The sequence below is a fragment of the Arachis hypogaea genome, chromosome 4 (genome assembly GCF_003086295.3).
Source record: "Arachis hypogaea cultivar Tifrunner chromosome 4, arahy.Tifrunner.gnm2.J5K5, whole genome shotgun sequence".
NCBI classification, from domain to species: Eukaryota; Viridiplantae; Streptophyta; class Magnoliopsida; order Fabales; family Fabaceae; genus Arachis; species Arachis hypogaea.
In genome coordinates, this window is record NC_092039.1 from 112,803,390 (window position 1) to 112,875,478 (window position 72,089).

The 72,089-nt window shown below is 34.5% G+C and overlaps 4 protein-coding genes and 1 long non-coding RNA gene across 14 annotated transcripts; 3 read left to right on the forward strand and 2 right to left on the reverse strand.

Annotated features, from left to right (window-relative positions):
- Window positions 1–6,934: 6,934 nt before the first annotated feature.
- Window positions 6,935–8,924, forward strand: LOC112795211 (uncharacterized). The gene is made up of 3 exons (XM_029298111.2): window positions 6,935–7,063; window positions 7,963–8,280; window positions 8,373–8,924. The coding sequence occupies exons 1-3, from the start codon at window positions 6,935–6,937 to the stop codon at window positions 8,922–8,924; spliced, it is 999 nt and encodes a 332-aa protein (XP_029153944.2).
- A 507-nt stretch (window positions 8,925–9,431) lies between these two features.
- LOC112797327 (uncharacterized) lies at window positions 9,432–12,033 on the reverse strand. 6 transcript variants are annotated; one of them, XR_011881393.1, is made up of 6 exons: window positions 11,841–11,994; window positions 11,594–11,749; window positions 10,938–10,994; window positions 10,651–10,797; window positions 10,125–10,225; window positions 9,432–9,713 (listed from the first exon to the last, which is right to left on the reverse strand). It is a non-coding gene; the product is annotated as an uncharacterized lncRNA (long non-coding RNA). The 6 variants fall into 6 exon arrangements; XR_011881397.1 differs by having other exon boundaries at window positions 10,651–10,786; window positions 11,841–11,990; XR_011881396.1 differs by having other exon boundaries at window positions 10,651–10,789; window positions 11,841–11,990.
- Window positions 12,034–14,567: 2,534 nt separating this feature from the next.
- LOC112797328 (calcium-dependent lipid-binding protein) lies at window positions 14,568–21,732 on the forward strand. Of its 2 annotated transcripts, none has more exons than XM_025840203.3 (12): window positions 14,568–14,706; window positions 14,851–14,986; window positions 15,819–15,920; window positions 16,022–16,072; window positions 16,518–16,638; window positions 16,918–17,036; window positions 17,115–17,213; window positions 18,950–19,030; window positions 19,118–19,203; window positions 19,322–19,547; window positions 20,374–20,535; window positions 20,977–21,732. In XM_025840203.3, exons 2-12 carry the CDS (start codon window positions 14,882–14,884, stop codon window positions 21,433–21,435), a joined length of 1,611 nt encoding a protein of 536 aa, XP_025695988.1. In that variant the 5' UTR covers window positions 14,568–14,706; window positions 14,851–14,881; the 3' UTR covers window positions 21,436–21,732. The 2 variants fall into 2 exon arrangements, with proteins under 2 accessions (XP_025695988.1, XP_025695987.1); XM_025840202.3 differs by having other exon boundaries at window positions 14,576–14,706; window positions 14,854–14,986.
- Window positions 21,733–22,600: 868 nt separating this feature from the next.
- LOC112797329 (uncharacterized) lies at window positions 22,601–45,318 on the forward strand. 4 transcript variants are annotated; one of them, XR_003199729.3, is made up of 15 exons: window positions 22,601–22,833; window positions 24,350–24,665; window positions 24,885–27,864; window positions 28,117–28,383; window positions 28,553–29,227; window positions 29,419–30,240; window positions 31,646–32,380; window positions 33,517–34,395; window positions 35,862–36,668; window positions 38,080–39,039; window positions 40,750–41,727; window positions 42,744–43,480; window positions 43,646–43,706; window positions 44,418–44,463; window positions 44,877–45,318. XR_003199729.3 is itself a non-coding variant. In XM_025840204.3 (14 exons), exons 3-13 carry the CDS (start codon window positions 24,916–24,918, stop codon window positions 43,665–43,667), a joined length of 9,831 nt encoding a protein of 3,276 aa, XP_025695989.1. In that variant the 5' UTR covers window positions 22,601–22,833; window positions 24,350–24,665; window positions 24,885–24,915; the 3' UTR covers window positions 43,668–43,706; window positions 44,877–45,318. The 4 variants fall into 4 exon arrangements, 3 of the variants coding, with proteins under 3 accessions (XP_025695989.1, XP_025695990.1, XP_025695991.1); XM_025840204.3 differs by lacking the exon at window positions 44,418–44,463; XM_025840205.3 differs by lacking the exon at window positions 44,418–44,463 and having other exon boundaries at window positions 44,881–45,318.
- A 16,695-nt stretch (window positions 45,319–62,013) lies between these two features.
- Window positions 62,014–64,262, reverse strand: LOC112794404 (gibberellin 20 oxidase 1-D). The gene is made up of 3 exons (XM_025836440.3): window positions 63,550–64,262; window positions 62,822–63,143; window positions 62,014–62,527 (listed from the first exon to the last, which is right to left on the reverse strand). The coding sequence occupies exons 1-3, from the start codon at window positions 64,101–64,103 to the stop codon at window positions 62,264–62,266; spliced, it is 1,140 nt and encodes a 379-aa protein (XP_025692225.1). The 5' UTR covers window positions 64,104–64,262; the 3' UTR covers window positions 62,014–62,263.
- Between the last annotated feature and the right edge of the window lie 7,827 nt (window positions 64,263–72,089).

Below are 72,089 nucleotides of genomic sequence, written 5' to 3' on the forward strand. Positions count from 1 at the left end.
CTTATAATAATTTATCTATAATTTTTAGTTAAACGTTCACAAACAAGTTTAAATATCAAAGTTTATCATTAAAACTAAAAAATAAGATAATTCAATTAAGCAGGAAAAATCATATTTGAAATACACCAAACCTTCAATTACAAAAATTGAACAAAATTAAATCAAAAATCAAAAGAGCAATACTGATCAACATTAGAGATAGGCTATACTAATACTACTACATTAAATAAAGAATCAACCATACCAAATTATTTTTGATAATCACTAGCATAGTATTTTAGCATTGAGAATTGACAAAATAAAAATGCACTCACTATAGCTATATAACATCTACCATCCCCTCTGAGTTTCATTGCAATAGTATCATCTGATTCCAAATCAATGAAGCTGCCAAAATGTAAATTTACAATAAACCCAGAGTAAACGATTTACTTAACATTTAAAAACACAGATTTATGCAGCCAATCTAAGATTTGAATCCATGACTCTCCAGTTCATGTCACAATGCTGCATACCAGTGCATCAAATAAATTTCATTGAGCAGATTTTGTGCTAGTAAAATTAAAATAAATTTTAAAGCAAACAAAATTTAAAACTTCCAACAAAACAATTTGTTACATAATTTAAAACTTCCAACAAAACAATCCACCACATTATGAAAAATTAAAAATCACAAGAAACATTATCAGTTTTAAATTATTTAATAAAAATAAGAAAAACATAATCCTCCATCATAATACAAAAACAATCTATAATAATATAAAATTAATACCAGAATACCAGATTAACTCCAATATTTTTTATAATTAAATACTCCAAGAACACCCAAACAATAAGATGTTTAAACACTTACATAAAAAAACAACAAACACGACATAAAATAGATCAATCAGAACAAAAATAATAACAAATGTATCCTCATCGTATTCAATTCATTAAGCAAAGGAGGCAAAGAAGGCAAACAACAACAACAACAACAACAACAACAACAACAACAACAACACACACACACATAAATATCTAACAATTAAACAAAAAATTGAACAAACCCTAAAATCCGAACAAAAAATTAAGTAATAATTGCACAAATAATTGAACAAACAGATATACAAAATAAGACGATTAACAATTTCAAAAATATTTCAAACAATTGAACAAACCCTAAACCCCCAAATGTTAAAAAAAAATCAAAAGAAATTAATCAAAGAAAGAGGCTTAGTACATAAAGTGGCAACAAATGAGAGGTGGCATGACGAAGCTGCGGGAGGCAGCGATAATGAGTGGCAAAGATGCTGTTTGAGAAATGGAGGGGAAGAGTTTGCAAATTCGAATTTAGGTCAATTTTACCGGTGGATTTATTATCGAAAAAATCCGCTAGTAACTCATAGTCTGTGACCAAAACGACACGTTTCATTTAGTTATCTTACCGTCGGTAATGATCGCGCAAATATTTCTTTTTTCTCTTCAATTATTACCATCAGAAAACTGAATCCGATGGTAATTTTTTTACTCGATGAATTTATTGTCAATTCCGCCGCTAACCTCCGACACTAAATTCATTGGTAAATTCGACAATATTCAGCATCTTTCTTGTAGTGTACATGGCCCTAGTAGCTTATCTATGCCAATGGGGCAGCCATCATGCCTGTGCGAGTGAATTACACTTGTTATAGGTGCAGCTTGACGCTTGGATTCTTTGTGTTCTTTGAGCTTGTGCCAGGCACTGCAAATGACATCACGCAATATAACAGCATCCCCTGCAGAAGCCACGAAATCTTGAGCGACGTAAAATGAGAACACAATTTCCTAAAAATGATAATGCTGTCGTCAGAATGGTTCATGTCATGGCTACTCTTGATGTGTGTGTGTGTGTTTGCGATTGACATTCTTATTCCACTGAGATATAATGTACTATGAGGACACCGTTATTACACAAAAATGCAAAAGAACAACAAGAATGTGACAACGTAGAATACTATCCGATTGGAACAAATAGCAATCACATCGAACTTCTGATGAGTGTGAGCTATAGACAACTTGGTATCAACTATCCACTGACATGTTAGACACCATCTTTTGTTGATCAACTTCACACACTGTACTTGTGCCATGATGGTTGATTAAGGAGAGAATGCAATCCGCCTTCTTTATAAATTGATCATGAACGTTCTAAAACATAGAGTTAGTGTATTCTCTCTGAAATTGCTTCTCTATTGAGAGTTGGAAGCACAAGGGATAATCGCTCTTAAATCAGCAGCGTCACACTCAAGCTCCTTTTGCTCATTGTCTATAAGATAGTTTTAGTATAGTAAACAAACTAGAATAGGGAGCTCTTACTGTTTAAATATTGATAAAAAATCGCATTTATGCTCTCACTACGCTGTGTGCTCCTCATGCCATTCCAAAATTCATCCTTGAAAAATATTGGCGTCCACATGTGTCGGTCGACAAACATATCTGCTAATGAATAAAGAAAACAAAAATACAATAGTGCATGTTAACCCTTAAGTGCAACATACATGTCTACTAGAAAGTAATATCCATAACCATGTTAGACACACGCTGCTGTATAGCCACATAGAATTGTGGAGGTTATACTCTTGAATAAAATTCTACCAATCTCTCTCAAATGAATCTTTAGATCTGGATTCCCACAAAATCCTCTTCATGCACGTGCTGAGCTCATCAAAATGACGAAAACCTAACAACTCATGTGATATCTTCTTTAGAATATGGCATATGCACCATCTATAGCATGTGTTTGGCAAGGTGACCTCTAATGTAGAATGCATTTAAAGGCATTGGTTTGTTATGACACAAGCAGAAGACTTTCCCATGCACTTTATCCAAGTCCGAAAAGTCATTGAAATGTACTAGTCTCCTCATTCCGCAATAATCCACATTCAAGAAGCGTAAATATCACATGGTGGTTGACGCCCACGAAAGAACCAAAATGACATGTCGTACCTTAATAACGGAAAGATAAAAACATGTAAGTGTAAAATCCAATGTCTTAGTTGAAAAATCTAATTAAATCGAAAAAAAACTTGGTACCTATTAGTCTTGTAAATAGTGTCAAATGTTACGACATCACCGAAATATTTCCATGCAGCTTTACACCGAGCATCGACCCAAAATACATTTCTGAGTATGTGGTTTTCGTCTACATCTATCTCAAAGAAAAAGTTTGGGTTTAGCCCCTTCATTCGTGAGAAGTACTTAAGCAATTCCGTTGAATCCGTCTCATCCCCAACGACGCGTAAGTTACGATTGATGTAATTTTTAACATCCTTCTCTGTAAAAGTAAGGTTGGCAAGGTGACTCACGGCATTGGCTAGTGCCAGGTGTTTCTTGCTCGGTCTACGTCCAGCTTGGTTGTTTTGTTGTATCAGGCCATTCACATGCATACTTAGCTGTCGGTTTGCTGGAAACATGCTTAGATAGCTTTGGATGAAGCGAATGTGTATGGGATAATTCTAAACGAAAAATTCTCTATTGCCTAATCATCTTGTCTAATGCTACAAAACACAAACTTTGCAGTTTGTAGAAGATACTATTTTTCTTCTCTTAGATGCTTTTACATGGGATGTGCAGTAGCCATATTTGTTATAATGCAAAGTTTGATTAACAAGCACCTTTTGACCATTTTTTGTCTCTCAGATAGTTGTTCCTTTTTTAACAACAAAACCAGTCCTTGCTTCATATCAGTATAATATATGTGCGCATCTTCTAATGTGTCGAAGCACATCCCCTCCTCAAGCTCTATCTCCTTGATACCAATGATTTGATTTGCGACCTGAAAAAAAACTAAACAATAACAATCAAAACTCAACCTGATAGTTATTTATACAATAAGGGTAGTTTTAATGTCGAATATAATAACTAAAATAGCTTACTGTAATTCTGGATACTAATTTCATGTAATTATGGATATTATGTATCTTTAACTTTGGATGTAATGTGTAAGAAATTATGGATGACATAAGCATGAACTTACGAATGTTATACATATAAATAAATGTTATAATCTATGAAAACTTAAAAACTTTGCCCATGCCACTTGTATCATTTAATAACATTTCTTGTAAATAAAAAATTGCGAAAAAATTTATAGTACATTTGTTTTTACAATACATTTGTTTTTACAGTATAATTGTAATTACATATAAACACACATAAAAAGATAAATTATCTTAATACCAATATATCATACTTCATTAGAGTTAGTGTAATTTTTTATCCTTTTAAAAATTAGTTGCCTGTAAACAATTTTATCGGATAAGTCTATTTGTTATTTAAATCTTTTAACTCTTTTTGACATATAAATCGTGTTAAAGATCGAATTCAAATATCATAATACCAGAAAAGAGAATTACAATTGGTTGTAAATTTCTTTGACCCACCGCACCCGAAATTAGACTCATAGAGCTTCAATTACGAGACCAAGTAGGATGTCTACATTTGTCCACAAATGTAACACCCTCCAATCCAAAATTCATTTCTCTGCCTCTCCAAGAATTGATGCATCAAGCTTCTTGATTGTGCTTCCAATTGCTTTAGCCGCAATAGTAACTCCGTCTTCTCCAAGTAAATATCTTAGGTAGCGTTTGTTTTTGGAGACAGTACACAAAGACATGGACAATAAATGTTTAAAACGTGTTTGGTAGCAGAGACATGGACAGTGGACATATTGTCTCTGGAACAGTTTTTTTAATTTTAGTGTCCACTCTTTTATGGAGGACAATGATGGACACGGAAATTAACAAAGTGGACACAGATTTTTTAATGAAAATTCTTTCCCATTTTATCCCTACATATTATTATTATTCCATTGTTACCCTTTTTTAAATCATATCATAAGCCCTAATTTTGTGTTGTGCAGCAGCCTTCTCCTCCTATCTTCCCCATGTTCTCTGTTTCGTCTCTTCTTCTTCCTTCTCTTTTTCAGATTCTTTTTTTCGTTTCACTTCCCAGGTCTACCTCTCTGTCTCTTCTCTTTCTCTTTGCTCTCTGTCCCTTTCTTTTTCTTCTTATTTCTCTTCTTTCTCTCTGTCTCTTCTCTTTCTCTTTGCTCTCTGTCCCATTCTTCTTCTTCTTATTTCTCTTCTTTCTCTGGTGTTCTATTGTTTAGTACTTTATCTTATTCTTCTTTCTTTTTTTTGTTTCTTTTTCTTCTTCTTTACTGCTTCTCCTCTTCATTTTTTTGCTCAACTAATTTAACTACAACATTTCAGAAGCAGAATATTTATTAGAGCTTGTCACAACTTTTGGAATTCACGTGTTCTTCTCTTTCTCAGTCACGCAGGTATATAACTCTGCCTTTCCTCTTTGCTTCTTAATTTCGTTTGTATTGTTTTACTTTAACTTATTGGGTTCTTCTGGCTTCTTTTATTTTTATTTATTTATATTGTTTGTGATTTGAAAATGTAAAAATTGAATATGGACATGAGAAATGGTATTTTTGGTGTCAAAATTTTTAATTTATGCAGTCCTGCTATGAATGAATGATTGAACATATTTTGTTTAGAATGGAATAAGGAATGAAAAAAAATTATATTGAACTCTTCTTATTGATTTGAATGCAAAAATAAAATAATTAGTTGGTGATGTTGTTATTTTTATTCTTATTGATTATTTATAGTATTTATGTTATTTTATAATAAATTATGATTTAAATTTTTTATCTGTTGTTAGGGAAGAATGGAATCATTGGACTACTCTGAACAATTTAGGCGATTTCTTTTTTTTTATTATTTTATGATTGAGATTGAACTTGAGACAGCCACAATATTAATTTTGATGTTTGCATTTTTTTGTTTGAGAAATAAGAAAAGGAGACATTTGTTGATTAGGAATAGAGAAATTAATACTAATCCCTTAAGACGGAATGTGTTAAGCCGCATAATAGGAGGAGGCGATAGGAATTGTATTTGGGAATTAAGGATGAGCGTAGATGCATTAGAAAGATTATGTGAGTTACTTAAAGTTCAGGGTGGATTAAGCGATGAATGTCATGTAAATATACCAGAGCAAGTGATTATATTTTTAATAATTTTAGCTCATCATAAAAAGAATCGCACACTCCAAGTTAGATTTTATAGGTCAGGAGAAACAATAAGTAAGTATTTTAATAAAGTTTTGTCGTCGGTCATACGTGTCCAAAGCCTGTTGTTTGCAAAGCCTGTTCCTGTTCCAGATGACTGCATAGATCCCCAATGAAAATGGTTCAAGGTACGTCTAATGAAGAAACGCGATTGTGGTTTTGTATTATATATGGTTTGGTATAGAGATAGTTTTGAACCTTCAATTTCTTTGCTTTAGAACTGTCTAGGAGCATTAGATGGAACATATATAGATGTGACTGTCCCTGAAGAAGATAAATCAAGATACAGAACAAGAAAGGGTAAAATATCAACCAACGTCCTAGGCGTATGCAATCGAGATATGAATTTTGTGTACGTACTTAGTGGATGGGAAGGATCCGCATCGGATTCAAGAGTCCTTAGAGATGCAATTTCACGTCGTAATAACCTCAAGATACCAATTGGTATGTAATAGTTAAATTTTAGGTAACAAAAACACTTCAAAATTTTTAATTCATAAAATTTTCTTAATCCTCATAACGTGTCTCTTTTAATTTATAGGGAATTATTATTTAGTGGATGCTGGTTATACTAATTGCAAGGGGTTTCTAGCACCATATAGGCAAACTCGATACCACGTACAAGAATGGGCCTATGGTAGAAATGCGCCTAGAAACTTTCGAGAATATTTTAACAAGAAGCACTCTTCAGCTAGGAACATTATTGAACGTTGTTTTGGTTTATTGAAGAAGAGATGGGCAATTTTGAGGAGTCCTTGTTTCTACCAAATCAAGACACAAAATAAAATAATTATTGCTTGTTGTTTATTACAAAATTTTATTCGGCTTAATATGGACTCCGATCCTGAGGAGGACATATCACTTGAGGATGAGCAAGTGCTTATTGGAGAGGAGCATGGTGATAACCAAGATGGCGATGATGAAATGATTGACAGTGTAGAGGGTAGCAATGAATGGACTGTTTGGCGAGACAACTTAGCACATGAAATGTACAATGAGTGGATGCATAGCCGAATTAATTAATTGTCATATGATTGGCTTATTTGATTGAAAATGTATATTATTGATTCATTTTGATTCATTCTCTCTAATCTTAATATTCTCTGAAATCTTTATATTCCTGTATTTGTTACTTGTACAATCGTCTTCTCTTCCTTTTCCATATTTTTCTTCAACATAGTGTCAAAGTGGTAACATCAACTAAGACCTAATCATATAATTATTTTTCTGAGTTCCTAAAAGATGGATCATCTTTCTTTTGTAGCCTCCTGTTTTCACATTTCTGTGATTTCTGTTTATATCTACGTCTTGCATTTTTCTGCTTGCAATCATATTTAACTCTTTTCCAGCCCAATTTCCCTTTTAGATTGATTGAAAGATTGGTTAGCTTTGTTTCATGATATTTATTATACCTGGTGGGTTTTCTTATCCTTTTTAATTCCCCATCTAATGAATTTAAAAAAAAAAAAACAGTTTCCAACTAACTTGCCATTCCTCTGATTTCTTATCAAAATTTTTAGCTTGGTTGGAAGTTGGAACTCATGCTTAGCTCACTTAATCTCTTGTTGTCACTTTCTTTCAAAACAAGCATTGATTACCTAGATTTTGAAAAAAAAAATTGATGGAAAGGCAACCTGAACTATACATACCAATGTTCAAGCTGCTAGTTGCCATGTCTTAGGACACCTTCACCAAAGACTGTTCTTCTAGCCAAGCTAACTGCCTTTGGCTTGTTTTTGATAGTTTGAATTATTATGTGTATTTTATTTAAATATATTATATTGATATATTATAAAGATAATGTCATGATATGTTTATGATGTTCAATTGAATTCTGATTTAGTTAATCTAGATTGTAGAGACAAATGGACAGACATGTTTGGACTGATGAGGAGACAGAGGTATTTGTTAGTTTTATGGAGGAGCTTGTTATTGAAGGAAGAATAGCTGATGCAGGTCAATTTAGGCCTGGATCTTTTGAGAAACTTGCTGCAAAAATGAATGAGAGGTTTCCAAGTGGTGGTTTTCAAATAACGCATTGCAAAAACAAGGTTAAGAGGTTGAAAGAGAAATATCAATTTGCTGCTGACATGGCAGGCTGTAGCGGTTTTGGATGGGATGATGTGAAGCAATGCGTGGTTGTGGACAACAAAGAGATCCTCGCTGCTTATATGAAGGTTGGTTTACAAGTTTGATTTTGTTGAATTAATTTTATTCTACTTGATAGTCTGTCCTTCTTTGTTGATCTTTTATTTTTTATTTTTTCTAGAAACAAGGAGTAAGGTTGTATACTCCAGGAAAGCCTTTTCCCCTTTATACGCGCTTGGAAAAAATATTTTGTAAGGAAAGAGCAAATGGGGATGCTGCTGTATGCGGCAATGACGCTGAAGAAGAAGTGCAAATGAATGGGTATGAAGAAATGGACGAAGACGATACGGATTTCTTTAACTCAAATCATGATTGTAGTGAATCTCTACTCCAACAATCAAATTCTGTGGCTTCATCTTCTGGGAAGAAACAAGGAAAGAAGCCTTCCTCATTTAAAGCGGCAAAGGATACCAAGATGATGAAGGAGTTAACTGACACGCTGAAATATGTATTCGATCAACAGGGAAAGCGTTTGGATGCTTTTGCCCAAGCTATGGTAAACACTCGTGAGGAAAAAAAGACTGGTGATATACTCAGCGAACTTGGATTCACTGATGATGAAGTTATTTCTATTGCACTCAAGTTCTCCACAAATCCTCAACTGGAAAAAATGTTTTGGTCATTGGGAAATAGTCAGAAAATCGGATTTATTAGAGCTATATTGCATACTTAGAATTAGAGTTAATATCTTTTGAGTTATCATTTCATTTTGTGCAGACTTAGGTTCAAACAAGCATAATTTTACATGCAAGATTTTTTTGATGTTAGTGCATAGTTAGTTTTATGTATTGGTTTTAATTATGTTACTGCAGAAACTTGTTCAAAATGGATGCTTAATTGTTTAATTTTTTGGTTAGAAATTGTTTAATTGTTTAAGATTTTGGTTAGAAATTAATATCTTGTATATGGTTTAAAAATAATGTTTTTTTCATAAGGTTACGTCCAGTCTTCGATGTTAGTTTTTCCGGTGTTCATTGTTAATAAGGTTGAAGAATAGATAATTTGCAATTAGTAGACCTCATTTCATTGTGTTGCACTAGTTTGGAAAGGTTTGTTATGCAAAAGAACCCAAAATAGTTAAACGGAGCGGTTCAAGAACACCTGGGAAACTCATATATTGTATTTCAAAAAAATCAACCATGTAGAGATGGAATGAACAAGCATAACTCAAATGGTCCACTTCTGAAAAATAAAGCTCGAAAACTATTATTAAGTGTAACAATAAGTGACACAAGTTATTGAAACTTCAGGCTCAACGATATTCTACATGTAAATGCATATGTCTCATGTCCTAAACACGTATGCATATTCTCTCTTCTCTCATGGAAATTTGAAATAGAATAAAATGATGACTGTGAATAATATTTTAAAAAAATAAAATATTTAGCAGTTGCAGTTTGATCATTTTGTACTTCATCAACCATCAGCCATTCCCACCTCTGAAAACCAAACTCAGTCCTTCCTGTAACGGAGAACACACAGTTAGTCAAATTTACATGCTTCAATTACATTTTATGCTACATCAAAACTACAATGCAAAAGCATCTCAATTGAATTAAACAATCGCTTTCCTCTGTTACCAAAAAGAAAAGTCTACCCAAGCTAGAAACACAAGTGGGGTGTTCACGGAGAGAAGTCCTAGCCTCCTACGTCAGTTTGTGGTCAAAACTCCCCATTCATACCCCAATCCAGAGGATCTAAATGTGCTTGGCTGTGGCAGATAGTAATAGCTCTTCAAAACAGAGCTTGCCTCTAAAGTGAGTAAGAGCCTATCCAGCTTTTGCTTAATCTAAGTGCACAGCAATATTTATTTACAAATGAATTCACCCTAGTTGGTTCACTTTACAAATGAATTCACTCTTATGGTCCATACCTTCATGCTACTGCTTTTCTTTTCTTTTCCCTTAGCTCATTTTCTTCTAGGAATTTTCTTTCTTCACCTTAAGCTATCGGCACCATCACCTTGGTAGAATTCTGGCAGGAAGATCAACCAGTGTTAGATTAACAACTACCAAAATTACCAAATTAAATAGATGACACGAATCTTTCAAACTGAGATGTATAGGAACAGAATGGACAATAATATAAGGCCACTTGAAACGGAGTTCCCTCCGGCCCTTCGCGATATATAACACGGAACCCTTCATTATCCTATTTTATCTGTTTAAAGAAGTAACATTACAACAATGCAAATTACTGATTTCAAGTTCTATATCTAAAAGGATGGACAATAAAAATATAGCATAGTTGTAGTGTAGATAGCATACTTTCCAATCAGTGTATGATGGTGTACTTGTACTAGACCCTTTACTATATTCAGAAACACTCCTCAACTATAGTACTAATAAACATTCAATCATTACAAAGCAAATATGGCTAAGGAATGCTGTTATTAGTACCTTGTTGTTTTGAAGAATGCAAGAGTTGAGTCTGAACAAGGTTTTTGAGCATGTGATAATTTGTCATATGAGGTGAGGCAAGAGTGTTGTCCAGCCTCTCCCTATACAGCTCCACAATCTCTCTTTTCTTCTCCATCTTCTTTGCATCTCCAAAGAAAAAAAAACACAAGAAAGTCCCTTTTACTAAAAAAAAACACAATCTTCATGATAAGCTCAATTCATATAGTCAAGTACTAATAATAGTATTCAGGTAATAAATTTTGATCAAAATTTAATATTGCACTTACATGAAACTTTGCTCAGTTTGGCTTTGAATGACAGTAAAAGATTGGAATTTGCAGAGGCTAAATCAATGAAAGAATTATTGAGTTGGTAATATGATAATTAGAAGAATATATAGAGGATATTTTCCTTAAAGTGGGGGACCACAAGCTAACAAGAACTGCACAAAATAGTAGAATTCCGTAACTCCTAACCAACTCTAACTATTATGAATACTGCTAAGCATTAGCTCCTTAATTACCTACTTTTAAGGGTTGAACTAATGATGTATATTTACATGAGTTTGATTTTGATTAAACAATCGACCCTGTCTTTATTCTTTCTTCAGCAAAGACAATATAGGAAACATTACCCAAATTCATTCATGATGAAGCTCCTCCACATACACATACATAGCCATTCTAGATATAGCTCAAATATAATGACCAGAAACAATAATCAATAACAAAGATGATTCACAACACTGTCTATTTTTCAATAACAAATTTCTTATTGTATAAAATATAGTGTTCCAACATGGAAGTGCTCATAAAACTAATAATGAAATCCATGAGCTAGCACTTTGCCATGAAAGTGCAGTGCTTTTTCAGAGACAGCAAGAGTAATCCAAATCCATTCCGCAGGAACAATTGATTAAGATAAATAAATTGGGAGCGATTACCCTAGATTGCAATTGCTGAAAAAGGGAAATGGCGGTGGGGCAATGGTTGGTCTTGGCAAGAGATCCCAAAATCTTGGGGAATTGAAGGATGGATGGAGGGCGACACATAAAGAGCATGCGAGTGAAGGAATCAACAGCTTCATCAAGCGATTGGGGCTGAGAGTGAGAGTGTAGGGATGAAGTTGAAGGGAAGCAAAGACCGAGAGCGGAATGAGGAACAGAATTTGGGATTTGAAGAAGAGCGTACCTTAACATGATTCGTGAGAATGGGAACAATGACAACATTCTTGCAATCAAGAGAGGTATGGTAAAACGGAATGCGATGTGTTGAAGAGTAGTCCACCAGAGAGAGTGAGAAGAGTTTAGCGAAAGCTTAGGGAGGGCAAGGATTAGAGATACAGGGAAGGAAGGGAGGGATGTCTATTTTAGTCATTTTACTTAATATTTTAGTCTTGTCCATGTATTTTTATGTGTATCCAAACATGATACTAGACATTACATTAATGTCTTGTCCATCATAACCAAACACAATACATAAACAATAATTTTTAATGTCTCCGCCCTATTGTTTCCGTCTCAGTGTCATGTTCTGTTCTGTCTCTGAAAACAAACGCAGCCTTAATTCTCAATGATGTCCTTTCACATCCAACACAATTGTCCAAATATGAATTGAGAACTTGAAAATCCAACCTTATTATGCCACCAGTGATGAACTCAAAATTGTGATTTTTTTATTGAGCTCGGCACCCTTTGCAATTACTTCAACTACCTCCAATGTTAATGCGGTGAATTAGTGAATTAATGGTTAAAAAAAATAAATTAAAATTAATGTCAATAAAGCATATTATTATTATTAGTCTTTTTTGCAATAGTATTATGAAAATCAAATTATAAAAATTATCATTAGTATGTTATATAGTTGCATCCTAATAATTAATAATATTATTATGATTAATATATGAGAGTTGTATAATTTGTGATATGTTATGTGATTCGTAAGTGAGATAAAAATTCAATAAAATAGATTATATAAATGAAGTCAAATATAGAAATAATGGCTGAATTATTTTGATTCTCAAATACTTTTTGAAAGGAAGATGGTGGCAGCACAAGACCATGGTGAAGTGTGAGATTGATCAATCATAGCCATGGTCCCGTATGTGCTAGCCTACTTGGTTGAACTTTTTATTTTTTATATTGATTGATAATGGTGTTTTTTTTAATTATAGATTATTGGGGTGTTATTTTTAAATGTAGTATTAATTAATTTGAGATGTTAAGATTTTTCTTATTCTTTTAACTATAGGTTTTTTATCTCTCAAAATTATAAACTCTAAATAATTTATAAGTGTATATTTCTTAGTCTTTGAATTAAGACTATTTTTTTAGGTGTGAAAGTAAAAGTAGTAATACATCTAAACATTGTAATTTTTAGTGTTTTTTAAAATTGTGAAAGATATACAAATCAAAAAGTATGATTTCTTTACATCAAATTTTTAAAAACTAACTTTTAAAATTGAGTTAGATTTATTTAATTTTAATAGCTTTTCGTTTAAATTTAATATTCTCTTTTTTTTTGACAATTTAATATTCTCTTAACAGAAAAGAAAGAAAGGATGTTTTTACTAGTATTGGAAAAAGCATGAACTAATGTGTGTAGAATCAATTCTCTCAAAAAGTTAGAAATGATTTTTCCAAACAAAAGGTGTATACAGCCAAACATTTGCATATTTCGACAACCACCACTCCACCACGCATGCGTTTTTCCTTCCAAAGACAATTCTTTTTGAGTTTTCTCCCAGGCAGCATATTTTTGCCAAATGTGCATTACTGCATTATATTGTGTGCCCTTTGAAAATTGTTAACTATTTTAAGGATCTAATTTTCATACACGATTAAAAAAAAACACTTTAGACAAACTTAATTATATATTGTTGTATTAATAAAAGTAATTATTTTTTAAATTTATAATTAAAAATATCATTTAAATATATAAATCTAATTAAAAATTATTATATCGAAATTAAACTCTTATTTTAATTCACAAAACTCAAAAATAGGAAATAGAACATATATGATTTTTTTTTGGTGATTTAGAACATATATGATTGTAAGTCAATGAATATATTGATGTATATTTTCTATCGGTAAAAGAATATTTATAATTATATCGTGTTAGTATACTTGAATAGCTCTTTTTGGCAGAAGTAGAATCACCGAATAAAAAATAGAAATATAATTATGAAGTCATAATCATATTTTATCATATTTACAAAAATTTAAAATTTATTTAAACCTATTGAAAATACGAAAATATTTCCAGTAAAATATATCATCAAAACGTTTTGTTTATGAATTCATAGCTAATGTAATAAGAATAAAAGATCGCGTTAAATTTACAACAATACTACATGACTAATAAATATTTATTTTTTATTGATTAATAATAATTTGCATCTATATTTATAAACGTTTTATATAAAAAATATATAATTTACACTTATATTTACTAATTTTACATATATAAATTAATATAATTTATACTCATATTTTTTAAAATTTATACACATAAATTAATAAAATTTATTAGTTAAAAATAATTAAATATTTATGTTGGTTAAATAATGATTAAAAATATTAAAAGTTATTGACCCAAATAGTTTCTCTTAAATTTATATTAATGTACATCAAAAATATAATTTTTAGGATAAATTACACTCATGTTTTTAAAATTCGATGAAACTGTATTTTAATAACCAATAAAAACATTGGAAAATAAGTAATTTTCCATAGAGGATAATTATTTAGCTTGATTTAATACGTTATTGTATTTTCTATGGTTATAACACATAGAAATTAAATTTTAGCAAGGAAGAAGAAAATAAAAAAGTACATATATAATAAGAAAATGGATTCCCACAAGAGGGAAGAGAGAGAAAGAGAGGGTCCCATAACTTGTAACAGAAAATCATAGCTTGTTTCGTTTCAGTTGCACTCTTGCACGGTTAGCTTCGTCCATTCATAAATCATAATAATATCATCACTCCAATTTGAAGGTTACATCTTCGCACGTTCAATTCAACCCTTTCTGATCCCTCTTCTCACATTTAACGGTAAGTTTCCAATTCCTTTGATCAATGTGTTTGTAGTGATTTGCACGTTCATTTCGTTGAATATATGTTTTCTTTATTAATTATTATTTCTATTTTTGGTTTTTATATTTTTTGTTTATTTAATTTTATTCGTTTATGTTGAAGAAGGATTTGGTGTTATTTGGAATCTGGGAAAATGGGTTTGATTTCTGGGATGTTTCTTGGGATGGTATTCGGCATAGCATTGATGGCAGGGTGGCATCGCATGATGAGATACCGAAGCGCCAAAAGGACTGCAAAGGTGTCATGATTTCGTTATTTTAATCTTTTCTTCTTTCTTTTTGGATTTAATAATCTTTAGAACCCAATAATGTTCTTGTGCTGTTTATATTAAAAATTGTTGTTGATCAGTGTTTTAGAGATGGTGTTGAAGCTAGGAAAGTTGATGAATTTGAGATATGTTTAGCTTAGTGAGTTTTGAATATGTAAAAGAAAGAAAAGACTTGGAGATCATTCATAATAAAGGATGTTATATATAATAATGTAGACTATATGTTATGACTTTTGAATTATTGCTTCTGGAAAAATGGAAAATTATATGCAGAAATAATATATGTTATCATTTTTACAGCTCATAGGAAATTGGTTAATAATTTAAAGTTGTTCTTCTTGTTATTAAGCAATCGGAATGATAATGAAGTGTAAGGAGATACTTCACTAATTTATAGATATGGATTCGATTAACCAACCTGGATTGTTCCAGTGGTTAGCTTGCTCGTCACTTAAACAAGTGTTGGGTGTACGAATATCACTTGTATATTCGGCAACTCATTTGGTCATTAACCTGCCTATTTGGGAGCTATTGTGAAACCAAAAAAACAAAGATATGGATTTGATTTCCTCTGATAAATTGAAGGCAGAAAGCTGACAGATTTCAAGCTTAGCAGTTCATTTATCTGATTGTCATAAGACTCTTAATTGTAATTTTACAGCTTTTTTAGGAACTTCAACTTTGCTCGGGGTAATGGAGTATGTCTTGATTTAACTGCAGAATGAAAAAGGGGAGGCTTGGGGACTGAGAATGCTGTGTTTTAATCTGTTGATATCACTTGAAATCATTTATGTTACTGCAGGCAGTTGATGTTAAACTCCTTGGATCCCTAAACAGAGATGATGTGAAGAGACTTTGTGGTGATAACTTTCCTGAATGGATATCTTTTCCTGTATATGAGCAGGTTGGATTCTCATCACTTGTTGAAATTGTGATTACTACATTTATGTTTCTTGTTGCATATGCATTGCTCTGTATGATGCTTCCCTTCATTGATTCTTACAGGTGAAATGGCTAAACAAGCAGTTGTCTAAACTTTGGCCATTTGTCGCAGATGTGAGTATGCTTGCATGCACTTTATTTGTTTCCATCATGATCTGCAATAGTTTGTATATACTTTATTTGTTCATTTTACAGAATACATTTTAATTTTTTAGTTTATAATCAAATATTAAGTTTAATTTATGATATAACATTATATAGCTTCTCACTTGTTTCTTGAGTTTAAATGAGAAAAAGAGCATATTGAATGAATCTTGTCTATGGTGATAGACCAAGACATGGCTTTGGTTTGTCCGTAATCTTGATTTAACTCTTAAAATCTTTTGATATTACGATTTTGAATGAAGCAATAAATTGTACCAAATTTCTACCAGGTCGGACAATTTTATAATTTAGATTTTATTACGATTTCATAATTTATTCGTTCAATTTATATAAAATCTTGATTTTCTCCCCCTTGCTGATAGTTGTGCTTGATTTGAATTATATTTTCGTTTAGGCAGCATCAATGGTCATAAGAGAATCTGTTGAACCAATATTGGAACAGTATAGACCGCCGGGTATTAGTTCATTGAAGTTCAGTAAATTGTCCCTTGGAAGTGTCGCTCCAAAGATTGAAGGTATCTACTAACAAAATTTTGAAACCTTTTGAAGCAGGTTATGTAAGATTTTTTATGTCTCTCTTTGTTATTTAATGAGATTTCATTTCTTTTTTATCCGTTATCCAACCAATTTAATCTGCCATCACTTGGCAACATCCATTAAAATCTAAAACCGTGCAAAAATTAGGAGATTCAATTTATATGCAATCCTTGTGTTATCTACCTTTGTTAATTTCCCTGTTGGGTCAATTTTGTATATCAAGAATTAATGCATGAATAGTTTCTTGATCCATGCAGGTATTCGTGTTCAGCGTCTCAAGAAAGGCCAAATAACAATGGACATCGATTTCCGTTGGGGTGGTGATCCCAATATTGTTTTGGCTGTTGATGCAACAATTGCGTCCATCCCTATTCAGGTTAAACTTAGCAGTATTTTATATTGAATTTCTTCTTGATTTATGAAATATTCAGAATACTGAGTTTTATTGCTTCAGTTGAAGGATCTCCAAGTTTTCACCGTTATCCGGGTCATATTCCAACTTTGTGAAGACATGCCATGCATTTCTGCTGTTGTTGTTGCTCTACTTGCTGAGGTAAAAAGCCAAACAAATCTTGATAATTGATCACCTAGTGGGAAAAAAACCTAGATGTTTGTGGTTTAGTAGTTTGACTAATTTATCATAGTGCGATCAAGGTAATCAAACTTAAAAATCCAGTTAAATTTCATAAGTTACTTGGATTGTAAAACTTGACTCATAGGGGTCTGATGCCTTTTTCTTTTTCTAGTTACTGACTCACAATATATAACACAGACCCGATGAATTCTATATAACCACTTCTAAGTGGCTAAGATTCGAATCCATGCACTCTTCAGCAAGGCATACATAGATACCAGTAGAATAAGCTTAGCAGTGCACTACTGCTGCGTTTGGTTTGTGTATCTGGAGACATAGACACTAAAATATAGACAAAATAGGATAGAATTTTTAATTTGTATTTTTTTTTTTATCGATTGCAACGGGTAAGACTCAGACTCAAATCGAAACCTTTAGGCGGAGAAGGAAAGACCATACCATTTGAATTATAGTTGGTTAGCTTTCTGACTAAGTTAACTTGGGATGCTGTAACAAACAGAGGCCCTTTCTTTGTCTCTGAGCCTAATCCTCCGTTGACAATCTCCTGCTTCCACTGCTTCTTGGACCAATTGTTCCACTGCTGCCTCCCAGTCCACTGGTTTCCGAATTTGAGCCAGAATTTGAGCTTGTGATGGATCGGGTCCCTTGGGTGTTGGTTCCTCCTCCGGGTCGGGTTTCCCCTCCTTGGAATATCCCTGCCTGGCGCCAGGCGTCGTTGCGGTGCTCTATGGCCACCGCGCGATCCATCAGTTCTTGGAGGCTCTCAAAGTCAGAAACAGCCATCTCCGCCCGAATCTCCTTCTTCAGCCCACTCAAGAAGATACACATTAGCGTCTCATGCCCAAGATTCTTCTGCGTCCACACCTCTAGTTCGAACTCGCGCCGATACTCCGCCACCGTGTTTGTCTGTTTCAATTCCAGAAGCGGTCCCATTGGATTCGCTGCCGCGCCGGGATGAAACCTCTTCAGTAGGTCTTGCTTGAACCTATCCCAGGACAAGAGTGGAGTCTGCTGCTCCCACCACTCTAACCATGTGAGGGCCTCGCCACCGATACCCAGGGTTGCGTAGTTCAGTTTTTCTTCGGATGCGATCTGTTTCAATCGGAAGTAGCTTTCGATTCTCACCAACCATCCACGTACGTCTTCTCCATCAAAATGCGGAAGCTCCACTCTGCGGTTCACCTCTACCCGTGCCGCCCGTGTCTCCGCCGCTCCAGCGTTAGAGTGGTGCCTCTCTCTGCCACTTAGCTCCTCCAGCATCTTCATGATCAACTCCATGTTTCTAGTCTGTTCTTCCATCTGACGCTCCAATCTATCCATTCTAGCTTCCATGGTGGCAATAACAGAAACAGAAAAAGGATATAACAATGAATCCAGTCTAATTCCTCACTCAATTCCCACCTCTTATATTCTCTCTCCAAATCATGTGAGATCACACCTCTGCACCCCTAGGCTCACGCCCCTCATCCTCTGTGCCAGGTGGACAGTTAGTTTGTTACGTGAATATTCCTATTGTTGTTTTTTTCCCCTTTTTACCCTCATCTCTAATTCTTCTGCTATAGTGAAAGAGCAGTGGGGAAATTAGAATTAGAAGCTTCTATGATCTTAGGGTCAGGGTGTGTTACAGTCTTACAGATGCTAATATTGATCTTTTAGCCTTGCAATTTCTGACTTTTCCATTAATGTTTATTCAGCCGAAGCCTAGAATTGATTACATTCTGAAGGCTGTTGGTGGAAGTTTGACAGCACTGCCTGGAGTTTCAGATATGATTGATGTTAGTTCTATCCATTTCATGAAAGTTTCCCTTTTTCCCTTTTGAGTTATATATAATACATTAACCTTTTTACTGAACATTTCACAGGATACTGTGAACTCAATTGTTACTGATATGCTACAATGGCCTCATAGGATTGTTGTTCCACTTGGCGGTGTACCTGTTGATACAAGGTAATATGAACATCATAGAACTTTTTATTCTGTTTGTTGTATTTCTTATTCTTTTTGGGAAATGTGAATCCTCAAGTATGTTATTATCACACTATTGGAGCATCTTTGTTGTTTGCAGTGAACTGGAGCTTAAACCCTGTGGAAGGGTTACAGTAACGGTGGTTCAAGCAAATGATTTAAAGAACATGGAAATGATTGGGAAATCTGATCCTTATGTAGCTCTGCATATTCGACCAATATTTAAGGTTAAAACCAAGGTTGTTGATAACAACCTGAATCCTGTTTGGGATGAGAAATTTGACCTGATTGCAGAAGACCTGGAGACTCAGTCCATCATTTTTGAGGTTTTACGCCATTATACTTTGCCTTCATTTGTGTTAGATGTTTTCCTTCTTGGTCTGTTCAAGTGCTTTGATTTGACTAGCAGTCTACTTTTCAAACACACCATTCATAATATTATCACTTAATTGTGATGAATAGGATTTAGTTTATGCAATGCTTTTTGTTAAAGAGCAGACAATTTTTCCCACAAGTATTGTACAACTATGAATAACCATCAAATATTGAGGACCTAATTGTATATTTTTTGAAATTAGTCAGTGTGTAAAGTAAGCAAATTAGTGGTTAAAATCTCCCTTGGATCATTAAGTAGGGTCCACCAAAAAAAAAGGATCTTAATTCAAGTGTGGTTAAACTTGCTTTCTTACTCTCTCACTTTACACATTATCTAACATTAGAGTATCAAAATCCTCAACTATAATTGTGGTGTGTGGACAACCATAATTTGAATTGTGATTATTTCACAATAAATTATGCAAACTTTGTTCAACATTTAGTTTGTAATAATTATTTATTTTAAGAATTAGTCAAGTGCTCCCCCAAGATAAAAAATATTGAACAAATGCAAGCTGATCTAAATATCTATTGACGGTACTACTTCAAGATTATATGAATGCTATATTTCTCCTACTTATAAAATTTGTTGCTCCAACATTGACACTAGTGTTATTTCTACACACTGGTACATATGAGAATATTTTCTTGCTGAAATAGGCTTATAGCAGCTTTCTTATCCAATAAAGTCTTAAAATAACAGAGTATTCATTTGTATTTACTCGGCTAGACATTTTAATAATTCAATCTTCCATCTTTCTCCCTCTTTGCAAATAGGTTTTCGATGAAGACATTGGGCAAGATAAGCGATTAGGAGTAGCCAAATTTCCACTTAGTGAATTGGAGGAAGAAACTGAAAAGGAGCAGGAGTTGAGGTTGCTAGCGTCACTTGATACGAAGGTTAAAGACAAGAAGGATCGAGGAACCTTGACAGTAAAGGTATAAATTGATCGTATCTTGTTTCTTTTTTGGCATTGTAATCATTGCAAAATCACAAGTGCTATTTGGAAAACTATTAAAAGTTTCTTAAACTGAACAAATTTTAGTTGGTAACTGGTACAAATAATTTGTAATTTCTTCAAAGTAGGAAGAAAAATAAATTTGAGAGAGAGAATGAGTAGGAATAGAACTTTAATTCTTCTCAAAAACAACTTGTTGGACTACTTTTGTTGGTCTAATTGTACACAATTTTGGGGCTGGTTCCTTTCTTTTTGTTACATGTTGTTATTTGGTCATGTTCACTAATTCACTTCACCTAATGGAATAAAGCTTTGTTGCTGTTATTATTTGGTCATGCTATATCTTTGACATATTTTAGCTCCTTGCTCTATTTTGTTCTCTTTACGTGTGGTTAAGTTACAATGACATTGAAATTTTCAGGTCTTTTATCATCATTTTAACAAGGAAGAGCAATTGGCTGCATTAGAAGAAGAGAAAAAGGCAATAGAAGAAATGCAGAAACGTAGAGATGAGGGAGTTGTAGGGACTACAAAGCAGACATTAGATAGAGCAGCATCAGTAGCTGGAACCGGTGTTGGAATGGTTGGTAGTGGCGTCGCCACTGGCGTTGGAGTTGTCGGCAGTGGCGTCAGTGCTGGAGCAGGGCTTGTCGGCATTGGAGGTGGCAGTGGATCCGGACAAGGCAGCGGTGCTAGTCCCGGCAGCAGCGGCTCTGGCATTGCTGGTGGTTTCATTGGCAATGTTGGTAGTGGACTAAGCAAGGCAGGAAAGTTTGTAGGCAGAACATTTGCAGGGCCAAGTGGAAGAAAAAGTGGTTCAACTACGCCTATCAGCAATTATGAGGAGAGTGGGGGTGGTGCAAAGCCTAGGCCTGTGTGATTCTTGCATGGACACTTCATGAGTAATGAAATTCATCTTGGAACTCTAGTAGAGCTTTGACAATAGATAGATTTACTTACATTGCTTGTTCTTTTTCATATATACATATACAATCTGAATGGAAATATATATAGTTTGGTAACAGATAGCAAAAATGTTCATTTAGTCTGTATTTTTTGTATGATCTTTCTCTGTATTTTTTGTTTAGCATGAATTTGTAATAAAATTTAACAATTTGTAAAAAAAATTCCACTTATTTACCGAAATCAAAGTTATTCCAAACGAATCAATTATACAGATTTTTTGTTGTAGAATTTGACATTTTGTTGTCTGACAAAATATTATGGCTATTCAACGTTGTATTGTTGCATATGATCTTTTTAATAACATTCCTAATAATTTTGGAAAGAAAAATAATAGATAGTGTTATCTTTTTAACTATTTTCCAAAAAAAATTAATTTTTTATATAAATTTAATTTTAATACACTTTAAATGTAAAGCAAATTTATATGTGCATCTAATCACATAACACTATATCGTAAAAAGACAGATGTAATTACACGACTATATTATATTATTAATGCATCAAAATTAAACTCTACATGTATATTCAATTTTTTTATTTATTTAAAAATTAGTAAAATAATTAAAAATAAATTAAGACACTGACAATTATTTTAAAAAAAAAGTTTAATTAATATGTGCCTTAAAATTACTATATTTAAAAAGTTTTAAATGTTTTTGTTTTAATGAATGCACAACAATTGCATTGAAAATCAAACTTTCCACAATTTCTATAATAAATTTCTTCATTAGTAACTTTAGCTAAACCCTTTGGAAAATTATGTTTCACACTCCAGACAATGAGTACGTGATAACGGAAAAAGATCCTCTTCAGTTTTTTTAACAATTGATAGAATTCAGTGTGATCTATCACTTTTGATTTTATGAGTGGGACCAGAAATAAATAAGAGAGAAAACACAATGAATTGTTAGATTGAACACTGAATACCATCCAATTTTTTTCTCACCGTAGAGAATCCACTCCCAAGTGATAACACGTCTGAAAGCAATTTATTAGAGACTCGTCTTTATATAATAAAGGCACGTTTTACATGGAAAGTTATAGTGGATATAAAGGTTCTTCCCACTAATTGTAATAATGAGACTCCTTTTCATATAAAGCAAAGACTGTGCTCAATAGTCAATAGTCAACACTTATTAATTGCAATTTGCAATAATGACACTCCCTTTTCATATCAATAGTCAATAATAATTGGAACACTATGCACAGCAATTCATCTCAAGTCTCATTATCGTCACAGTCACCGTACTTCGCTGTTGAGTCCTGACGCCGCCGCTTCTGCTTCCGGTGTCTTGCTTGATCTCTAATCTGAGTAAGATTTCTCTCTGTTTTCTCAGCTCAGAAGAAAGTTTTTTTTTTTCTTCTTTCGTTTTATTTTTACTTTATTCTTAATGATTTCTATATGTGGTTGCAACTTGCAAGAGGTTTTACTCTTTTACTGATTCTGTCCTTTCGTTTTGAATTTCAAAATGTGACGTTCTGTTTGTCCTGCAAAGAAACAAAGAAAGGATTTCAAAGGAAAAAAAGAGTACCTAGGGTATACTATGTAGTGTTTGAAAAAGTATAGTAACTAAAAAGCAGTGAACATTGGTCAATTTTGTTTTCTTTATTATAAAGTTATTTTTATTAACTTTTATTTTTGGAGAATTTAAGATATAGAATTTAAGAATTGGGGTTTAGAGTTCAAAATTTAGGATTTAGAATTTAGAATAAAAAAAATTGGTTAATGTTCATAATGTTTATGGTATATGTTGAGTTATCAAGAAGCAAGAAAATTTAAGTTTAATGTTTGTTTGGATTAACTTATTTAAAAAATGTAAAAGTTATTTTCCATTTGAATGTCATTTTTTTAATTTAAATTTGGATGAATTAAAAGATTTTATTTTACTTTTGAATATCTTTTCTATTTTATAAAGTGATCCTTTCTAGAATGAAAATTCTAACTTTTTTAAAAGTGATTTTTTTTCTACTTTTACTACAAATATTTTCCCATATATATATATATATATATATATATATATATATATATATATATGCTATGTGTACACCAAAATTAGCCATCAGCCACCAGTATAAAATACATGCTAGAATACAAATATACGTTGAAAATAAATTAAACCACACATGTATTTATACACAAATACATTGGTGGCTGATTTTAGTGTACAAATAGCATCTTTGATATATATATATATATATATATATATATATATATATATATATATATATATATATATATATATATATATATATATATATCAGAAAATCTAAAGAGATATTTTTAACAAAATAATTGCATCCACACAAATTCTAAGTAAATGTTTTATCAGACGGACTAACTAGATTAATAGATTTACAGTACAACTTTAAATACTAACTTGATTAGTTTTGAAACTTAGGGACCAGTTGATTATCAAGTGAAAACAAAACCATTTGTTGTACTTGTTTACATATTAAAAGTGTTGGAAACATAAAAGTTTAAAACTTACATAAATATTAGTTATTACATTATAGTTTTATTGATATTTATTTTTTTCCAATTTTTATATGTACCAAAATATACAATAAAGATTTTGAAATAAATAAAAATTATAAAAAAACACACAAATTTTAAAGAACAAAATCTTTGTTATGTTTACAAAATTTGATACAAATTATCTTCACAATAGGTGATTGTAATTCAATAGTTGGATTGATAAAATTAACTTTTATACGGCTTAACTTTGCCGAAGATGATATATGTGTGGTGTTATTTGATCCTAACTCAAGAATATATTGTGAAATGTTTATTTGCTTTTTGATTGGGTTAAAAATAATGTATGATTCAGTACTTAATCAGCCTGAAGCACTATGGGAGACTCCAAACAGACTATATATATGCTTATATGCTTCAAAGTCAAGTAAGGTTACTGTTTTTCTGAGATCTGAATATCGTATCATGGGCTGAAAAGGAAGTGAAGAAACACAGGATTGCCTTTGCACCGACGGTCGAGGTTGAATATCATGATACTACAACTTCTGTGGTTTTTGGAGTCTGCTCAGTCAATTAAAATATCTCAGTGTTCTAGTATTACAATTCTCAAGGCACTGCATTTCTACCGGGCACCATGATATCTTCATAGAAAGGCTTAAGAATGATTGCAGGTACTTTTAGTAGTTGTGCCTGCATGGTTTGTTATGTCAGCTCCAAAAGGATAAGTTGCTTTGTTGGCATTGCATAATTCATAAATTGTGTGATCAACTAACTTTAGCATGTTCTTTTTAACTACCTTTTGAACATATCTGTTGGTTTGGTGCTTATTATTTTTCTATTCCTTGTCAAGGTCTACTTAATTTTCTTTGTTTTTTCCCCTTCAAACTTAGGGAAAGGTTATAATCAAAATTAAGAGGAAGTATGGAGTTTGTAGCTCTTGCTGTTGATAAAACTTTGGGTTTTGTGGCCCAACCAGTTTTTCGGCAGCTGGGTTACATTTTCTTTTACAACTCTAATGTCAAGAATCTAGTTCAAGGAGTTGAGGAACTTGAAGCTGAAAGGATAGCAGTGCAACATCAAGTTGATGAAGCTTTAAGGAAGGGGGATGAAATTGAACAGAGAGTTGAAAATTGGTTAAAACAAGCAAGTGATATCATCTCTAAAACAGAGGAGTTTCAACAAGATGGAGGACATAAAGGGACGCGCTCTTGGTTGTTTCCAAATAGCATGCGGTTAAGGTATCGGCTGGGCAAACAGGCAAAGAAGATGAAAACGGATGTTGATGGACTATTACCAAAAGCTGACTTCAATGGAGCTTCTTATAGGCTGGGACCAAGGTCCATGGATGCTGCTTTATCCAATATTGGTTATGAAAGTTTCAAATCAAGGGATGAAACCATGAAAAGTGTAAAGGCAGCACTTGAAGACCCAACTGTCAGAATGATTGGAATCTATGGACCGGGAGGTGTTGGTAAGACTACTTTAGTCAAAGAAGTTGCTAAGCAGGCTATGGATGAAAATTTGTTCTATCCGGTGATTCTCACAAGTGTAACAAGGAATCCAGACCCCAAGAAAATTCAGGGAGAAATTGCTGACATGTTGGGGTTGAGACTGGAAGAAGAGAGTGAGATTGGGAGAGCAGATCGTATACGGCAGAGGTTGAAGAGAGAGAAGAAGAACACCCTTGTAATACTAGATGATCTTTGGGAAGGAGTCGACTTGAATAGATTAGGAATTCCATTTGATGATGATGGTTTCAGCCAGATGACTATCAAAGACATACCAGACTTTGACAATAGCATGATGAAGAACGAAAAGGCTACTGGTGAATACAAAGGGTGCAAAATTTTGCTAACTTCCAGAAGCAAAGAAGTATTGTCTACTCAAATGGATGTGAAGAAAAATACAATTTTCTCTGTGGGTATTTTGGACAAAAAGGAAGCCGAGAAGTTGTTTAAGAAGGTAGCTGGAGTACAAGGGAAGAATCCCAAATTTGAACGTTTAACTACTGAAATTGTAAGGAAGTGCGGAGGGTTACCCATGGCAATTGTTGCTGTTGCAAGAGCGCTGACAAGCATGGGCTACTTGGACTGGAACAATGCAATGGACCAACTGAAAAGGCAAGAATTTATGGGACTGCAGAATCCTATGGAATTTTCCGTGAAGTTAAGTTATGATCATTTGGGAAGTGAGAACCTTAAGTCTGTTTTCTTGCTTTGTGCTCAAATGGGTGATCGTGCATTAATTATGGACTTGATGAAGTACTGCATTGGCTTGGGTATATTTCAGGGGGTCCATACAATTAGAGAAGCTCGAAATAGAACAGATACATTACTCCAGAAGCTAAAAGACTCAAGTTTGTTGTTGGATACTGATTCCAATGATCATTTCAATATGCATGATATGATTCGCGATGTTGCCCTGTCTATAGCATCCAAGGAGCAAAATGTATTTTTTCTGAGAAATGGAAAAATAGATGAATGGCCTGACATGGATGAACTTCAAAGGTATACGGCTATTTCCATACACAATAGTGAAATCATTGATGAGCTTCCAGAAGATATAAATTGTCCTCTGCTTAAAGTCTTTCATATTGATAGTGATGATCCGTCATTGAGAATACCGGACAAGATTTTTGAGGGAATGAAAAATCTCAGAATATTGATTTTGACTGGCGTTCATCTACCACACTTACCAAATTCAATTAAATGCCTGAAGAATCTTAAAATGCTTTGTTTGGAGAGGTGCCAACTAGGTGAGAACTTATCCATCATTGGAGAGTTGAAAAAACTACGAATTCTAAGCTTTTCGGGGTCAGAAATTCAGAACTTACCAAATGAGTTAGGCAATTTGGGTAAGTTACAATTCTTTGACATCAGTAATTGCACCAAACTCAAGGGCATTCCTCCTAATATCATATCAAGGCAGAGTAGTTTGGAAGAGTTGTATATGAGAAATAGCTTGTCTCAGTGGGAAACTGAAGGACAAACAAGCCAAACTCAAAGTGCTATCCTTGGTGAATTAAGGCATATGCATCAATTAACAACTCTTGACATATGCATCTCTAATGCTGAACTTTTGCCAACGAATCTATTTTTTGATAAGTTGATAAATTACAAGATTGTGATTGGAGACTCCAATATGCTTTCTCTTGGAGATTTCAAGATGCCCCATAAGTATGAAGTGTCAAGAACTTTGGCATTACAGTTGAAAGAACCTACTGATATTCACTCTCAAAAAGGGATTAAAATGTTGTTCAAAAGAGTTGAAAATCTGCTGTTGTCAGATATTTATGGTGTTCAGAATATTTTTGATGAGTTGAATTTGGATGGATTTCCAGAGTTGAAACATTTGTCCATTGTAAGAAACTCTGAGATTGAGCACATCATCATTGAGTCAATAGACTTCTCACATCCACATAATGCATTTCCCAAGTTGGAGTCTTTGTGTCTCTACGAATTGAACAAGATGGAGAAATTATGCTCTGCTAAGCTTACAACTAACTGCTTTAGCAATTTGAAATCCATCAAAATTAGTTGTTGTGGACAACTGAAAAGTCTCTTTGCCTTCTGTATGGTTCAGTCTCTTACTAAACTTGAAGCAATTGACGTTGCTGAATGCTGTTCTTTGGAGGAGATAGTTGGTGGGGGAACAGATGAAAGTAATAACAACTCTGTGAAAGTTAATAGGCTGAAGTTACCTGCGCTGCGCTCTTTGACACTACGCTCATTGCCAAGGTTAACTGGTTTCTTGACCAATGATAACATCTATTCTGAACCACAGTTGGTAGAGGAGCAAGTGTCAGATGGTGGTTTCAATGAAATTACTGTGGTAGAGGAATCGGCTTCCCATTATCTCTTAAATGATCAGGTATGCTCACATCTTTTGGTTATACTTTTCATTTCAATTTATTTTGCCTTTGACATAATCTTGATCGTGTCTATGTAGGGGAAAATAATATGCTTATCACAAGTTATTTGACATAAGGATTTAGGTTTTGAAAAGTTTGTCCCAAGATCCTGTTTCATGTATTGCTTTTTAGATTGTAGTTAACTTAATGATTCCTAAAAATAATATCATATGGTTGAGAGAGAGAAATTGATTGTTTGTAACTGTACACAGGTGGCAATTCCCAACTTAGAAAGTTTGGAATTATTGTCAATCAACATCCACAAGATATGGAGTGAGCAGTCTCCGTCCCTGCCTTTGACTCATTTCTGCTTTCAGAAATTGATAAAACTGAATGTGAAAGATTGTAATAGAATGGCATATTTATTTACATACTCCATGGCTACAAGCCTGCCAAACCTCAAAGCCCTTTCTGCAAGTGGATGCAAGAGGATGCAGGAAATATTTATCTATGACAATTCTAACAAGGATGAAACAAAGGTGTGAACCTAATGCTTTATGGCTGAAATTTATCCTTGATCTATGAAACAGAAGATAGTGATGTTTAGTTACTAACTCTCTGTTTTCTGTGCACTTTTGCTTCTAACTAAATACCTTCCCCTTCTGGGGGTTTCAATTTTAGTACCTAATTGTTATTGTTTGACCACAGCAGATTAGCATCTTTCCTAAATTGGAGGAAATCCAATTTAGCGGCATGGAGAGGTTGACAAAGATATGGCCCTCCAGAGTCACTTCAAAATCCTTTGGTAGTCTAACTACTGTGGTTATTGAAAAGTGTAAAAATCTTGTCACAGTTTTTCCTGGTCACACTGTGGGAAGATTTCAGAAGCTAATCAGCTTGAAGGTTTTTGATTGTGAGTCTGTGAAAGAGATATTTGACATTCAAAATAGCACTCCACAAGGACTTTCTGGGTATGAAACTTATCTTCAGTTCTTTTATATCAAAGAGCTTCCCAGTCTGAAGATTTTGTGGAACAAAGATCCTGAAGGAATTCTTTCCATTAAAAATCTACAAATACTGGAGGTGTATGGATGCCACAACTTAAAATATCTCTTCCCATTTTCTGTGGCCAAAGATCTTGATAAACTTCAATGCCTCACTGTATTAAATTGCAATGAAATGGAAGAAATTATTCCCATGGGAAAAAAATCTACTGCAAGTAGTACCCTTAAGCTTCCTCAATTATCCTTTTTGCAATTGCAACAACTACCAAAACTGAAGAATTTCTTTGGGGGCGGAGCTATTGGGTTACCAGAATTGAAACAGCTTGCAGTGTGCTATTGTGAAAATCTAGAAGCACAACCAATATTTGGAGATGAAAAGGTAATCTAGAAGCACACCCACTATTGGGTTATATTTAAATTTTGTTTTAAAAGAAAGTTACTGTTCAGGTAAATTGGAATGTATGTTATATTCTTCTTATATCCATGGCAATTGTTTGATTAACTTCACAAAAATTAATACAGTGCAAAATGTGACTTATTGTTCAATCCATTTTCTTTTTTCTTTTTCAGGTCATCTCCAAGCTAGAGATGTTAACAATGACAATGACCCAGAAGGGATCAGAGTGGCTAAACCAGTGGATAAGCAAATGTCGAATGAACAGTTTAAAGGATCTTCGCTTGGCACTATTGCAGAATATTAAGATTCTGTACGAATTTCTCCACAAAATTCCTAACCTTGAAGACTTGACTTTGTACAGTTGTCAGTTCAAGGAAGTGTTGCCTCATGGAAGCCTTGCAGCACCTAAAAAAATAGGGACTGTAGTACAGGTTAAGGGTTTGGTACTGTGGGATTTGCCTGATCTTCAGAAAATTGGCTTTGAAAGAGATCCAGTTTTTCAGATGATAGAGCGATTAAGGGTACATCGCTGTCCCCGTTTGATTGATATAGTGCCTGCATCAGTATCTTTCACATACTTAACGCTTCTGGAAGTGAGTGACTGTAACAGCTTAATAAACTTAATGGCATTCTCTACAGCAAAAAGCTTGTTTCAACTCACAACAATGAAGATTATTAAATGCAACAAGATGGAGGAAATTGTAAGAAAAGACGGAACTGAAGAAGAAACAGAAGATGTTGTGTTCAGCAAATTGATGACTCTGGAAATTGCATCTCTTGAAAAACTCAAAAGTTTTTGCTGCTCTAGAAATTGTTCCTTTAAGTTTCCGTCACTGGAAAAATTAATACTAAGAGAGTGTCCATCAATGAAAGTCTTCTCTGCGGGAGCAACAAGCACACCAAAACTACTGAAAGTACAGGTTGCAGAAGAGAAAGAAAAATGGCGCTGGGTTGGTGATTTAAATGGAACCATAGGAAATATTTTTACAGAGGCGGTAATTAATCTTTTTCATCACATTCTTATTATTTGTTGTTCTGGGCTTTCCAACTAAGAAAATTTATTTTAGGTAAATGAAAGATATCAAGATTTAAGACTTGACAGCGAAATTTTAGAAATGTTACAAGGGCTTTAATGCTGTTGATGAACATGACATACATTGGTTGCTTATCATATATTCTCTATCAAATTGCCGATTCTTTAGTTATAGAGTTAATTACATCAATCACTCCCTATGTCATATATAAGCATTCATGTATTTTTACCTAATAACTTAAGCTTTTATGAGAGGTGATTTCATGAGATGATATCAAAATTTCTATGACCAAAATGGTCGAGAGTTCAATCCTTGCTATCTCATTCTAAAAAAGCCTCTTGTGTCGGGGGTGTGTTATAGAATAATTTATGTGTCTTTACCTAACAATTTAAGTTTTTAGGAGAGATGGTTTAATGACACCCTAAAGGTTCACCACATTTCCCTAACAACCTAGCATCACTTAATTCCCTTCTCTTATATGTGTTTTTGAAAGTTTCAAATTTACGCATGACATAGTGTCCTTTACCCACTTAAGAACCCTAACATCCCAGCACCCAGAAAAATTAGCAAATCAAACCAATGTAACCTGAACGCAAACCACGTTTCCTTGGCATGTTGCCATTAGAAATTTAAAATCCACAATGCACCTTGTCCGCCAAGAAATAAGAGGAAGGTCAAATGCAACATTGTGTATGGGATATGACATATGAGAACTTTCAAATTGGATCATAGGAAAGCTATCTAGGTCTCCAAAGTATTATCCTTTTGACTTTGTCTTTCAAATAGGATCAACTGACAATGAAGAACAACTTTATTTACATTCCTTCATAAAACATAGTGCAGGAGATGAATCAAACTATTCAAGTGTTTCCAGGGTAGCACGAACATGAAACCCTTTTATGTGCAAATAAGAAATCCATTTGATATATTCTCGTTTGCTCCACAACGATGTTTGAATATGCATGGTAGTTTTATGATATTTAGGCAGATTTATTGGATGTGGGAAGCCGAGCAACAAATAGTTAAGGTCGAAATATTTATTTTATGCATTTTTTAATTTTTCTAATGTTTAAAATTTAATGTTCAAGGAGGTTATTGTAATATAATTAAAAGAAAATTAAGGGAGTTAAGTGTTGATTTGAAATCTATGAGATTCCAAGGGAGTATCACTGCACTTTAGCGGAGGTGTTGATGTAATTTTCCCTTAAATAATATAAGAATAGAACTATCTGATCTTCCATGTTTTGTAGCTTTTAAATAATCATGTTAAGCAAGTAGTATTAAGTAATAGCTTTGGTTTCTGCCAAGCAAGCATTCGTACCATTTAATTTCATACAATAATTGTTTTGCATGTATTTTCACGCAGTTTGCCACTGGAGTAGAGCATTTGAAACTCGGTGATCAGTCTATGCTGGAAGAGATATGGAAGGGTCAAGTAACAGTTCCAAACAAGTGGTTCAACAATTTGAAGTCTTTGGTCATCAAGAAATGCAAATTTTTGTCGATCGTAATACCTTCTAATTTACTTCCCTTCCTAAGTAAACTGGAGGAGTTGGAAGTGCAAGACTGTAATTCTGTCAAAGTAATATATGACATGAAAGATGTAACTGAAGAAACAAGAAGCATGAAAAATATGGGACAAGTCTTTCCTTGTCCATTCCCTTTGAAGAAGTTTATCCTAAAGGAGCTTCCAAATTTGGAGCACGTGTGGAACAGGGATCCTCAAGGAATTGTTAGCCTTAAAAATTTGCAGGATGTGCATGTTGAAAGATGTAAAAGTCTTAGAAGTATATTTCCAGAATCTGTTGCCAAAGACCTGGCGCAACTTGAAAACATTGTTGTAAGATACTGTGAGGAGATGGTGGAAATGATTGCCAGAGATGGTGAATCGTCCTCAGAAGCAACTAAAGAGTTTGTGTTTCCTTCTTTGTCCTCATTGATTCTATGGCAATTGCCAAAGCTCAAGTGGTTTCCTAGGGAGCTTAAGATAAAGTTTCCTCAGTTGAAAAGTTTAGATGTTCATCACTGTTTATTGACATCTGCATTGGAAATCTATCAAACAGCATGCCTGGAGGATCATGCCTCTACATCAGTTGCAAAGGTTCCATCATTTAACAAGTTTGTTTTAAATAGCATCTGAACTATTCCCCTAAATGCAAAATGGAAAAATAAAAAAAAGAAAAAAAATGGAGAGAGACTAACATCCCATTGTAGTATGTGCCATTGATTACTATACCTAAGTTTCATTTTAATTATTCTTTGTATTTTGTTTAGATAAAGTCATTAATTTTATTAGTTATTCAAATAGGACATGGTAAATGTACTGATTAAATTTTGCAGTAGCTCTTTCAGATTGCCTGGTATTGATTGACCTGCATAGATAATGAATATACTATATGGTGAACTGTGGGTAAAAGTGTTTTAGTGTTATTATCTAAATATGTATTGCTATTGTCATTGTCATATCATTACCATTATCATAGTAAGACTATGTATTGCTATTGCCATTGTCATATCATTACCATTATCATAGTAAGACTTTGTTAGATATATAATTATTCATGTACCTCTACCTACTAGCTTAAGTTTTTGGGATAAGAATTTCAGCCTAAGTACACCAAAATTATTCATGTACCTTTACCTACTAGCTTAAGTTTTTGGATTATAATTTCAGCATAAGTTACACTGCTGTAACTTGCACAGCTCCACAGAAATTTGCCTCTTTTCTACTAGTCTGTTAGATATATAACTATTCATGTATCTCTACCTAATAGCTTAAGTTTTTGGGATACGTAGTTTTATGATAAGACTTAATAAAAATTCTTCTATTTCTAAATAAGAGGAATATATAAATGCCTTTATTATCATGAAAATTGAAAGTGCACTTAATGTTCTTTCGTTATTTAGATATTAGGTAGACATTTTAGGAAGACATATGATTGCTTTTCTAAATATGCAGTGATATATGATTGAATGGTTATTTGGTGAAGGATCAAAAGTTCTTCTCGGAATCATTACTTTAATTTTGGTTCAAATGTCATGGTGTGCTGTTGTGTTTTATTTTGTCATTGTAAGATGCTAGAATACAATCCTCCTTATAAAATGAATCTTAACTCACTGTGCTTATGAAAGAATATATTTTAAGGAGTACCACAATTCATTTACTAAAAACCTGAATTCTTTAATCATGTTCAGGTGTTCAATTTCATTGTCTTATATGTCTTTTTACTCTCCTAGGTTTTTCCCAACTTCGAGAGACTTTCACTCAATAAAGAGGAAACCATGATGATCTGCCATGGACGACAGCTTGAGGTGAACCTCCTACAGAAATTGAAATGCCTTATTTTGCAGTGTTTTCATAGTCGGTGTAGCATGTTTCCTTATGGATTCCTTCAAAAATTTCCCCACATAGAAGAAGTTGAAGTGCGTTGTTGTTACTTCAAGAAGATATTCTCCATGGATAGACCAGACATGAATTACGGAGGAGTTCCCTCAAAGCTGAAGCAGTTAAAGCTGAACACTATGCCCGAGCTCAATTCCATTGGGTTCGAACACTCTTTGGCAGACTCAATTCTCAAAAATCTTGAGAAATTGGAAGTATCTGGTTGTCCTCGTTTAGTAAACTTGACTCCATCCACTGTGTTTTTCTCCAAACTGGCAGAATTGACTGTCTCTCAATGTCATGAACTGGACTACTTATTGACATATTCTACAGCCAAAAGTATGCATATGCTTGAGAAGATTTCTATAAGCCATTGTCAGTCCCTAAAAGTGGTTGTAGCTAGAGAGATTGATGAATTAGATGAGAATGAGCATCATGAGATAATTTTTGAGAAGCTCAAAGCATTGTACCTTGACTCATTGACAAACCTTGCATGTTTCTATGATGGCATTTCCTCTTTGAACTTCCCATTGTTGGAACAAGTGTCTGTATTTGAATGCCCTATGATGGAAAGTTTCTGTCAAGGTAATGCAGTATCACCAAACTTGTCAGGTGTCAAATTTCATGGGCATATGAGTAAGCTTAAGTTGTTTGGAGTTGAATATGAGGACCATGCAGATAGCCACTGGGGAACTGATCTCAAAACTATTATTTCAGAGGCATTTAAGGAAACGGTATGTATTTTATTATTTTTTGTTGCCTTGGGAATAAGGAAGTGGCCATAGCATTTTTTATCTTACAATTCTATATTCGGGATGATTGGAAAGTAGGATTCTGTTAGGACTTGTGTATTATGGGGTGTCCAAAGTCCTACATTAGGTAACATTACATTGTATTTAAGGAGAGTAGTTCTTTTCCCTTAATAGCTAACTTTTAAGGTGTAGTTCCTACTTTCCTTAAGTACTTAACAATGGTATCAAAGTTTGGTTGTCAGCGCCTTGGAAGGCCTACCTAATTATCTATAGCTTGGATTAAGGTGTATAGTGTATACTGATAGCCAAAGTGGCTACCGTTAGGTTAGTGTTTATATAGTGAAACCAGGGGCGGTGTATAAAACTTTATTATAGCATGTGGACTTAATATAATAGTTGGTATACAACTTTATCATACTGCACCCTAATAATTACCTTCAAAAAAAGGTGACATAAAATGTTAGTGTAAAATGCGTTAGGGTAAAGTATTCACTGTTTCCAATTTATCTCCTTGTTAAGCTTTATGGTTACTCAATGGAAATAATAAAGTAACTAACTAGACAGAAGAGAGAAAGGTAATATAGTTGCCAATGAGTTATAGTTCAAATGGCATAGTCTCCCCATACTCACCTAAGAGGTTACGAGTTCGAATTTTCCTACCTTTGGTTAAAAAAAAAGAGCACCTTCTCAATTATTCTTCATAAATGCACCACCTAAACTATTGAACACTATCTAATAACAATATATATCAAGATATTTCAGCTATCTCAATAACTTGATAGCATATATTTTGTCGTTGTACCGATGATTTTTAAAACAGCTCTAATTGTTAAAGTTCTTCGCTTAAGCCAATTATATGCAATAAAGCTTCTTCTTTGACTCAAATTAATTATATTATGTAATAAATTAAAAAAGTAATATTTATCTGAAATGTTCTGTAAAATATGTAAAATTGTGATAAATGTGAAATGGATGTAAATAAACCGACCAATAGTTGTGACGGTATTGATTTTGATTCGGAAGATTTTTTTTTTTTATATTACTTTGCTTCTTTACCATCTTATTGTGTTGAAGGGGAGCCTTGGAGCAACGGTTGAGTTGTCTCCATGTGACCTTATGTGACCTTAAGGTCACAGGTAAAAAACCACTGATGTAATTATCTGGTTAGGCTGCGTACATTACAACACCCTTCGGGTGTGGTCCTTCCCCGGACCCTGTGTTCACGGTGGATGCTTGTGCACCGGGCTGCTATTTTATTTCTTTGTGTTGTTTTCTGGTTCTCTGTTTTTTGCTCTCCTCACTCCCCTTTTGGGTTATAGTAAGTGTTACCTATCAGAGAAATATATAAACAGAACAATCGTAAAATATGTTAATAAAAGATATTAATGCTAGGCATGCCTAGAAATCATGTCCTTCAATTTGATGTGTATCTTATTTTGCAAGTACAGGCTGCAGAGTTTCTATCTCATGTAAACCATTTGAAACTGGGAGATCATTCTGAGCTAAAACTAAAAGATATATGGTTTGGTGTAGTTCAAGTCCCGGATACATGCTTCAACAATTTGAAGTCTTTGATTTTGGAAAATTGTCGCTTTATATCAAATGTAATACCTTCCAATTTACTGTCTTTTCTAAGCTCCTTGGAGGAGCTGGAAGTAAGAAATTGCGAATTGGTGAATGTAATATTTGATGTGAAAGATATTACAGGAGATAAAAGTAATATGAATATTGGTCAAGCTGCTCCCCTCCAACTAGCCCTAAAGAAATTGAAATTAGAAAATTTACCAAATCTGATGCATGTATGGAGTAAAGATCCTCATGGGCTTTTCAGGCTTCCTGCACTACAAGTAATGCATGTCAATGGATGTAGTAGCATTAAAAGTTTGTTTCCAGTATCAGTTGCTCAAGATCTATTGAATCTTGAAATTATTGAAGTAAGCTACTGCGGGTCCCTAGAGGAACTTTTTCAACCAGATATAGGAGCTGAAGAAGGCATAACTATAAAGTTTCTCTTCCCATGTCTGACCGTACTGATACTAGGTAACTTGCAAAATTTCAAGTACATCTACCCAGGAAAATATGAGGTGGAATTTCACATGCTGAAAAGTTTAAAAGTTTACCTTTGTAAAAAGTTCACTCCTATATTTCGAATTGACCATCAGAAGCATCCGGATTATGAACACCATCAAAATCATCCAGATGGTGAATTTCAAGAATTTCAAGATAATCAACAAGCCCTTCTCTCGATTGAACAGGTACTATGTTTTTCTATGACTTCATACTATGTTACTGGTCCTTTTAGGAATGCTATGTGGGTAATAGAAATAATTGGCATGCTTCAATATTGTAGATGCCAGTAAGACAATCCTTTTAGACAACTTAGCTTGGCATAGTACTATCTTTAACATGTTTTAGATCAAATTTTAATCCTCTAAATTTTGGATGATTCATGGACATTTAGTCATCAAGCAGTGATTTCGATTATCTCTGAACATCAATGCAGTTTTAATAGAACGTTGCTTTTATGCTGCTTCTATCCATCCATTTCTATGATGTAAAAGCTTACACCAATGCTGTCACACAATGAGTAGTTGACATTTTGCAATCTTATAGTTTTGCTATATCAGCATTGTTGTATACGTGTCAATCTTCTGTTCACATTACCATCCAAGCTTGCTTTCAATCATTCACTCTCTGAGTTCATTCTCTAACATCTCTTGCGTGTTTTCAGGTTGCCCCAATATTTGTATTTTATTTATTTCTAGGTCGCAACTATTGTTCATCTCTTTTCTATTTTATATACTTTTTTTTTCCTCTGCAACATTATGCATTTTGTAGATGTAGAAATAGAAGAAATGAGCATAATGACAGCAGAGAGCATATGATACATTCCTATTGTTATTATTGCAGAATTTTAAAATATTGTTATTAGGGACTATGGTATTATGGGGTATCCAAAGTCCCACATTGGATAGTATGGGATATTTCATGATGTATTCAAGGAGAGAGGTTACCCCCCCCCCCCCCAAAAAAAAAACAGCTAGCTTTAAGGTGCGGTTCCCACTTTTCTTAGGTACTTAACAATGATATCAGAGCCTTGATGGCTGTCGCCATGGAAAGGGCTACCTATAGGCTGAATTAAGGTGAATACCAAATTTTGATAACCGATAGCGAAGTGGCTGTTGTTGGGTCAGTGTCAGTAAAGTAAATCCACCGTGGACGTTGGCAATTTTATGGGGTCAAGAACCTTGATGGCACTTGAATTCCATCAAATCTGTATAGTCTTTCTCTAAGAGTGCCTTGAAGCAGTGTCTTCTTGACACCTGACATTTCACATTTCAAATATAAGGCCAGAATTCAAAGAAATTATCTAATGCCAATTTGGCTACACTTACTAGAGTCTTAGAGATTGTGGGTACATTTAGTAGATTTTGCAGAGTTGCAGAGTTAGGGGGGAGGATCCTGCATACAGAACTTAGTAAATTATTAGATAAATTATTGCAGTTCTTTTTAAGTTAGCTACAACTGTATTTACAAGTGTTCTTGATCCCTGTCAATCTATGTTGCCATTGCCATTATTGCATACACTTTTGCTCTATTTTTATATTGTGGAAATGGGCTCAGGATATCTGTGTGAGATATCTCACTTTTTCTTTTGCATATTAGGTTGCTGCCAGCTTGGAGCAACTGTCGCTCAATACAGAAGATATTGTGATGATTGACCAGAGTATATCTCAGTTTGACCTCCTTAATAAATTGAAAGCTCTGGAACTGCAATGCTTTGAATATGAATCTACTTTTCCATTTGGGTTGCTTCAAAAGTTACCCAACACTGAAAAGCTACAAGTGAGTCATAGTTCCTTCAAGATGATATTCCCCCCTGAAGCAGGTCCTTGGCTGTCTTCTTGTATTGATGATACATCCTATAACCATGAGGATCACTCTAACTTCCTCTCATTCACTGATCAAATACGTTATGTGTTAGCGGCTCTACAACACGCCGGGATCCGTCCTATTGATAATGAGCATGATGCAAAAGCATTAGTTCCAAAGCTGAAAGAGTTATATCTGAATGCTTTGCCTGAGCTCAGAGCGATAGGATTGGAGAACACCTGGGTGGACGTCCTTTCTAGAGGCCTTAAGACCTTGGAAATATGCAGATGTCCGTCTTTAGTAAACTTGGCTCCATCCACTGTGCTTTTCTCCAGCCTGACAAATTTGACTGTAAAAGAATGTGGTGGATTGCAATATTTATTCACATTGTCAACAGCAAAAAGCATGCATCTACTTGAGAATATGTGCATATGCCAATGTGAGTCAATGACAGAGATAGTGGACAAAGAGGAGGATGAATCAGATCTTCAAGTTGACATAACTCTCGGGCGGCTCAACACGTTGTACCTTGACTCGTTGGAAAACCTTGTAAGCTTTTATGCAGGCAATTCTATTTTGAAATTCCCATCCTTGGAACAAGTTTCTGTGTTCGAATGTCCCAAAATGAAAGTGTTCTGCCAAAGTGGCGTGGATACTCCAAAGTTGATGGGAGTTGAATTTAGCAACCACATGGATGAACCATGTTGGTTTGGTGATCTTAACATCACGACATGGAAGCAATCTGAACAAATGGTGGGTTTTCTCTATTCATTTTTCTCCTTCCATTTTATAAGTTAGACATAAATCCCTCCATCTGCTTCAAATTGTTAGGTTGAGAATGTATTTGAATACATTTTGTATGCAAGTACATTGTTAAAGATAGCTATAAGTGCATGAAGGGGGAAAAATTATAAAGGAATTTTTTCTATTGAAAATAGGCATGTGCCAATTGAATTTGTGGCACTTGAATAACATGGAAAAGTCTATTGTGAAGGCTAGGAAAAATTGTAAGTTGCATTGATGTAGATATAGTACATATAACAAAAAATTTTCATACTAATCCAGCATTAATTTTTACTACATGAAAATATTTTGATTTTAAATTTAAATATTTTTCAAAGAAACCAAAATCACAGCTATATACACCGCATACTTATTATATATTATTCATTTTCCTAAAGTGAATAGTTTTCCTTATCTAATTACCACTTTTCAATTATGATTGAATTTTTCATACTCTTTCTAGCTATATATACACATTTCTAAGTGAATATTTCTTATGTACGCCTCATGACACAAGCTGGATCCATGTTGAGTTATGTTAGGCCTGCGACAACCTATATAAAACTTTGTTGCATCCTAATACGTGGCCATGACACAATGATGTCTTTGGATCCATGTAGGGCTGCGTTAGGTTTGCAACGGCTAACGTAAAACTTTGTCGCATCTCGATGCATGGACACAATGTAATGATGTCTTGATCCATGTAGCCGACTCCGCCTAGCTGGAAAAGGCTTTGTTAAGAAGATCATATTGTTTACAAGAGAAATTTTGCTTGTATTCTTTAAGGTTAACGGTCAAATTAGTCCCTGAAAGATGGGTCATTTTCCAAATTCGCCTTTGAAAAATTTTATCAATCAAATTAGTTCTTCAAATATTACAAATTAATCATTTTTGTCCTTCTACCGCTCAATTAATAGTTTTCGTCAACAATTGATGATATTGAACATTAATTGACAACTTACATAATACTTAGCATGTCCAATTGGACACTGAACAAATATTTTATGAAAATCTATCAATTCAGTCCATTTTTCCAATAATATAAACCCCAATCATAATATAACCTAATGACAATAAATTGATAGATTCTCATTAATATATTTGTTCAGCATCTAATTGGATATGTTAGGTGTCATGTATGATGTGAGTCAATGTCACGTATCATCAACGATTGATGAAAACTATAAATGAGTAACTGAAGGACAAAAATAGTTAATTTATATTCTTTGAACTTAAATCCATCTAATTTTACCTATATCTATGACAAAAACTTATGTGGTTTAAGATATTGTTGCATTAAGAATAAATTGGAGTGTTTCATTGTCTCAATTTTCATACACCATGTAGTTACATTCTTGCAATCTCACAATTGGAATTTTATGAACCAAACACTAGCCTTGTTGAAGCAAGGAAAGACAAGAATATTTGATAAGTAATGCAATGTGTACACTTATTCAATTTGATATATGAATTTAATTTTCATCATGCATTGTTAGTGAAACGCAGAGGCCTTATTATATATTTTGACATCAATCAAAATGTTTGGCTTAATTATATTGTATATTACTTCAAAAATCGTACAGATAGAAGCATGTAACTGGATGACGGTGGAAAACTATTTTACATCGATTACTTATCAAACTTAACCTCTTGATATGTTTTATTGTCTTCCTTATACAGATTACAAAGTTTGCATGTGAAGTACAACATTTGGAGCTTAGTGAACACCCTGAACTACAAATGTTTTGGAACAATGTAGTTTCTGTTCCGGACACATGCTTTGAAAATTTGGAATCATTGGTTGTGGAGAGCTGTGAATGGTCTTCAACTGCAATACCTTCTAATATACATTCTTTGCTGAGCAGCTTGAAAGAATTACAAGTGGGAAACTGTAATTGTGTGAATGCAATATTTGATGGAAGAGATATAAGGGGTGACAGAAGGATGAAAGATTTGGAACCAGCCTTGTTCCTGTCAAGAATGATATTGAATCAGCTACCAAACCTGGAGCATATCTGGAATACAGGGCTTCAAGGAGTTGCTGGACAACAACAATCTGAAGAAGTATATATAGATGGATGTGACAAGCTTAGAAGTCTGTTTCCAGCATCAATTGAAAAATATCTAATGAAGCTTGAAAAACTTGATGTGAAACGCTGTCTGAGGTTAGAGGAAATTGTTGGGAGAGACAAAGTATGCACAGGAGCAATAATGGAGTGTATATTACCGGCAGTATCTTTCTCAAGTCTAAAAGAACTGTGCTTATCTGATTGTCCTAGACTGATATATGTATTCTCATCCTCAACAGCTAAAAGTTTGGTGCAACTTGAGAAGATGCATATAAACAAGTGTAAATCAATAAAAGAAATTGTGGCCAAGGAAGTAAATGATGCAATTCAACGTCAGATAATCTTTGGGCAGCTCAAAGTGTTATCTCTAAATTCTTTGCCAAGCCTAGCAAGCTTTTATGAAGGGAATTCCACATTGAAATTCCCTGAACTAGTTGAGGCAATCATTTACGAATGCCCCAAAATGAAGATTTTCTCTCCAGGGTTAGAGACACCAAAGTTGGAGGCCATCCAAATTTCTCCACAGGCATCAGACAAGAGGTGGGAGCATGATCTTAACCATACAATAAAGGCGTTCATTGCATGGAAGGTACCATCACTCTTCTTTCATAGATATTTTAGTGCTGGACGTGTGAAATTATTTGATTTCAAGATCTGTCATGCTGCCCCGGATACCTTCATTGAGATAGATAATTGAATATGAATCCCAGCCATCTGAAACGAAGTGAAGAAGACGCATGATTAAGCAGCTAGGAGATTAGTTTGTAATTCACTGATTAGTTTATAAACATTGTCTTTGGGATTCGAATTCTGACACATAGATGTTTGGAAAGGAGTGAAACACTATCATCAACAAAGAAACAAAATAATGAAAACCAAATTAGGCTCAATAGCACAAGGCCCTAAATAACTGAGTGAACAAGAGGGAAAGGGGATCCAATTCAGTTATTGACTCTATATGACAGTTTTCTCTAAAATGTTTAGTAGGCTAAGAAAACTCACAACCGAAAACAAAAAGAGAACCCTAAATTTGGATACAATTTCAAAAACCCTTGAGGATATCCATGCTGTCAATAATGTTAAACCAGAATGATAGAAGTAGAACAAGCAATCTATTCTGACTCTTAACCTGTTAACTCTAGGATACATAGTCCATTAGATTCTTGACCCCACTAATCGCATTTGTATTCCCAAGATCATGAAACAATCAACTAAGGGGAATCAATGTGAACTGCAATTCAAGGTGGTAAGGAGATCAAATGCAATTAGAATAGGAGCTAACATACAGAACAAACTGGTGTTAAATTTAACTTTTCATTTTAAGAAACAGTGTGTTTTGTGTGTTGAGATTATTGTGAGATTTGATGAGATTCCCTCATACATTTGTTATAGATATGGAGATATCAATTAGGAAGATTCTTTCCTTTTATTAGAGAGTGAATTATGCAGAGTATTTGCTATTTCGTATATATATCTAAAGACCATAGGCTGAGGAGATTTTCCTCAAGCATTCACACAAAACCACACTTTTAATTGTTAGGGACTTGAATGATAGTCTCTATCATACTAAGGTCAATACTCATATTTACTCTTGTTTGCATCTAGGTTACGAAGTTTGCATGTGAAGTACAGTTTTTGAAACTCATTGATCACCCTGAACTTGAAGATATATTTTGTGGGGTAGCTCTAGCGCCATTCGAGTCATACTTCAGCAATTTGAAAATTTTGGTGGTGGAGGGGTGTGAATTTTTATCAAGTGTGATACACTTTAAGTTATTTCCTTTCCTAAATAACTTGGAAGAGTTACAAGTACGACACTGTGATTCTGTCAAGGAAATTTTCGATGTGGAAGGTTTAATGAATAATGTGGTACCATCTGCATCCCAAAGCTTTCCACGGATCAAGAAATTGACTTTAGAAAATCTACCAGATCTGCAGCATATTTTGAGAATCACAGATCATCAAGGAATTTTCACATTTCCTGATTTGGAGAAAGTGGAAGTTAGGGAATGTAAAAGCCTTATCAGTTTGTTTCCAGCAAAAATAGCCAAAGGTCTTGTGAAACTTGAAATGCTTCATGTAATACACTGTGCAGGGCTAGTAGAAATTGCTGCCAAGGATGAGGCAGCCACAGAAGCGAAAAATGAGTTGTTTGAATTTCCCAATTTGAAATGGGTCATATTATTGGAACTACCTGAGCTCAGGCACTTTTACCCTGGGCCACACAATAAAGAATGCCCTAAGCTTAAAGAATTAGATGTGTCTTGTTGTCGTAATCCGAAGATCTTTTCCACAGCTCAAGACTTCGGTGAGAACTATCAGCTCTTTTCTTGGGCCAAAAGGTATGTATGATTCAAAAGCTTCATATAGTTTCTCGTTATTTGGATCACTAGACATATAAAAATGAAAAGACGTTAAAAAATTCATGTCCTTATTTTGTGAGAAGTTACTCATGTGACTTATATCTGATTGCCCTTCTTTTCTTTTGTCTTTGTTTTGCATATTAGGTTAATAGCCTGGGTTAAATGAGTTGTTAGACACATAATCATCAGATGTAGAGAATTTCAGGTGAGCATATCGCACTAGTCTCCGACTCCTTTTGCGTGTGTTTGTCCTTTTTCTGTTTAGTGTTAAATATTTCTCCATATGGGTTGCAATCTGTAAGTATTGTTTCACTAGGATCAGATAACTTTACAGTATCTTAACATAAACCATATTTATATTCAAACCATAAATTCAAATATACAAGATGCAATAAATTGTTGGCAAAATAGTAACAAGCTAATATATTTTTGGTTTGTTGAGCATATGAAATTTAAACCAATCACATTATTTGTACATCAAAAATTGATAACATTTGCAGCAATAACACAAGTGCTTAATTATATATCTGTAAATGGCTACTCATGCATAAAATACTGGGACTTGTGATTCAGCCAAGGCCATGTCTAGCCGTTTATCCAAGATCATGTATAATAATATATCATCAGTAATCATTTGTTTCAACTCAAATTTTGAACTTGGTGTGAATCTATTTAGCCATTTTGTTTTCTATAGATTTTAGGTTTATTGCGTGTTAGAAATAGTGGATATTATTGTTCTGTAGGAAGTATTGGTAGTTGTAGTTCATTAAATGTAAGCGGTTATGCTGTAATTAATTCTAAACCCATCCTTCTTGTATGTATAACCTAGTAAGTGTAATGAACAAAAAATAAGCTATAGTAATATCTAGGTCTCTACTCAATTCTCTGTTTGTTACTTTAACTGCATGATTTTAAGGGACTTCTCCAATGCTGGTTTTGCAATTGTGAAGATTAGTATAAGGGTAAGATCTTCTGTGATTGGCTTTGCATCCTTCATGAATTATATGTTGCTGTAACATATTGACTTTCCTATCGGTGCTTGATTGGTTTGAGTGAATAGATACTTGTTTTCCTTATAAGCAAGATCTCAAATTCAAGCCAAGTGTTGTAGATTAAAATAAATAAAACAAAAAGAAAAAGAAAAATTATGTAAACCCTACAAGAAGTTAAATAATAAAAGCCAGTTTGGTTTGTATTTTTATCTTTAGTATTTTCTGTTTTCAGGATTTTCATGAAAAAAAAAAAGAGTAAAAACAATAAAATCTTATTTTATATTTTCACTTTTAGCTGAGATTGAAGTATACAAGAAATTAACTAATTGTAGAGTTTTCCATGGCATGAGAAATACCATTCTTGACCTTGTCTTTGTTTTCAGGCAGATCATCATCCTGTAGCAGTTATTGGGAGGTATCACAATGTGCTAGCTGTGCTTGAATTTCAGTTGTGGCTATATCTACCCTCGTTGATAATAATTAGGCATTTCTACATTGTTGAGATAGAAATGTCACTTGTAATGTGTTACTTTATTGTATTTAATCCATGTGTGAGATATAATACTGTATAATATTTTGTTAAGAGATTGTAAGTGGAAGTCTCAAGTAGTTTAACCTTCATGTGGGGTTGTCTACAATGCATGCATGGCTATGTTTGTAGGCAAAGTATTTGATGAGGTTCCCAAAGAGAATCTCATTGATGACATTGAGATATTATATTGCTTAGATGCCCTCACTCCATACTTTGCCAAATTACAAATAGGTTGCAGTCATGTATAATGTTGGTCATTAAACATTAATCTCAATAAATTTTCTTCTTTCTCATATCCTTCCTTTCTCCTCACTTTATCATCTTGATTAATGGTGGCAATTGAACTATATTATTAACCAAACAAATCATAGTTGAACTACATGTACCTGGAGAAACTATCCGACTCAGACCCACGGTATATTTTGCCAAGTTTAGATTTGCCATTTCTATCCATTGTTATTTTCGAGTCAGGTTCGAATTATACTTTAGGTCACCTGATCCGGTCCGAAGTTTTTTACAATAAAAATATATTTTTTAGAATGAAATTAATAATATCATATTATACTTTTATATTTTAATTAATATTTTTATATTATGTGGTATTATTTTTGGTTTAAAATAACTTATTCTAAAATAAATATGATATAATATTTGTTAAATTTAATTTTTAAAAATAAAATTTTATTACTTTAATATATAAAATTTACAAATTTGTATATATTAATTTTACATCAAATCAATTCGATTTAACCTAATTTATTTTGGGTCATTTTTTGAGTTGGATCAAAATAGACCTGGTGGCCTTTTAGGATAGAGTCCGGGTCTACTTAAATCTGACCCGACTCAGTTCATAAACACCTCTAACAGGCGCTAAGAGGTTTTGTGTTCAAGTTTTAGAAATAGTAAAAATATTTTTATGGATATATTTTTTTTTGTGACTAGACAAGAAAGAAAAGAAAACAAAGAAAACAAAGGAACAAAAAGGAGAGGAAGGCCCCCTAAAAACCAGCAGCTAAGTCCCTTGTAAGTAAGATGCGAAGCTCATCCCAAGACTCTAACAACCCAGTTTGGGAGATATTATTCACTGTTGCAAATTTTGCCATAGCATCCGCAACATGGTTGGCTAATCTCTGAATTACCTTGACATCAGCTCTCCAATTCCAAGTCAAAAAATCATGAATTTTAGAAACCAAATCATGATCAGCACTTTGAATGTTAGTAAAACGGTCTTGGATTAGGAGAAAAGCTTTCAAACAGTCTGTCTCACAAGAAACCTGCTTGTACCCTGCCTCCCAAGCCAAAAGTAATCCCCTCCAAATAGCAAAAAGCTCACAACGAAGAACCATTCCAAGCGGCAGAACCCCAATACAACCACCTTGCCAGACACCATCCGAGTTTCTGATAATACAGTCAAAGCCAACACAATCGCCATAGATACTAGCATCACTGTTAATCTTAAACATCCCCCAGGAGGAGGAGACCAAGATGAGCTCGGGCAAGATAAACACCGTTAAGTTTAGTGAACAAAGACTTTAATTTCTGATCAGATGCTGAGATTAATGATAGCACTTTATTGAAAGGCCAAGAATTCATAGGATTGAAAACATCATGATTCCTGTCTCTCCAAATCCACCAAAGACCAGAGAAAAAAAAGAGTAGTATTGACATTTTTCCATTCAGATATCCATTGTTTAAAGGATGAACAGTGAACATCGTTAAGCTGTAAAGTTTGCCAAATTGCACTAACTTTTGGACAATCACACAAACAATGAAGGACAGTTTCTGGAGCTAGAGAGCAACGTGGGCATAAATCAGAAGAAGAAGGCCCACGATGATGTCTAAAAACAACAGTTGGAGGAGCATTATGGAGGCAAAGCCAACAAAAAATTTAAATTTCTCAGGTATCTGGGTTCTCCAAAGCCAGAGCCACTCCACTCTCTTCCCATCCATATTTGTGCTTGCAAAGGCATAAGTAACCACTACTAGAAGAGTAAATTTTTGAATTTGATGCAACCCATCTCTAACCTGTTATATCCCCAGATTTCACATCAAGATTATAAGAATTTATATTTAGAGACAAAACATCAGGTATAGTAGTGTAAATTCCATTGAAATCCCAACAATCATCTCTCCAAAGATCACCAATAGCAAGGTCAGTGTCTGCGATGTGGACATATGGCAACTCATTTGCAACGACACCTTCTCTTCTTCAAGAATCAAACCAAAATGAACCATTTAGAGAACCAATACACTAAGAAAAACCCTCTTTCAGAACTTGATAAGCCTTTACCATACTTGTCCAAACATAGGAAGCATTCTTATAGGAGGACAAGCCTCTGCTCTTATATTTCATAGCAAGCATTTGAATCCAAAGTTTCTTTGGACACTGAAAAAACTGCCAGACAAGTTTGCCTAACAGTGCTATAGTGGCGTAAGTAGGGTTGATGAGTTTGGAAAACTCTAAAATAATACTTGTGATGACTAAACATTATTAAAATAAATAATTACAAAATTATTAATCTGATTTTCATTTAACATATTTTGATTAATAATTTTGTTGCAGGTTTCATGATGGGCCGAGGAATAAGTTTCTGATTTAAGCCCAACAATTAGCCTTGTTGCATGAGGCTGAAATTTTATATTAATGGGCCAGAATAAATATTAATGTTGCAAGCCCAAAACAAATGCTTTCTTATGTGCTTTCCATGCTTGATCCGTTACACAATTTTATCAGGAAAGCAAATGCTTACCAAATGGGCCAGCTTTGATCACATTGACACAAGCCCAAATTATTCTAGAGAGAATAGGTTCCATGCTTGGTCCGAAATAAAAGAAAAATGAAAGCATAGTGCTTCCAACGGAACCAAGCTCTAACAAAGTGATGGATTTCAAAATCTATTACATTGTTATTTAATGCATGGGGAACATGAGAGAGAAAATACAGCTGAATTGATTGATGGGTGTTATGTCAAACACGCCACTCTATAGGGGAGTAAAAGCAAGCTATTCAAATTAATTTGCTTAACCATTTTTCTTTGCTTTTATTCAGATTCTTTTCACTCTCTCTCATCTCTTTCTTCTTCTCTATTCGGTCCTTGTCCAGGAAACAATGGATGCCGTGTTCTTCAACGAAGAAAAGGAAAGAGTTGCATGCATCAAGACCATCAAGCTAATGATGGCAAGAAAACATACCAAAAGAAAGATGAGCTGTGGCTAAGATGCTTACCAAATGTGGTTAGATTTGGTGAAGCTATCTTGAGCCTTTCATGCTCAAAATGGAAGAAGAAGATTCGGCCAAGAGGGAGATTCTTGAAGCATGGCTTGTCTTCGAATCTGACCAACCACCACAGGGAGTAACTAGAGTGGCGAAGTGATGGTTGGAGGCAGAGTTTGAAGCAGATGAAGTCATCATCATCATGAGGCATCAAGGGCCAGAAATCCATCTTGGAGAGGAAGCCAAGTATGGAGAGCCCGGATTGATGAAGGTTGATGATCAAGAAAGGACTAGAGGTAATTGCATGTAGGTTAATGCATGGTTATCTCTTCTCTCTCTGAGTGGCCGAACCGGTTCTGTGTTTGTTGAAGGAGGAAGAAAGTTGGTTCGGTTTTGGCTTCAAGTGTGGAGGCTTTCCTCTGTCTTTAAAAAGGGGGAACACCCACTGTTTGAAGCAAGGAGAAAATTTGAGAGTGCAAGGCACAGAGTTCTTAGAGCTACCTGAGCTAACAGATTTCTCTTCTCCTTCAATGTATTCTGTTTTGTAATTTTCTGTTTAATTTTGTCATGTCTTGAGTCTCATGGTAAAAGGCAAACAGTGAGGTTTGTAATGAAAAAGCCATAGAGCGGAAAAAGGCAGAGAGTGCAAAATTGAAAGAAAAAGCCATAGATGTCTTAGAGTTCCTTTGTTCATCTATGTTGTGTATCATGATTCTGTGGGAATCCCCTTGTAAGTTGGGTTAGCACTTTACAAGTTGTAATCTGATTGATTATAGTGAAATTCCATCATGTTTGTGATGGAGACTGGATGTAGGCTGCACTGCACTTAGCAGCCGAACCAGGATATATCTGGGTGCAATCTTCTTCTCTTTCTACTCCATTTCTGTTTTCAACAACACAGGAGCAAAAGCCAGAATTATCTCGTGCCAAGTGACGAGACAAAACAAAAAGTCTCGTGGCAAGGGACGAGACAAAACTGAGTTGCTCGTATCTAGTGACGAGCAAAAACAGAAAAATCTCTTCTGAAGTTCAGCAAGTGTTAGCATTGAAAAAGGGGGCTAAGATTCAACCCCCCTTCTCTTAGCCACTGAAACCATCAATTGGTATCAGAGCTTGGTCTCAAAGAGATCAAGCTTTGCAGCTTGGAGTAAAGATCCTCATGGCAGAAAACAGTGGCACAAATGTGTTATCATACAATCTGGCTGAAGGTCAATCAAGCAACAGACCTCCCCTCTTCAATGGGAAAAATTATACCTATTGGAAGGAGAGGATGAAGATATTTGTACAAGCCGTGGATTATAGACTTTGGAAGATCATCTTGGAGGGTCCTAAATTTCCAACTACCACAAATGCTCAAGGAGTGGTTTCTCTTAAACCAGAAGCAAGCTGGACCGAGGAAGATAGGAAGACGGTGGAGTTAAATGCCAAGGCAACCAATCTGCTCAACTGTGCTATCAGCTTTGAGGAATACCGACGAGTATCACGATGCACAACGGCAAAGGAAATCTGGGACAAGTTGCAAATCACTCATGAAGGAACTACCATTGTAAAGAAGACTCGGACAGACATGTTAAACAGGGAATATGAAATGTTTGCAATGAAGGAAGGAGAGTCCATTGATGAACTGTTCGAACGGTTCAATATCATCACTGTTGGCTTAGATGCTCTTGGAATCACACATTCAGAATCTGTGCTAGTGAGAAGAGTGTTGAGATGTCTCACAAAAGAGTGGGAAACAAAAGCATTAATTATTTCTGAGAGTAGTAACTTAGATTCTATGACACTTGATGATTTGAGAGGAAACTTGCTAGCTTTTGAAAACTCCTATTTGAAAAAAGATTCAAAAAAGAAAGGAATTGCATTTTCTTCTGTGACTAACCCTCTGGATGATGAATCCAGTGATAACTCTTCTGAAAATGAGTTTGTGTTATTTGCAAAAAAATTCAGGAAAATGGCAAAGCTCAAAAGCAAAGGCAGCAGCTCCAGGAGGACAAAGAAAGATCTCAGCAAGGTAACCTGTTTCAATTGCAAGGAAATGGGTCATTTCAAATCTGATTGTCCCAAGTTGAAAAAGGAAGAGAAGCCGAAAAAGGTAAAGAAGAAGGGACTGATGGCCACATGGGAAGATTTGGAAAATGACTCAAATGATGATGATGAAGAGTCTGAGACCAAATCACAGCACTGTCTTATGGCAAATGAGATAGATCAGGTATCATTTCAAAACTCTAACACTGAAGACCTCCATCTCATGATAGATCACCTTTCTGAAAAAATTAGATGTTTTCTAGCTGAGAATCAAGATCTTGAACAGCATAATTTCATTCTTAAAGCTGAAAATGATTTTCTCAAAGAAAGACTAAGAGAGGCCGAAACCGCTTGTGATCTTGTGGAAGAAAACAAGCAGTTAAAAGCCCAAGTTAGAAGTTGTGAAAGTGATCATTCTGTTCTTGCATATGTAAACTGTTTTAAGCAAAATGAAGAGTTGCTCAAAGAGGTTAAGAGACTTAAAGATGACTTAGCCAAGTTCACCCAAAGTTCTGAAAATTTGAACCAAATCTTGGCTAGTCAAAAACCTCTTTATGATAAAGCTGGGTTGGGATTTTATAAATCTGAAAAATCACATCTTGAAAATATTGCCTCATCTTCAAACGATGTAAAATATCAAAACCCAACTCACTTTAACAAAACTACAACTCCAAGATTTTGTAGAATGTGCAACCGAAGTGGTCATTTTCCAGTTCAATGCTTCTTTGGTGAAAGAATGATTGGTGACAAAGTTTACAAAGTTGTTTTTTATTACAATGATTTGGGTCATAGGAGATGGTTTAACGTGAAAGGATCCAAGAAAATTTGGATACCTAAGGTCACTTGAGTTTATTTTGTAGGTTTGCCTAGCATCCAAGAAAAAGGAAAATATGTGGTACATGGATAGCGGATGCTCTAGGCATATGACCGGGAAGACAACCTTCTTCATAAAGCTTGACGAATATGATGGAGGACTTGTTACCTTTGGTGATGATGCAAAAGGAAAAATAGTGGCTGTTGGGAAAGTTGGTAAAAACTTTTCTTCTTGTATAAATGATGTGCTTCTTGTAAATGGTTTGAAACATAACTTACTTAGTGTTAGTCAATTGTGTGATTTAGGTTTTGATGTTATCTTTAAGAAGTGTGTTTGCTTGGTTGTTTGTGAGAAAACTGGGGATGTTTTATTTGAAGCTAAAAGATGCAATAATGTGTATGGATTAACTCTTGAGGATTTAAAGGAACAAAATGTAACATGCTTCACCTCTCTTGAATCTGAAAAATGGCTTTGGCATAGAAAGTTGGGACATGCTAGCATGTACCAAATTTCTAAGCTAGTCAAAAAGAATTTGATTAGAGGAATTCCAAACATCAAGTTTGATAAGGACCTTAATTGTGATGCTTGCCAATTGGGCAAACAAGTAAAATCCTCTTTTAAATTAAAAGATGGAATCTCAACCAAAAGGCCATTGGAAATGTTACATATTGATCCTTTTGGTCCTACTAGAACTCAAAGTTTGGGAGGTAAACATTATGGTCTTGTTGTGGTTGATGATTACTCTAGATTCGGTTGGGTACTTTTCCTTGCTCATAAGAATGATGCGTTTTATGCTTTTTCCACCCTTTGTAAGAAAATTCAAAATGAAAAGGATTTGAAAATTGCCCATTTGAGAAGTGATCATGGAAGAGAATTTGAAAATCAAGATTTTGAAAAATTCTGTGATGACTTAGGGATTTCTCATAATTTCTCATGCCCTAGAACACCCCAACAAAATGGGGTGGTTGAAAGAAGGAATCGAAGCCTTCAAGAAATGACTAGGGCCATGCTATGTGAGAATGAAATTCCTAAATTTTTGTGGGCTGAAGCTGTGAACACAGCATGTTATATTTTGAATAGAACAATCATTAGAAAAGGGTTAAAGAAAACTCCTTATGAGCTATGGAAAGGAACCCCACCAAATCTTAAGTATTTTCATGTTTTTGGATGTAAATGCTTTGTGCTTAATAATAAAGAAAATCTTGGAAAGTTTGATCCAAAATCCTATGAAGGAATGTTTGTTGGATATTCCACCACAAGCAAGGCTTATAGAGTTTATCTCAAAGAAAATAGGACAATAGAGGAATCCATACATGTTACTTTTTGTGATTCTAACTTAATTCCCAGTACTGTGATAGATAATGATTCAGATGGAGAAGGAGCTGGAACAAGCAAAGAAAATCCCAAATCTGTCCAGAATGAAGAATCTGCCAGTCCCATTTTGTCTCGTCAGATTGAAGGAGAAAGTTCCAATTTGTCTCCTGAGCAGAGACGAGAAACTGAAACAGTGAGACCATCAGAAGTTCATCAAAACTCTACACATGTCCGAAAGCCCAGAGAATGGAAGTCCATGAGGGGTTATCCTCATGATTTCATCATTGGTGATCCTTCTCAAGGAGTAACAACAAGATCATCCACCAAAAGGCAAACCGAACCTAGCAATCTTGCTCTCTTGTCACAAATAGAGCCCAACAATGTCAAACAAGCTCTTGAGGATCCATCATGGGTCAAAGCAATGCAAGAGGAGCTGGCTCAATTTGACAAGAATAAGGTTTGGACACTAGTACCTCATCCGGATGGTAAGAAGGTAACGGGTACTAAGTGGGTTTTTAAGAATAAACTTGGTGAGGATGGACAAGTTGTTCGTAACAAGGCTAGATTAGTGGCCCAAGGTTATGATCAAGAAGAGGGTATTGATTTTGATGAGTCTTTTGCTCCGGTGGCTAGAATGGAAGCAATTAGGTTGCTTCTTGCCTATGCTGCCCATAAGGGTTTCAAAATGTTTCAAATGGATGTTAAGTGTGCTTTCCTAAATGGTTTTATTGATAGGGAAGTGTATGTGGCTCAACCCCCCGGTTTTGAACATAAAGAATTTCCAAATCATGTTTTTAAATTAACTAAGGCTCTTTATGGTCTTAGACAAGCTCCAAGAGCTTGGTATGAGAGGCTTAGTGCCTTTTTGTTGGAAAATCATTTTCAAAGGGGAACCACCGACACTACCTTATTCATTAAGACATCTAATGATGATATCCTTCTTGTTCAAGTTTATGTTGATGACATTGTATTTGGTTCGGCCAATATCTCCTTGTGTGAAGAGTTTGGAAAACTCATGACTAGTGAGTTTGAGATGAGTTTAATGGGAGAGCTTACTTTCTTTCTTGGCCTCCAAATTAAGCAAACTCCTAGTGGTACTTTTATTCACCAAGGAAAATATGCAAAAGAACTTATTAAAAAATTTGGCCTAGAAAATTCCAAATCAATGGGCACTCCTATGCATCCCAATACTAAACTTGAAAAGGATGATGATGGCCAAGATGTGGATGAAACAAGGTATAGAGGAATGATAGGTTCACTCATGTACCTTACCTCCTCTAGACCGGATATAGTCCAAAGTGTGGGTGTATGCTCAAGGTTTCAATCACATCCAAAAGAATCCCACCTTACGGCTGTTAAACGCATCATTAGATACATTAAGGGAACTTGCAATTATGGATTATGGTATCCTAAATCTGATGATTTTTGTGCAGTAGGTTTTTGTGATGCAGATTATGCGGGAGATCGGGTGGATAGGAGTTGCACCTCAGGCATGTGTTGCTTCCTTGGAAGCTCACTCAACATGTGGTCAAGAAAGAAACAAGCCACAGTGGCTCTATCCACTGCCGAAGCCGAATATGTTTCCGCATCTGCTTGTTGTTCACAATTAATTTAGTTAAAAACACAATTGGAAGATTACAAATTAAAAATCAATAGTATTCCCTTATTATGTGATAATATGAGTGCTATAAACATTTCAAAAAATCCTGTTCTGCACTCAAGAACTAAGCACATTGAGATAAAATATCATTTTATTAGGGAACATGTGCAAAAGGGTACTATTGATATTCAATTTGTAAAATCTGAAGATCAAATTGCTGATATTTTTACAAAACCTCTCTGTGAAGACAGATTCTGTACATTGAGAAAAAGTTTGGGAATGTTTGATTTGAGTTTTATTGAAAATATGTGAAGTTGTGACTCTGTTCTATTTTGATCGTAGGTTTGGACGAGATGAAAATAAATAGCACAATAGAAGAGCTGTGGTCAAGGGGGAGGCAACGCAGAATTCAAAATTTTATGGGCCCCACCAAAATTTCATGACCCCACCATAACAGTTTTGATAGTTTCCCATTTTGTTTGAAAAATATATCCACAAAATCTCTTGATTGTCTTATCATATCTTTTGGAAGAAGCATAAGTCAAATCAAATCCCTCTTTTTCAACTAATCCCTTGATATAAGGAAACCATCTTTTCAAACTTTTGGAAACCACCCTGGTCATTAATTACCCACCTTGTGCATTAACTATCTCATATTCTCCTTTCATTCTACATTTATTCCATCCATCTTCTCTCCCACAATTCGGTTCAATTCATTCTCTCATATTCTACCCTTTCAATCTCATTATCATGAACAAAAAGGACACACCCGAAAAGAGCACTCAGAAGCTTAAAGGCATTGCTTTGAAAGACACCAAGGAGCCAGCAAATTTGGAGTCATGGGATTTCAAGAAAAGGTTTCATAAGCCACATTCTCACTATGATCCATCTAGGTTCGACTCATGTGCTTCCCATGAATTCCACAATGAAGTTCTGAAAGAACGCGATCTCTGTGCTACTTATCTAGTCAGCCTAGACTCACTCTCCAACAAAGGGATCAATATCTTCTCTCTGTTTGATGATCTTCAATGGACTCCTCTGCTTCACATCCGGAAGCCAGTTTATCCATGTTTAGTCCGTGAGTTCTACGCCAACATGAGACTTATTGATGGCACAATCCACTCATATATAAAGAAGAGTCATATCACTCTTGATGCTGGAACCATAGGGATGGCCCTAGGTTACAAAGAAGAAGGACCAAGAACATACATGTCTAAGAAATGGGATTTACAGGTTGGAATCACCTACCAGATGGCTTTAAATCACACCTGCGAAGGTCTCTCCAAAATGGATGGTACGGCATCAACTCTCAGAGAACTCGGTCCAGATAAGACAATTCTTCTTTATAAGATCATATCTCATGTTCTCATACCACAAAGTGGTCCACGCCATCGGGTAACAGTGTCTGACTTTCTTGTCCTGTTTGCTCTCGTTACTTCATCTCAAATATCATTTGCATACCTTATGATAAGGCACATGTGGAAATCTGTCAAGAGTTCAAAAAGGCCTAATCTTCCATATGGGATGTTTCTCACCTGCATCTTTGAATATTTTAGAGTTGATCTAACAAATGAAGATGTTGAGAATAAGGTTTCATTCATAAAGGGGGAAGGAAATGGTAACAAGAATGCTGATTCTGAATCAAGAGTACTATCTATCTGATGTCTTTTGTGAATTCTGATGTTATTTGGTTCATGATTGAACTTCTAAATTGATTGTATCGATACTGTGATATACTTTTGCTATTTTATCTTGAACTTTTTGTTATGTTTATCATAGCTTGTGCAGGTGCCCCTTTGATGACAAAAGGGGGAGGAAATTTAGGTTCCAAAATTGAAATTGGAACGAAACAGGGGGCTGGAAAAACAGGGGTTGAAATTTTCATTTTTTGAAAATTCATGATTACCCTTGTTCAAAGTATGCATGTTGATTGCATATGATCATTGCTGTTTGAACTATATTTGTTTATCATGATTAGTCTATTTTGGCATGTGGTTTATAATGATGTTTGATTTATTTTGATGCCATGGCTGTTGATTCATCATTGATAAATTTGTTGGATTGAAAATTTATTTTTGGCAGTTCCTTTAATTGTGTAACATATCAAAACTGCCTTGCTTTGGTATTCAAATATTTTTCATCATGTTGATTTGCTCTGATATCCTAAATAAGAAAATGTTTGAAAAATATCTGGATATTCTTTGTTGTATAAAATGGTTGAGTAGTAAATCAGTTTATGATATCAAATGAGTTTTGATTATCAATTAAAACTGCTCATAAATCAAGCAATTTAGCATTATAAAATTTGCTAAATAACATTGTTACTTGAAGCTTGATTTAAATGTTACAGGTTTATGCTTCCCTTGGTAAAATAGCATATATTAAGGGGGAGCCATGTGACATTTTGAAAGGGGGAGAAATTCAAATCAAAGGGAGTATTACTTACTCAATTTTTTAATTTCTTTCCATTTCAATTTTAATAATGTTTGTCATCAAGGGGAGATTGATGAGTTTGAAAAACTCTAAAATAATACTTGTGATGACTAAACATTATTAAAATAAATAATTACAAAATTATTAATCTGATTTTCATTTAACATATTTTGATTAATAATTTTGTTGCAGGTTTCATGATGGGCCGAGGAATAAGTTTCTGATTTAAGCCCAACAATTAGCCTTGTTGCATGAGGCTGAAATTTTATATTAATGGGCCAGAATAAATATTAATGTTGCAAGCCCAAAACAAATGCTTTCTTATGTGCTTTCCATGCTTGATCCGTTACACAATTTTATCAGGAAAGCAAATGCTTACCAAATGGGCCAGCTTTGATCACATTGACACAAGCCCAAATTATTCTAGAGAGAATAGGTTCCATGCTTGGTCCGAAATAAAAGAAAAATGAAAGCATAGTGCTTCCAACGGAACCAAGCTCTAACAAAGTGATGGATTTCAAAATCTATTACATTGTTATTTAATGCATGGGGAACATGAGAGAGAAAATACAGCTGAATTGATTGATGGGTGTTATGTCAAACACGCCACTCTATAGGGGAGTAAAAGCAAGCTATTCAAATTAATTTGCTTAACCATTTTGCTTTGCTTTTATTCAGATTCTTTTCACTCTCTCTCATCTCTTTCTTCTTCTCTATTCGGTCCTTGTCCAGGAAACAATGGATGCCGTGTTCTTCAACGAAGAAAAGGAAAGAGTTGCATGCATCAAGACCATCAAGCTAATGATGGCAAGAAAACATACCAAAAGAAAGATGAGCTGTGGCTAAGATGCTTACCAAATGTGGTTAGATTTGGTGAAGCTATCTTGAGCCTTTCATGCTCAAAATGGAAGAAGAAGATTCGGCCAAGAGGGAGATTCTTGAAGCATGGCTTGTCTTCGAATCTGACCAACCACCACAGGGAGTAGCTAGAGTGGCGAAGTGATGGTTGGAGGCAGAGTTTGAAGCAGATGAAGTCATCATCATCATGAGGCATCAAGGGCCAGAAATCCATCTTGGAGAGGAAGCCAAGTATGGAGAGCCCGGATTGATGAAGGTTGATGATCAAGAAAGGACTAGAGGTAATTGCATGTTGGTTAATGCATGGTTATCTCTTCTCTCTCTGAGTGGCCGAACCGGTTCTGTGTTTGTTGAAGGAGGAAGAAAGTTGGTTCGGTTTTGGCTTCAAGTGTGGAGGCTTTCCTCTGTCTTTAAAAAGGGGGAACACCCACTGTTTGAAGCAAGGAGAAAATTTGAGAGTGCAAGGCACAGAGTTCTCAGAGCTACCTGAGCTAACAGATTTCTCTTCTCCTTCAATGTATTCTGTTTTGTAATTTTCTGTTTAATTTTGTCATGTCTTGAGTCTCATGGTAAAAGGCAAACAGTGAGGTTTGTAATGAAAAAGCCATAGAGCGGAAAAAGGCAGAGAGTGCAAAATTGAAAGAAAAAGCCATAGATGTCTTAGAGTTCCTTTGTTCATCTATGTTGTGTATCATGATTCTGTGGGAATCCCCTTGTAAGTTGGGTTAGCACTTTACAAGTTGTAATCTGATTGATTATAGTGAAATTCCATCATGTTTGTGATGGAGACTGGATGTAGGCTGCACTGCACTTAGCAGCCGAACCAGGATATATCTGGGTGCAATCTTCTTCTCTTTCTACTCCATTTCTGTTTTCAACAACACAGGAGCAAAAGCCAGAATTATCTCGTGCCAAGTGACGAGACAAAACAAAAAGTCTCATGGCAAGGGACGAGACAAAACTGAGTTGCTCGTATCTAGTGACGAGCAAAAACAGAAAAATCTCTTCTGAAGTTCAGCAAGTGTTAGCATTGAAAAAGGGGGCTAAGATTCAACCCCCCCTTCTCTTAGCCACTGAAACCATCAAGGGTCCTAATCCTAAGTCTACCAAACTTCTTCGGGGTGTCCACTGTCCTCCAATTGACAAGACTCATATACCTTCCTTCAACCTGGCACTTCCAAAGAAATCGGTGCATTAACAAAGATATCTTATTAGTGACATTGATAAGTAAGAACAAAACTTGTATTTGGTAAACTGGTAAAGAGTCCACAACTGAATTAATCAAACAGAGCCGCCTGACCCTATTCAAGAGACGCCCTTTTCAATTAGGAAGCCGACTCTTTATTTTATCTACGACACTATTAAAGAAATATTTGGACACCCTGGAGTGATTAAGATTGACACCGAAATACTTTGTAAGATCTTGGGTGAATCTGATGGCAGAAACTCCGATAAACATCTCTTTCCTTTTATTAGAAATATTTTTGGAACAAAGCTTTGGATTTATTTATGGATATATAAATCTGATGAAGGAATTTTTTTTTAAAAAAATGTACCCTAAATTCTTTTCAATGTCCACTATATACAGAAGATAATATATAATCTTCACTGGATCTATCTATCTATCTATTCTTAATATATAAAAGTAGATGGATAAGTTTAGCCATATTATTTTTAAGACATGTTTCTTCTTCTACTAATACCATATTAGCAATATTACTTACTTCGCAAAATTTTAGAATCAACTATTTAATTTTTGTCAAATCAATTATTATTTCCAAATCAGCAAAATATATATATATATATACAAAAAAAACTAAAAAACACCAATAATTAGAAATTAATAGTGTCTAACCAAATTTGTAACCTACAAAGACATTGAATCCATATTCTAATATTTATTATATCTTATTGTTATAAACAATACAATAAATTTATAACCCAATAATTAATTTCTATAAATAACTCATTAAATGTAATAAACACTCATATTACAAATGTCATAATAATATTATTAATCATAATAAATTTTATATTACAAATATTTAAATTTCATATTATTTGACCTACTTATATAAGTCTCTTACATAACTTCCTTCAAATAACATAACATCAAATTTAGCACACAAAAAAAATTATTTCTAAAATACATAACATCTCAAACTTACTCGAGCATCATTCTTTGGACAATATCACCAAACAAACAGACAATTTGTTTATCAAAGTTTGCATGGTTCGTCTATGGAAAACATTAACACCTACAAATGAAGAGGAGCCTCTTTACTTAGAAACGATTATATTAGATAAAAAGGAGACAACTACATTTGTAGCACATGTAATCAAACACCACAATTTCCAACAATAAGGTAACTCTATATACTTTTTGTAATCCTATCTATCAAATTATTAGTTACTAACCCAATGCTTATTTCAGATCAAAATGGAGTTAAACCCTAAAATAGTCCCTGAAATTGGCGTCGTGCACTAAAATCGTCCCTGAGATTTCAATTGCACCAATTACGTCCTTGAGATTGATAAAAGTGCACCATATTAGTTCCTGACCCATTTTCTATTAACGACATGATGGCATGGCTTGATGACGTGGACTGTACGTGACACGTGTCACTTCATGATTTGGCCACGTGTAATAGTATGATGATGTGGTGACCAGTATCACGTGGCATGATGATGTGGATGGTTGTGCCACGTGTCACAATGTTATTTGGCCACGTCCGTTTGTGCCACGTGTCGCAACAGTATTCATCCACATGTCATCCATTATGTCATCATTGTAGATGCACTAAATTAGTCCCTCACTTTGTATTAAGTGACTCATTTTAGTCCCTAAAATTGAATGTCGTGCACCAAACTAGTCCTTTCACCAATTTTTTTTCATTTTTTTAAATTTAAAATTTTTAATATCTTGGATGTACTAATTTTAATTTTATTTTTTTAAATATCATTTAAATACAAGTGCTTTCATAAAAATTTTTTAGATTTTAGTTTTAATTATATAATTTTTTTAATAATTTAACATTGATAAATTTTATAGTATATAAATATGTTATTATAAAAAATTATATGATTGATTAGACACATTTTTTTTTATAAAAAATGTGATTTTAACAAAAACTTAATAATTAAAATAAACATTTTTTCTTATTAAATACACGTTTTTGTTATATGTAAATGAGCTAGATTGAAGGTACTTCAAGTACTGTCACTACCATCTCCGACCTCTACAGTCTAGACGAAAGAGGTCGGAGATGGTAATGAGGAAAGTTTGAAATGTCTTCACGTCAACTCCAAGACGGCGGTTAGGGGTAACCGCAAGAGAAAAAATATTTTATAAAAGCACTGAAAGAGGTCGGAGATGGTAGTGAAAGTGTCTGAAATGCCTTCATGTCAACTCCAAGTCGGCGGTTAGCGTATTCGCAAGAGAAAAAATATTTTATAAAAGCACTTTTATTTTAATAACATATAAAAAAATAGAATTGAAATTAATGCATTCAAAAATATTGAGAAATTTGAATTTATAGAAAAAAATGAGAAAAAATTGGTTAAGGGACTAATTTAGTGCACGACATTCAATTTCAGGGACTAAAATGAGTCACTTAATGCAAAGTGAGGGACTAATTTGGTGAATCTACAATGATAATATATTAGACGACACATGGACGAATATTATTGCGACACGTGGCACAAACAGACACGCGATCAAATAACATTGTGACACGTGGCAAAACCATCCACGTCAGCATGACACATGTCACTGGTCACCACATCATCATATTATTACATGTGGCCAAATCATGAAGTGACACGTGTCACCTACAGTCCACGTCATCAAGCCATATCATCACGTCGATAATGGAAAATGGGTAAGGGACTAATATGGTGCACTTTTTTCAATCTCATGGACGTAATTGGTGCAATTGAAATCTCAAGGACGATTTTAGTGCACGAAGCCAATCTTAGGGACAAAAAACTGCTTCAAATTTAATGACACTCCAAAAAAATTTGCGTAACCTCACACTTATATTTGAAGTCAAAAAATGATTTTAATCTCAAAGAAGATTTTTAATAATATACTGTTACTAAGATATCATTTTTATTTCTAATTTAAATTATTCATTGATTATAGAAACCAACTTTGCCAACACTAATATCATCAAGCGAAAATCACATATCCATATTTAAGACACATCCTTGAAAGAAAAACATACATGCAAATATGGAACAAACAACACAATAAAAAGTATATACAATTCAACAATTCATAAAGAACATGTCTTCACAAGAGCATACGACAAAAAGAAAAAAAAACTCTAACAACAACCAATAAAGAAAAACGAGGACGAGCGCTACATAAAAAGACTAAGTCCATCAACTAAAATAAATGCAAAAAATCAAACCACCAAATAAAAATATCAATTTGTACAATTCCAACATCCAAATTTTTTGTAATACAAATTATTTTAAATAAAACACCTTTTAAATTTAACTTTAATTATTTTACATATTTAATTTAATTCTACAAAACATAACAATTTTTTATATTTATTATATACTATTATTAATTTACCGCCCTGCGCATCCCGCGAGTCTGATTCTAGTTATAGTTTAATTATATCTCATTTTCATCCCCCCTCTCTCACACAGTGTCTTCAATTCACCTCTTATTTGATGCCTTTTCAAACTCAATAAGATTAACGTTTCAAAACCCCAAGTGAGGAATACTATATTTCTCAAGAGCCAAATGTAATTTAATTTTATAATAAAAATCATACTTACATACATGCATAACAAAAGACAAAAAGAACGGTGAGGACTATTAACAATGACTTAAGTAGTGACAATATGAATTCAAAGCATGCACAAAAGCATAATAAAACTATACGTCACTACACTAAAAACAGCTGAAGTAACATTTGGCCTCTATATTTTGGTGTTTCTGCTATCTTTTGGGGGATACCTTAGTTACTTCTTTGTTTCTTGTAGCCACATTGAGAAAGCATCAAGGGTTTTTGTGTCAGCCCTGTAATGTCTCTGTGTAAATTCAAGAAGACTTGCCCATGTAAAATCTGGATACAGCTTTGGATATTCCTTGTTAACAAGATCTTTTGGTGAAGTTACCACTTTGTCCATTCTTGGACATAGAAAGAAAGCAAGTGATTTCCTCACAAGTTTTCTGTTTACAACTGCTCGGTGCATGCAACTCTTGTAAAGTCCATTTGTTAGAGCCTGAAACCAAAGATTGAGAAAACCACAAATATTATGTCAAGTTTATCAAACAATCTTACTAATATTCTATGTAAATAATTTCCAATTTTAGAACTTCTGGACTAATTGAACATACCTTACTTATTTTTCTCTTTTACAATTTAAAATCTTATTATCAGAAGTTCTACTAAAATTTGTCTGTTTTAACATAAGTGTTACTTTATTTTTGGACTCAAATTCAAGACTATATATCTAGAGACCTTTCTAATACATGCATCAATTCGCAACTAAAAAGTTACAAAATATGATACGTACCATAAATGTGTCACCAATGTTAACAACAAAGGTGTCTTGTTTAGGGTTAACTGAGTACCATTTTTCATCCACAAACACTTGTAGGCCTTCAACTTGATCTTGGTGGAGAATAGTTAGTGAGGTAGGGTCACAATGGGGGCCAGTTCCAAGAGCTAAATCAGGTCTTTGGCATGGTGGATAGTAATTTAATCTCATCACAGAGTCATTCCCTTCAAAGAAATCTCTGAAGTACTTGCTTCCAACACCTAAACTCATTCCAAGAATCTCCATGATCCATAAAGAAAGATTGCTCATGGCTTCACAATAATCTTGGTACACAACCCTTAAAAAGGTATGAAACACAAATGAGTAGTCATTTATTAGAAGAAAAGAAAAGCATGTTTTTTGATAATCAAGAACAGGTCACTAGCCGATTCAGTTTAAAAACCAATTGTTAGTAAATCGGTCAAAACTAGTAAACTAGTTGAATCAATCTCTTCCCCCCCCCCCCCCCCCTTTTTTTTTTCTCTACAGAAAATGTTGTTTAAAAGATTAATTTATAAAAATATATTTTTATATCTCGTTCAACAGATTAATATACCTTTGAACCTCTAACTTCTTCTGTTCAATAATCGATACGAGTTTTGAAAACTTAGGATAATATTAAACATAAAAAAAATTAATGAGCAAACTTTTGAGCTTTGATTCAAAGAATTCTTCGTTATGATTAAAAAAAGAAATTCGCTTACCCAAATTGTCTAAAATCTTCTCCCATAACACTAAGGAAATATTCCTCAACAGTTTTCTTGGATGGATCAGAGGCAGAGTAACGGAAAGAAAGTGTTTCCTTCCAAGGAAGCTTGGAAGGGAACCTTTCAGTGAAGCTACTAGCATAACCACAATATTCTCCAATTTTTCTCTGAGCTCTTTGCTTCTGAGGTAGCTTCAAGCCGAAGAAATCGTCCATGAGCTCATGTGCTCGAGCTATTAGCTTCGCATTGACTCCATGGTTGGCCACAAGAAAGAATCCATGCTTCTTGCATGCCTCATTCACTTGCAAACAAGCGTCCAACACGGCTTCCATGTCGCCAGAGAGAAATGCCTTCAGATCAATGGTTGGAACTTGGAATTCTGGTGGCCTTGTTAGACATGGCTTCTCATGTTCAGGCCAAATGAATTGAGATGGAATGTTGGGTTGGAATTGCATGAAAGATGCATCAAAAATCAAATTTTGCACTTTTTTTTCATTCTCTATTTGATTTTGAGGAGAAAAAAGAACTGCGGAAAGAGGATGAATTTGCATTCTTAGAAATGAAGAATTAAACAAAGTGTTTTCGTTCTCTAGAACCTTTTTTTGTTACAAGCGATTAAAAGTGGCAAATTTTGAAACTTTAGAAGAGTAGCTTTGGTTTGGTAGTTGAGGGAGTGAATTTGTGTTTCTTACTTATAGTAGTTTGGTTTCTGTTATTGAAAGAAAAAAAATTGAGCAAGGTACTTAAATAAAATGATTAGAAACCAAAATTATTAGATTACAATTTTTTGAAATTGCATACTTTTTTACAATTTTTCTTTATCTAATGTAAGTCGTTATCGGGAGTAGCGGTTTTGAGTTGAATGTAATCTGTTGGAGTGTGAAGCGGATTATGTAGAAAAGCGTGCTGGCCAAAACTGTTAGAAGATGTAGCGATTTTTGAATGATCTGTGTCATGCATAAATCGCTACTGTCTATAGCAGTTTATGAACAAATATGCAATTGTTGTAAAGGTGCTGTGGTTTATGTGAAGGATGGCTATAAAACCGCGATAGCTAGCAGCGGATCCTTCATTTGATGTGAAAAGAAAATTTGGTTAGAGAGAGGAAATTCTTGAGAGAGGGAGGAGGAGACTGGGATTGAATTTGGGTTCTTTGGAGTGTGCATATTCAAGTAAAACCAAAGCGGACGAAGACCACTTGTACCAACTCAACGGCGTTGTCCACGTTGTCGGAGGCATCAATGAAGAGGTTAGTTTGTTTTCTTTTTAGTATTATAGTTTAGAATATAAAATCTAATATTTAGAGTATAGGAATTAGAATATAGAATTTAAGATTTATAGTTTAGTATTTAAAACTTAAGATTTAAATTTAAAAGTTAAAAAAAATTCAAAATTTAGACTTAAAATTTAAAAAATGGCACATTTTGTTACTTGTTCTAAAGTACATTAGTTCTATTTTTGTATGTAGATAGTAGTACTTATTTTTCAACTTTATTAAAAATTAAACTCAAAAAAGATTTAACATACAAATTTAAGAGAACTAAACTAAATATTTAGTTAATGTATATATTAGAATTATCAGTAATTTATTAATTAGGTTTTAATATGTTAGAATTTTTATGTTTGTTATTCTCAATTCTAAAAGATTGGATAGATAATAGCTACGTAGTTATTTCACTAGATTAGGATATATTTGGTAATAATTTATGGTTTAGGCTTGTAAGTATTAAAATTTAATTACAGTGTGGTTATTTTTATTACATGATGCAGTTAAATAAGTGTATTTACAGCATTCGAAGACAATAGAATATGCTTATGCATAAAAGGATCATATCTTATTTGGAAGCGGGCTAGCTTGTACCAGTTGGCTAGATTGAACAATCGTTGGTTCTGGTTGAATGAGCCTATAGTCAACGTATTCATTGATAGGTGGCGTCCTAATACGCATACCTTTCACATGCCATTCAAAGAGTGCATCATCACACTGCAAGATGTGGCATATCAGTTGGGATTTTCTGTCAATGGAAAGATTGTTAGTAGATGCCTCACTGACTTCAAAAATTTATAGAAGATGGCAGAGTAGCTTGGGAGTGGTTTCAAGAGTTATTTGGCAAGCTGCTACCACTGAATAAGGTCAAGTAGATGACAGTCCACTTCACATGATTCCACGAGAGGTTTAGGGTGCTATTAGCCGATGTGAATGAGCATACTGTTCGCATATGCGCACGTGCCTGTATCATGATGCTGCTATCCACTCAACTGTTAGGTGACAAGAGTACGAATCGGGTTCATATTCGATGGTTGCTATTTGTGGCAAATCTTGATGAAATGGGCAATGATAGCTGGGATTCAACCGCATTGGCATGCATGGTTGTATCGATGCATGTGTCGGGTGGCTTTTCAGTCCTCATAACATCAAACCAATAGTCAAATTTTGCCTCAATCTTCGTATAAGCAGCATTCACAACTAGCCGTTTTGCATCCTGACCTTTGAAATTGAGGGAGAAATTAGCGGCGACATGACGAATGCAAAATGCTTCATATGCCTGAGGAGGTAGTCAACTACTATCCAGTGCTTCTAGTGCAGCCTTGATACCATTGTGTCTGTCAGAGATCACCAAAATACCTTCTTGTAGAGTCACATATTGTCATAGGTTGGTCATGAAAAAAGACTAGGACTCTGCATTTTCTCCTTCCACAAGTGCAAACGCAATGGACAAGATATTCGAGTTTTCATCTTGCGCGATAGCAAGAAGTAAAGTACCTCCATACTTGCCATATAAGTGAGTACCGTCAATGCTGACCAGTGACTTGCAATGTCAAAATGTCTCAATACAACGAGAAAATGACCAAAATAGACGATTATTGTACACAGTAGATTCATCAACCTAATCACCAACTCTAACCAGAGAAGTCGTCAATAGCGCAACAGTTCCCTCCATGGTAGACTGCATACCAAGGATCCAACGGGACAACTCGCTATAGGACTCTTCCCAATCTCCATAGATCTGTGTATTGCCTTCTATTTTGCCATCCATACATTCCTGTAACTATGCCTGAATCCATAGGTTGCTTTAGTAGCTTGCTACAACACCTTTATTGTAACCGTAGCATCGGCTCTAACCAACGAAAAAATCCTCGCAAAAATAACATGATAATCAAGCTGTCAGTGATCGTTTGAAATCGATGTAGCTAAACAAATGTGAGGTCCATTGTACCATCTAACCTCCCGGGTACTCTTTTGTTGCCGAAGTGTGATGTGAATCAACCATGTACAATCTTTACCGAACTCCTTGCATCTTCCATGGTACTTAACTGACTCTATCACCTTGTACTCAACTCCACGATGGATGCTATAATTCTTTACACTCAACACAGCTTCCTCCTTACTTTGAAAAGATTGGCCAATTTGAAATTCTGTAGCAGCATTTTCCTCATGCAATCCTTCACCCCCAAAGGTAGGATCTACGTTCGGCTGTTGGCCGATGGCTTCTAAGTTCAAGGTTGAGAAATGTGGAGGATATTGCTATGTGTCGGAACTCGATGGGCCATGATGTGTAGATGGATTACTTCGAGTATCCTCATCAACAATCCCCAACAATGTCAACAGGCTCTTCGTTCGAATCATCCTCTCGCATCGAATTTTCAACTTGATCCAGTCCACCATCACCTGCAAAATCAGGAATCAGACGGGGTGAAGTAGCCATCCCAACGGCAACAGATGGAGGATCAACCAACAAACAAGCAGGTGCAACCACATGCATTGAGGTCGAAGCACCTCCCAACATAGTTGAATGAGGATTCGTCGGATCCTATCACAAATGTATCATACTTCACACCAATTGATGCAATAGCAATATGGATCTTGTAAAATAACTTCTTCACTCACTTTGTCCCACACACCCTAACTTTTGCAATATACTGAAAATGACACTCTACTTTAATACAAATGCCATCCACGGGTATATATATATAGAGGTTCCAGGCATACATAATTCACTACAGGGTGCAAGGGTTTAGAGCACAACATATTTCTTCATAAATCGTTATAGACAGTAGCGGTTTATGCATAGTACGAATCACTCAAAAACTACTACATCCTCTAGCGATTTCTAGTCAGAACGCTTTCTTACGTAATCCATTACACATTCTAGGAGATTACATGCAACTTAAAACCGCTACATCTTATAGCGATATATATAAGAAAGTTGCAAACATGTATGTTATTTTAGAAAGTTGTAATCTGGTAATTTTAGTTTCCAATTATTTTATTTCTGTAACTTGTCCAAAAAACTTATCATAATTTGAGCATTATCGTTTTTTTCCTTATATAAATTCTTCGCTAAATTTACTAATCTGTCACACATCTAAATTTTATTTAAAGATTTATCTTTAATCAATAAATTATTGTATATACAAAAATATTTAAATTTATGATATTTATTTAAGTAAAAAATAAACTAATTATGGAGTCAATCTAAATTATTCTCACGTTTTCAAATTTTATCAATAGAATTTGGATAATGATGATTGTAAATTAGAAAGAAAAGCAAGTGGTGTAATGGAGTTTAGAGAAAAGCCAAGATGATTCATTGGGGAAGTCGAGGAACAGATATGAGCATCTTAATCATTCGAATTATTGATGTATAGTTTGGTTCAATTTCTATCTCTATCAATCCTCGTGTGTTTATATTGTGTCTTCTATCTTTTTATAGATACGTATCATCATGGCACTATTCATATAAGCATATCATATGGGATAAAGATTCCCGAATAAAATAATAGTTTTATTTTTTTATTGAGGAGATCTAAAATAAGACTACGAATACAAATATGCAATGTGCAGCGTAGGTGTATATATGTAACTATAATGTGCTGAAGTAATAACGCCTTTGATACATATTTAAATTATGTATTAAGCCATTTCATTATACATTGAATTTGAACCATTAATAAAATTTTAATATATGATGCACTAGTTTTTACACGTACATCACAGTATTGTCCTTAATAATAGTATGACATATTATTCGGATTTTTTTAAATAAATAAAATAAATATTTTATTTACAGATATAAGCAAAGTTATTTAGAGCGTTTTTATCGATTTCTATAACATGTCTTATCTCATTTACAGTGTAAACAAAATAAGTATGTACATATCTCATTTATACTAAAAACAAGATAAGGCACGTCAGTAAGTATACGTATCACGTTTGTATACGTGATCTGACGCGTGGCTTATTTCGTTACGGTGTAAACGAGATATGTATGCACTTATCTCGTTTACATACATAGCGTCTATATAAGTAACTCGTTCACAGCACCTGTAGTGTCACTATTATACCATTAACCTTCATTTCTCTCTTTGTCGCACGTTTTGTTGATATTCTTGAGATACTTGGATGTTATGGCGTGCGCAGATGCACGGCACGATGATATCAACTGCCTGAATGCTACTTGGCACATCGTGGGAGCAATTAACTTCCAGGTCAGTATTATTGTTTTTATCTTTTAAATAAATAAGCATGTGTTTATAGTGAAGGGTACTTTGATAGATTTGGTGTTGTTACACATGAATAGAATAGATTATGTTTTGGTAATATAAAATAAGTTAGTTGGCAAGTTATTAATATTTGTTAGATGTCGAATGTATTTTTAATAAATATTAATTTACTAATTAATTTAGTTTAATTTATTCATTAACTGCGCTTATTACGTTATCTTATTTCTTTAAGTCGAATTTTATACTTTTAATTTTAATTTTGAATATACTAGAGAATTTAGTTTAAAATCCAAAATTTTACAAGTGAAATAGATTTGTTATTAAAAGGTTTCATTTTTTAACAAAGGCCTCGCCTACCACTTAGACGGGCGAGCCACACTCTTGCATCATCGGATGCCATTGTCCTTTACATGAATGAGGTTGGGTTTGGCGACACGGTGCAGCTCAGAGACTTCATGTTTAACAACTCTTTGATCACTGCATTCGTGGAGCGATAGTGTTCGGAGACCCACACTTTTCACCTGTCATGGGATGAGTACACCATCACCGTACAGGACGTTACGTACCACCTAAGGTCATGCACACACGGAGAGGCAATAGGTGGGTGCTTGCATGACTTCTAAATTTGGTACCAGTACCCAACATGGGAGTATGTAAAGGAGCTCCTAGGTGTCTGGCCTCCTCATGCTCAGCAACAGGGTGCCCAGAGGAAGGAGTCGTTTAGTATCAAGATGACATGAATTTGGGACCGAGTCAGGCACATGTCAGCGGTGCAGATGCAACCATCCTCTGTCAGTACATGAGGTGTTACATCTTCTTGCTAATCAAGGGTTACCTAATGACGGACAAGTCAAACAATCAGGCGCATATCAAATGGTTGCCACTTTTGGATGACTTCGCTAAGTGTTGCGGTCTGTCTTGGAGATCCATAGTGTTTGCATGGACGTACCACTCCTTATGCCATGCAGCACATTGAGATACGACTGACATAGCTGGATGCACTTTGTTCCTGGTCTCATAGATATACCATAGATTTTCTCGGTGGTGTCCACTTGAAAGACAGATTATGAGATTTTCCCTAGCAGTGAGATAACTATTTTCATTTACGGTTTTTATCTTTTGTATTTATGCAATTAAACTTTGTATTGCATGAAGTGAGACAATTTGATTGTTGCGTATGTAAACAGCTTGATAGGCATGTCCCAGCAAAGTAGGGACCAATATGAATAGAAAATCCTCCGATGATGTATGTCATTAGATCGATTGCAATTGCATGAGGTACGCGCATTAGTTTTATTTAGTTGTTGACAAACGTTTAGTTCTCCTACGTTATGAATTTGTGACCAACCCTAAACTCCATACCATCGTCTGTGTTATAATCGTCTGCACCCATATTGGGAATGGAGATATCTCATGCATCGTGTCCAAATCCATTGTATGATAGTGGATGGGTACAGCTGATAACTCTGAAATTGGTTGCGGAGCAGGCAAAATGTATCAAATTGATCTACCAACCGGAGCTTCTGGTACGAACTCATCCTCGTCATCATTCTCAGATGAACCACTTTTGTTGTTATCGGCAACATACTCTTCATCGGACTTCTCACCATTCACGTCCATGTCTACCGCTAGTCTAGAATAGTGTAGGGGTGGTGGTGCAAGAGGTGGATCATCTTGGACGTAGGGATGGCAACGGGACGGGTAGGGGCGGGTTTTTGCTCTACCCGACCCGCCCCGTCGTACAACAACCCGCATAGAATCCGCCCCACTTCTACCTGCGAATAGTAAAACGTTAGACCCTAACCCGTCCCTGCAGGTACCCGCCCCGCCCCTATAATTATTAAAATCTAATAAATAAAACTAAATTTCAAAATTTATATAACCATCATTACATACATAACATAAATTAAAGTAAAAATTTAAATATGATACATTAATATTAATCATTTACTAATTATTTTACATATATTATACATATTATATATTAAAATTATATATTATATATATAGCGGGGCGGGTATTACCTAAATCTGACCCCGCCCTGTCTCGCTAAAAATCCGCCCCAGTGCGGAGCGGGTAGGGGGTGGATATCTGCAGGTTCGGGTGGTATTGCCATCCCTATCTGGACGAAATTTGGGCTGCCAGAACTACCACCCCCATCATAAACCTCTGCAGAAAGCTCATCACTTGTTCAGCCATGATTCTCACGTGGACATCAGACATGAGGAGCACATGCTCATCGCCATCGAATCAGAACAGACAAAACCGAAATACACCATTTCCTATCGGTGCTAGTATCTTATACCTAACTCTTCCAACCTCTTTTCTCTCATTACCACTGAAGTGCGCCAATATCAGATTCTTTAACTCAGACAAAGAATCTGCTCTCCAAATGCGCATCAGACTAGAATTCTCATACTCAAATATAACCCCAATGTCATTGTTTCGCATGTGACAGTTCAGATACAATGTTACAACAAAAAAACTACTATCACTCGACATTTCTACTAAATTTATTGAAAGAAATGGATGAAAAGAAGGATTGAGATGTTTGTGGAGAATATCAATAGTTTGTAGATCTTTTTATAGCAGATTTACAGTTAAAATGAAATAAGTATATGCATATCTTGTTCACAAGGTAAATAAGATACGTAGAAGTCGCTCTTTCCTATGTCTCACATGTACAAACGTAATACGTATACTTGCTTACGTGTCCTATCTCTTGTTTATAGTGTAAACGAGATATGCACATACTTATTTCGTTTACACTATAAATGAGATAAGACATGCTGCACAAATCGATAAAAATATTTTAAAAAATCTATATTTGTAAATAAAATATTTATTTTATTTATTTATAAAAAAATCCATATTATTCATGTGTGCATGTAATATTCTAATTGTTGCTAACTATAAGGATGCAAAAAGTACTTAGAATAAAACAAAATAATCCAGCAGAAAATAAAAATACAAAAGCAAGGATAACACGTAACCAAACAAAACACAATCCACAAGGTATGCAATTATCAATT

Coding starts and splice junctions, on each gene's coding strand:
- LOC112795211 (XM_029298111.2), top strand. CDS start 6,935: ATGGACTCCGATCCTGAGGAGGACATATCACTTGAGGATGAGCAAGTG. Junction 7,064..7,962: donor AGGGTAGCAATGAATGGACT/GTTTGGCGAGAC, acceptor TCTAGATTGTAG/AGACAAATGGACAGACATGT. Junction 8,281..8,372: donor TCCTCGCTGCTTATATGAAG/GTTGGTTTACAA, acceptor TATTTTTTCTAG/AAACAAGGAGTAAGGTTGTA.
- LOC112797328 (XM_025840203.3), top strand. CDS start 14,882: ATGGGTTTGATTTCTGGGATGTTTCTTGGGATGGTATTCGGCATAGCA. Junction 14,987..15,818: donor GCGCCAAAAGGACTGCAAAG/GTGTCATGATTT, acceptor ATGTTACTGCAG/GCAGTTGATGTTAAACTCCT. Junction 19,031..19,117: donor GAGTTTCAGATATGATTGAT/GTTAGTTCTATC, acceptor AACATTTCACAG/GATACTGTGAACTCAATTGT.
- LOC112797329 (XM_025840204.3), top strand. CDS start 24,916: ATGGAGTTTGTAGCTCTTGCTGTTGATAAAACTTTGGGTTTTGTGGCC. Junction 29,228..29,418: donor CAATATTTGGAGATGAAAAG/GTAATCTAGAAG, acceptor TTTCTTTTTCAG/GTCATCTCCAAGCTAGAGAT. Junction 34,396..35,861: donor CAGAGGCATTTAAGGAAACG/GTATGTATTTTA, acceptor TTGCAAGTACAG/GCTGCAGAGTTTCTATCTCA.
- LOC112794404 (XM_025836440.3), bottom strand. CDS start 64,103: ATGCAAATTCATCCTCTTTCCGCAGTTCTTTTTTCTCCTCAAAATCAA. Junction 63,144..63,549: donor GAAGATTTTAGACAATTTGG/GTAAGCGAATTT, acceptor TACCTTTTTAAG/GGTTGTGTACCAAGATTATT. Junction 62,528..62,821: donor ACATTGGTGACACATTTATG/GTACGTATCATA, acceptor CTTTGGTTTCAG/GCTCTAACAAATGGACTTTA.